The sequence below is a fragment of the Cetorhinus maximus genome, unplaced genomic scaffold (genome assembly GCF_964194155.1).
Source record: "Cetorhinus maximus unplaced genomic scaffold, sCetMax3.hap1.1 HAP1_SCAFFOLD_530, whole genome shotgun sequence".
Taxonomy (NCBI): domain Eukaryota; kingdom Metazoa; phylum Chordata; class Chondrichthyes; order Lamniformes; family Cetorhinidae; genus Cetorhinus; species Cetorhinus maximus.
The window spans coordinates 1-52,500 of NW_027596472.1; the positions used below are offsets into that span (position 1 = coordinate 1).

A 52,500-nucleotide genomic window follows, 5' to 3' on the forward strand; every position below is an offset into this window, starting at 1 on the left:
GTAAGAGACAGAAGGAGAGGAGAGAGTGAAAGACCGAGGCAGCGAGAGTGGCGTAGAGAGAGAGAGAGAGAGAGAAAATGATGCTCATATCGAGAGAGAGAGAGAGGCAGGGCAGGAAGAAAAAGATCAGAGAGAGAGACAGAGCGAGCAGCAAACCCTAAGAGAGAGAGAGAGAGAGAAATATTCGGAAACAGAGATAGATAGACGAAGAGAGGGAATGTGAGGCAGGGGGCAGAGAGAAGGGCCGAGAGGGAGGGGAGAGGAGAGGAGAGGTACGAAAGGTAAGAGAGGGGAGACAGAAAGGGAAAATCGCAGAGACAAAGAGAGAGAGAAAGAGAGAGAGAGAGACGGCGTGAGAAAAGAGATTCGGATACACGATAGAGAGACAGAGGAAGAGATAGTTTACCAGTTGCAGATATTTGAGTCAGATCAGCAATCTGTGAGTGAGCTCTTATATCTCCGCCCCGCCGAACACGGCTTCGGGAGCTGAGCGTTTGGTGACGGGGTCGGGCTGAAAGTTGGGGGAGGGGGGTGGGTGGGTGGAAAGATCCCACACGTGCAGCATTTCAAAGAAGAGCGGCGGTGGCGGGGGAGTGGGTGGGGGAAGGGTTGAGGAGGTGGTCGGTGGCAAAATTCAACCTTCAAACAAAACGGCTAAGGAGAGAGGAAAATAAATAAAATAAAGGTGATCCCTCTCAGTTGGCACGTGGTCTTGTTTTGGAGACTGGCTGAGGGGAAACATGGCTGCCGCCTCACGGAGACTCGAGCAGAAAACTACCCAAACCCCTGCCGGGAGGTCGGCGGAGACGTCCCCCGACGACCAAAGGCCTTTTTTGTTTTCTGTCTCTGGTGATGAATAAAAACGCGAGAGATAAGTGTTCGCCCGCACCCCCAGACAAAGAAGCCACCGCCGTTTGAGGAAGACCGAGAGAGCGTTGGTTGAAACTGAAAGTTCTGTTATGAGCGTCCGCCACTTGCCACCACCCGGCTGAGTAACAAAGAGCTGGAAGCGAGATGCGGGTATGTGACTGGGGGGAACTCACGGTTTCCTCGGTGTGGGAGGACGGAGGCCTGCGTCCGATCACGGGCGTTTCAAAGCCCCCAGAACAAAAACAAAGAACAAAACAAAATGGCCGAACTTCCGGCCTACACGCTCACGTCTTGTTAGACTCCCCCCTCGTGGTTGCTGTGGCAACTTGCTTCCCCCACCCCCGCTCCACAGCCGTCACCTCTTATTTATTTATCATGTGCGCGCGGCGTGTCCCAAGGGTGAGCCCGATGGGGTTACGGGCACCGGCGAGTGGGTGTGGTGGGGGTGGGGGTGGACAGGACAGCGGAGCTGAGGCACAGCGTCAGTCAGCCATCAGCTCGTTGACTGGGATTGCAGGCCCGAGGGGCTGAACGGCCTCCTCCCCAGCCTCGTTCCTCTCAGAGATCAGTAGGCAGATGCAGCATACAAGGAGGCCATTCAGCCCATCGTGCCCGTGCTGCCCCTTTGAAAGATCTATCCAAGTAGTCCCCACTCTCCCCACCTCTGCTCTTTCCCCCAAAGTCCTGTAAACTTTTTCCCCTTCACGTATTTCTCCAATTCCCCCCCTTTTGAAAGTTCCTATTGAATCTGCTTCCGCCGCCCTTTCAGGCAGCGCCTGCCAGATCACAACAACTCGCTGTGTCAAAAAAAAACTCTCCTCATCTTCCCCTCTGGTTCTTTTCCCGATTCTCTGCCCTGGGAGTGTTTGATGGGGACAGTGTAGAGGGAGCTTTACTCTGTATCTAACCCCGTGCTGTACCTGTCCTGGGCGTGTTTGATGGGACTGTGTAGAGGGAGCTTTACTCTGTATCTAACCCCGTGCTGTACCTGTCCTGGGCGTGTTTGATGGGGACTGTGTAGAGGGAGCTTTACTCTGTATCTAACCCCGTGCTGTACCTGTCCTGGGCGTGTTTGATGGGACTGTGTAGAGGGAGCTTTACTCTGTATCTAACCCCGTGCTGTACCTGTCCTGGGCGTGTTTGATGGGGACTGTGTAGAGGGAGCTTTACTCTGTATCTAACCCCGTGCTGCACCTGTCCTGGGCGTGTTTGATGGGGACGGTGTAGAGGGAGCTTTACTCTGTATCTAACCCCGTGCTGTACCTGTCCTGGGAGTGTTTGATGGGAACGGTGTAGAGGGAGCTTTACTCTGTATCTAACCCCGTGCTGTACCTGTCCTGGGAGTGTTTGATGGAGACAGTGTAGAGGGAGCTTTACTCTGTATCTAACCCTGTGCTGTACCTGTCCTGGGAGTGTTTGATGGGGACAGTGTAGAGGGAGCTTTACTCTGTATCTAACCCCGTGCTGTACCTGTCCTGGGAGTGTTTGATGGGGAGAGTGTAGAGGGAGCTTTACTCTGTGTCTAACCCCGTGCTGTACCTGCCCTGGGAATGTTTGATGGGGACAGTGTAGAGGGAGCTTTACTCTGTATCTAACCCCGTGCTGTACCTGCCCTGGGAGTGTTTGATGGGGACAGTGTAGAGGGAGCTTTACTCTGTATCTAACCCTGTGCTGTACCTGTCCTGGGAGTGTTTGATGGGGACAGTGTAGAGGGAGCTTTACTCTGTATCTAACCCCGTGCTGTACCTGTCCTGGGAGTGTTTGATGGGGACAGTGTAGAGGGAGCTTTACTCTGTATCTAACCCCGTGCTGTACCTGCCCTGGGAGTGTTTGATGGGGACAGTGTAGAGGGAGCTGTACTCTGTATCTAACCCCGTGCTGTACCTGTCCTGGGGGTGTTTGATGGGGACAGTGTAGAGGGAGCTTTACTCTGTATCTAACCCCGTGCTGTACCTGTCCTGGGAGTGTTTGATGGGGACAGTGTAGAGGGAGCTTTACTCTGTATCTAGCCCCGTGCTGTACCTGTCCTGGGAGTGTTTGATGGGAACGGTGTAGAGGGAGCTTTACTCTGTATCTAACCCCGTGCTGTACCTGTCCTGGGAGTGTTTGATGGGGACAGTGTAGAGGGAGCTTTACTCTGTCTCTAACCCCGTGCTGTACCTGTCCTGGGAGTGTTTGATGGGGACAGTGTAGAGGGAGCTTTTCTCTGTCTCTAACCCCGTGCTGTACCTGCCCTGGGAGTGTTTGATGGGGACAGTGTAGAGGGAGCTTTACTCTGTATCTAACCCCGTGCTGTCCCTGTCCTGGGAGTGTTTTATGGAGACAGTGGGAGCTTTTCTCTGTATCTAACTGTAGTAATTCTGGTTTTTTTTAGTGTGCAATGTACCTTTAAGAATAATACTTCCGGAAGATCACATGATTTGTAGTAACCAATAGAAGAGTAGTGAGGGCTAACTCAGCAGTCAGTATCGAGATAGCATTGGCGTTGAAAACAGATATGTAGCTGCTGCTGAGTAAATTGTAAATAAACTTAATGTTTCCACTCAAGAAGTGTATGCAGATTAACTCTATCATTAATAGCACAACTCAGCCACCCTACAACAAACTGGCAATGAGGATAAAACAGGATTGAACAGAAGAAATCAAGTTAGAAAGAAATCGGTAGTGTACCTCACACAGTGACTGTCAGTTGCAATCTCCGTCAGATTTGAAGAAGCTATCCCCTCTCAAAATGCCGCAATTTTGGAGAATTGATCCTTTTGAACCTCCCACAGACGATTGGTCTCATTACAGAGAACGCCTCACGTTCTTTTTTCAAAGCAAGCAAGATTACAGGGGAAGAGAAGAGGCGAGCGATCCTCTTGGGTACTTGTGGGAGCAAAACCTATGGCTTGGTCTGAAGTTTGATGGCACCCAGCGCCCCAGATTCGGAGAATTTCGACGAATTGCTGGACCTCGTGAAGGGTCATTTTCAACCAAAGTCCTCAGTCACGATGCAGAGGTTCGGGTTTAATTCATGAAATAGAGCCCCGGGTGAGACAATTGCGCGCTACGTGGCAAATTTGAAGCAGCTAACGGAACATTGTGAGTTCGGTATGAGTCTGAACGACATGCTCAGAGATCGTTTAGTGTGTGGGGTGAAAGAGGACGCTATTCAGGAAAGATTATTGTCCAAAGTGAATCTGGATCTCAAGAAGGTGCTAGAGAGAGCGCCGGCAATGGGAAGCGCTGTAAGAGATTCACAAGCAATGCAGGGCGCGCAAAATGGCGCCGTCCTCCACATCGGGCGGGAAACCTCAGCCGAAAGAGGCGCGAGAACGCGAGACTCTGCCAAGAAGCGGGAAACAGCCCCCACTAGAAGAATAAAGAAAAATAACTTAGCAGCGACATTGAAGAATAATTTCAATAGAGGTGGAAACAATCAGTCTTTTCGCGATTGGCAGTTTAAAGAAATCGAATGCTACTATTGTCACAGGAATGGACAGACGATGAGGCAGCGCTAGGAAATATTCAAGCAGGTTTGTGAACAAAAGAAGAAGCTCAATGAAATCTACAATGTAGAAGAGCCTGAAACAACAAACTCAGACATTTACTCATAGCTTAACCTGAAAATTGGAAAGACAGAACCAATATTTGTCACAGCGACAGTAAATGGCAGACCTGTTAGAATGGAAGCAGACACGGGAACTTCCACTACAGTAATTCAGGAACGTACCTTTAGATATCTGAATAATGGTGAACATCAGTTAGGTTTGGGATGAACAGATGCCAAGCTAAACTCATATACAGGTGAAGGCATTCAAGTGAGAGGCATAAGCGGAGTAACTGTCCATTACGGAAGCCAATCGGCAAATCTGCCAGTGTTGGTATTGAGAGGCAGAGGACCAAGCCTTCTAGGTCAAAGTTGCCTAAGGGAAATCAACCTCGATTGGCCACTGGGATTCCAAAAGGAAGCCAGAAGCGTTCCTGTTTTGAAAAAGGAGTGCGTAAGGACTCAACGACCTGGAGAAAGGCAGGTTGCCTTAAGCCGCAACCCGGGGGAACAGCACAAGGAGCTCTCAGAGATCCTGCTTGGTGACAGAGTTCGAGACGAGGTGAGCAACATTCGCAGGGAGGAAAGAAAATCCCGCTGAAGGACCTCCACACGCAACGAGATTCCCTTAGGTCAAAGTCTGTGCCTCTGGAAAAGTATGAAGGGGAACAGGAAGAACTCAGCACCTCTCTGAACTAACTGGAGGACGAGTTGGCAGAGAAGACACAACAAGTCTCAATCTTTCAGGAGGCAGCAAACAAATACGAAACAGAGGTGGAAGAGCTGAAGAATCAGCTGCGTGAAGACAAAGGGGCTTTGGAAGCAAAAGCCACAGAATTTCCCAAGAAGCAGACGGATAATGTTGAGCTTGCCTCTGAGAGAAGCCAGGCCTGCAGTGAGGTCAGAAAGTAGGCCAAGATTAAAGCCTGCGCTAGGAAGAAGAAGGCAACAGAGAAAGGAGATGCAGAAATACTAATAGGGCCTTAATTCTGTCAGCGTGCGGATACACTTTCCTACATAGGCCTGGCAATCAAATCGCCAACGCCGACGCCCTTAGTCGGTTTGCCTTTACAAGAAAATGATGAGCACGTCCCAGTTCCACAGGAACTTGTTTTGCCGTTAAATTTCTTAGAGTCCTGGCCGGTGTGTGCTCGACAGGTCAGAGACTGGACAGGTCGGGGCCCAGTCCTGTCTCAGGTACGTGAACAAGTGCCACAGGGTCGCTCACAGGATCTCGTAGCTGACGAAATGAAACCCGTACTTCGACAGAAGAGATGAAGCATACCAGCCCAGGATGGCATCTTATTGCGGGGAGCGCGAGTGACAGTTCCTCCAAAGGGGAAGGAGCCACTTTTAGATGGACTACACCGTTTGCCCATCCAGGAATTTCCCGACTGAAGACCACAGCGCGCAGCGATCTACCTGGAGCGGCCAGGTAGATCCTGGGCGCGGTTACACGAGGTTGGACCTTTCCTGGGAACAATGTTTCTGCTCATTGTCGATGCCCGTTCAAAATGGTTGGACGTGTAGGAGGTGAAGTCACCCACGTCGGCCGCTACAATGGACGAAACTGCATCGCAGCTTTGCCACTCACGGACGGCCAGGAGTAACGGTTTCCGAGGACGGCACGGCGTTTACGGGCGCCGAGTTTCAACGGTTTATCAGCCTCAACGATACCACTCATGTGAAAACTGCACCCTTCCTCAAACAGACTGGCCGGGAGGGCGGTCCAAATGTTCAAGGCAATCATGAGAAAGCTAACTGGCAATTGCTTGGCAACCAAGCAAGCACGCATTCTCTTCCATTACAGGACCACCCCACACGCAACAGGAGTCAGGAGTGTGATGGGATACTCCCCACTTGCCCTGGATGAGTGCAGCTCCCACAACGCTCAAGAAGCTCGACACTGTCCAGGACAAAGCAGCCCCGCTCGATCGGCACCCCTTCCACAAACATTCACTCCCTCCACCACCGACGCACAGTAGCAGCAGTGTGTGCACCATCTACAAGATGCACTGCAGCAACTCACCAAGGCTCCTTCGACAGCACCTTCCAAACCCACGACCGCTACCATCTAGAAGGACAAGGGCAGCTGACACATGGGGAACACCACCACCTGGAAGTTCCCCTCCAAGTCGCTCACCATCCTGACTTGGAAATATATCGGCCGTTCCTGCACTGTCGCTGGGTCAAAATCCTGGAGCTCCCTCCCTAACAGCGCGGTGGGTGTACCTACACCACATGGACTGGAGCGGCTCAAGAAGGCAGCTCACCACCACCTTCTCAAGGGAAAATTAGGGATGGGAAATAAATGCTGGGCCCAGCCAGCGAAACCCATATCACATGATCAAATAAAAAATTTCTTAGAAGGGGATCCCCGGGGAGATTGTCAGTATTTACAGGGGGAATTCCCGGGCAGTGACTCAGTATTTACAGGGGGTCCCCGGGGAGTGAGTCAGTATTTACAGGGGGAATGCCCGGAGAGTGTGTCAGTATTTACAGGGGGACTCTGGGGAGTGTGTCAGTATTTACAGGGGGTCTCTGGGGAGTGTGTCAGTATTTACAGGGTGTCCCCAGGGAGTGTGTCAGTGTTTACAGGGGGTCCCCGGGGAGTGTGTCAGTATTTACAGGGGGTCTCTGGGGAGTGTGTCAGTATTTACAGGGGGTCTCTGGGGAGTGTGTCAGTATTTACAGGGGGTCTCTGGGGAGTGTGTCAGTATTTACAGGGTGTCCCCAGGGAGTGTGTCAGTGTTTACAGGGGGTCCCCGGGGAGTGTGTCAGTATTTACAGGGTGTCCCCGGGGAGTGTGTCAGTATTTACAGGGGGTCCCCGGGGAGTGTGTCAGTATTTACAGGGGGTCCCCGGGGAGTGTGTCAGTATTTACAGGGGGGTCTCCGGGGAGTGTGTCAGTATTTACAGGGGGACTCTGGGGAGTGTGTCAGTATTTACAGGGGGACTCTGGGGAGTGTGTCAGTATTTACAGGGGGAATCCCCTGGGAGTGTGTCAGTATTTACAGGTGGTCTCTGGGGAGTGTGTCAGTATTTACAGGAAGTCCCTGGGGAGTGTGACAGTATTTACAGGGGGCCCCCGGGGGGAGTGTGTCAGTATTTACAGGGGGACTCTGGGGAGTGTGTCAGTATTTACAGGGGGAATCCCCTGGGAGTGTGTCAGTATTTACAGGTGGTCTCTGGGGAGTGTGTCAGTATTTACAGGAAGTCCCTGGGGAGTGTGACAGTATTTACAGGGGGGTCCCTGGGGAGTATGTCAGTATTTACAGGGGGGTCCTGGGAAATGTCCGCCATTTTGCCGGTGTTGGTGTAATTGTGTCAGTGAGAATTCAAACCCAACCCTGACCGAGTGGGTTCGCTCCATGAACTGGAAACTGTTAATAATGCGGAAGAAACACCGTTAAAGGAATAAACTTGTTTTTGCAAAATCTTTTTCATATTTACAATATAAATACCAACTATTTACAAATGTACATTTCATTCGCATTTGGTCCAGGCCTCGCTTGTTTTGTGCCTTTGGCTTCTTGGCTGCCAATCCTCTCCTCCACCACCCCACGTGACTCTGCATCTCCCGGCACTAAAGCTAATCGCTAACCGGCAAATATCAGCAGCAAACTTCAGACCAGTCTCAAGGCCCTGATTCAATAATTCCAAGTTGAAGTTTCGCTTGCCCCCATGCTGTGAATCCAGATATTCATCATGTGCAGACCCTGTCAGTCCCGGCTCATTGTCTGTAATCCCTCTGAATTCGAAGGTCAAGGGTCTGGGTCTCGCTCCAGAGACCCGATCACAACATCCAGGGACTTTACCAACAGCGACAGTATTCACAGTCGTGTCAGTGACAGTACTGAGGGAGTGCTGCACTGTCGGAGGGTCGGTGCTGAGGGAGTGCTGCACTATCGGAGGGTCAGTGCTGAGGGAGTGCTGCACTGTCAGAGGGTCAGTACTGAGGGAGTGCTGCCCTGTCGGAGGGTCAGTGCTGAGGGAGTGCTGCACTGTCAGAGGGTCAGTACTGAGGGAGTGCTGCACTGTCGGAGGGTCAGTACTGAGGGAGTGCTGCACTGTCGGAGGGTCAGTACTGAGGGAGCGCCGCACTGTCGGAGGGTCAGTACCGAGGGGGCTCTGCACTGTCGGAGGTGCCGTCTTCCTGATGAGACGTCAAACCGTCCCCCGTCTGCCCTCTCGGGTGGGTGTAAACGATCCCACGGCCGCTATTTAGCTGAAGAGCAGTGGGGTGGGTGAGGTGGGGTTGGAGGTCTCCCCGGTGTCCCGGGGCCGATATTTATCCCTCAGCCGAGAGCACGAGAAAGGAAAAGCGGGTGATCTGGGCCGTTATCAGGTGGCTGTTTGTGGGATCTTGCTGTGCACAACCAGTGAGCGCGATTGAACATGGCCGCAGTCCATCGGTGGCGATGCGCTTTGGGACGGTGGTGGAAGGCGCTGGAGACATGTAGACTCTCTCTTCCCTGGCTCTCCGAGATCCTGCTGACCCCCTCTCCTCTCAGCGTTGACCCGCGAGGAACGTCCATCTTTTGGTCTGCCTCGCTGTCTGAGGCTCCTGCATTTCGGTCCCCTTCAGGCGGAGCTGCCGGGAGGCACCTCCTCCTCCTCCTCCTCCTCCTGAGGAGGCCAGGCTTGTCCTCCTGCCTCCCCTCCCCGTGTCGGTGGCCCTCTCGCTGTCTTTAGAGGTTGCACATCTCTGTGGAGGAGAGATCGAGGTTGAGTTAAACACCGGACGGAGCCTGTGCTGCCCAGGATAGCCCCACACCACCACCTGGTGGCCCCCCGGCAGATCTGCAGGGCTTACCCGTCCCTCAGTCCCTCCCCCAAAGCATCCTCCCACTCGCATCCTGAGTTCGGCCAGCACACCCCACTCGATCGTTAACCATCGCCGCGGCAGTGGGCATGTTGCTCGTGCCTCTGTTTCCCGGGGGCGGGGGCTCTCCCAGGCCTTTAACGCAGTTTGACCCCGAGCCACAAAAGGACACATTAAGGGCAGGTGACCAGATGCTCAGTCACAGTGGTCGGTTTTTAAGGAGCGTCTTAAAGGAGGAGAGAGAGAGAGAGACAGAAAGGGAGAGAGGGAGGGTCGGAGAGTTTTAGAGAGAGAATTCCAGAGCTCAGGGCCCCCCGGGCAGCTGAAGGCACGGCCGCCAATGGTGGAGCGATGGGAATGGGGGGATGGGCAAGAGGCCGGAATTGGAGGAGCGCAGAGATCTCGGAGGGTTGTAGGGGCTGGAGGAGGTTACAGAGATAGGGAGGGTTGTCGGGGCTGGAGGAGGTTACAGAGATAGGGAGGGTTGTAGGGGCTGGAGGAGGTTATAGAGATAGGGAGGGTTGTAGGGGCTGGAGGAGGTTACAGAGATAGGGAGGGTTGTAGGGACTGGAGGAGGTTACAGAGATAGGGAGGGTTGTAGAGGCTGGAGGAGGTTACAGAGATAGGGAGGGTTGTAGGGACTGGAGGAGGTGACAGAGATAGGGAGGGTTGTAGGGGCTGGAGGAGGTTACAGAGATCGGGAGGGTTGTAGGGACTGGAGGAGGTTACAGAGATAGGGAGGGTTGTAGAGGCTGGAGGAGGTTACAGAGATAGGGAGGGTTGTAGGAGCTGGAGGAGGTTACAGAGATAGGGAGGGTTGTAGGGGCTGGAGGAGGTTACAGAGATAGGGAGGGTTGTAGGGGCTGGAGGAGGTTACAGAGATAGGGAGGGTTGTAGGGACTGGAGGAGGTTACAGAGATAGGGAGGTTTGTTGGGGCTGCAGGAGGTTACAGAGATAGGGAGGGGTGTAGGGACTGGAGGAGGTTACAGAGAGAGGGAGGGGTGTTTGGTCTGGGGGAGGTTACAGAGATAGGGAGGATTCGGGAGCTGGAGGAGGTTACAGAGATAGGGAGGTTTGTAGGGACTGGAGGAGATTACAGAGATAGGGAGGGTTCGGGAGCTGGAGGAGGTTACAGAGATAGGGAGGGTTGTAGGGACTGGAGGAGGTTACAGAGATAGGGAGGGTTCGGGAGCTGGAGGAGGTTACAGAGATAGGGAGGGTTGTAGGGGCTGGAGGAGGTTACAGAGATAGGGAGGGTTGCAGGGGCTGGAGGAGGTTACATAGATAGGGAGGGTTGTAGGGACTGGAGGATGTTACAGAGATAGGGAGGGTTGTAGGGACTGGAGGAGGTTACAGAGATAGGGAGGGTTGTAGGGACTGGAGCTGGAGGAGGTGACAGAGATAGGGAGGGTTGTAGGGACTGGAGGAGGTTACAGAGATAGGGAGGGTTCGGGAGCTGGAGGAGGTTACAGAGATAGGGAGGGTTGTAGGGGCTGGAGGAGGTTACAGAGATAGGGAGGGTTGTAGGGGCTGGAGGAGGTTACAGAGATAGGGAGGGTTGTAGGGGCTGGAGGAGGTTACAGAGATAGGGAGGGTTGTAGGGGCTGGGGGAGGTGACAGAGATAGGGATGGTTCGGGAGCTGGAGGAGGTTACAGAGATAAGGAGGGTTCGGGAGCTGGAGGAGGTGACAGAGATAGGGAGGGTTCGGGAGCTGGAGGAGGTTACAGAGATAGGGAGGGTTGTAGGGGCTGGGGGAGGTGACAGAGATAGGGAGGGTTCGGGAGCTGGAGGAGGTTACAGAGATAGGGAGGGTTCGGGAGCTGGAGGAGGTGACAGAGATAGGGAGGGTTCGGGAGCTGGAGGAGGTTACAGAGATAGGGAGGGTTGTAGGGGCTGGAGGAGGTTACAGAGATAGGGAGGGTTGTAGGGGCTGGGGGAGGTGACAGAGATAGGGAGGGTTCGGGAGCTGGAGGAGGTTACAGAGATAGGGAGGGTTCGGGAGCTGGAGGAGGTGACAGAGATAGGGAGGGTTCGGGAGCTGGAGGAGGTTACAGAGATAGGGAGGGTTCAGGAGCTGGAGGAGGTTACAGAGATAGGGCGTGTTCGGGAGCTGGAGGAGGTTACAGAGATAGGGAGGGTTGTAGGGGCTGGAGGAGGTTACAGAGATAGGGAGGGTTGTAGGGGCTGGAGGTAGTTACAGAGATAGGGAGGGTTGTAGGGGTCGGAGGTTGTTACAGAGATAGGGAGGGTTGTAGGGGCTGGAGGAGGTTACAGAGATAGGGAGTGTTCGGGAGCTGGAGGAGGTTACAGAGATAGGGAGTGTTCGGGAGCTGGAGGAGGTTACAGAGATAGGGAGGGTTTGGGAGCTGGAGGAGGTTACAGAGATAGGGAGTGTTCGGGAGCTGGAGGAGGTTACAGAGATAGGAAGTGAAGGTGGGAGGGGGATTTTAAGACAAGGATGAAACATTGGGTGACCCGGCACCCAGTTGGGACGTGACGGGACTCAGCTGCGATGCCCCAGTTAGTCAAACATCCCAGCTCCAGTCAGGCTCCACATTTGCGTGTGGACAATGCACACTTGAACAAGTTTCCATCGGCAGGAGTCAGGACTGAACCGTAGCCCACGGGGTGTCAGTGTCTTTGGGAGAGTGAGCAGAGGGTCTCTGATGGACTCCAGAGCCTTTCACAGCACTTTGTAAAGTGAAATATTCACGTAGTCCTCAGGGAAAGAGACTGATAAATGGCAGGATTCTCTCACTCACTCTGTCCAACTGTAAACTCACACAGAGGGAGTGATGGAGAGGGAGGGAAGGGAGAGAGAGAAGGAGAGAGAGAGCATGAGATGGAGGAGAGAGAAGAGAGGGTGGGAGAGCGAGAGAGAGAAAGTATAAGACTAGGAGAGAGCACTAGTCGAGTGCGAAAGGGAGAAAGAGAGAGAAGAAAAGAGACAGGGAGATTTAGAGAGTGAGAGAGAGAGTGAGGGAGGGAGAGTGAGAGAGGGAGAGCGAGAGAGAGAGAGAAAGAGAGAGCAGTAGTCAAGTACGATAGGGGGAGCAAAAGAGCAAGAGAGAGTTAGAAAGTAAGAGTGACAGAGGAAGATAGATGGGAAGACAGAGAGCGGGAGGCACAGGGAGAGGAAGAGGGCAAGAGATGGAGTGCTGAGCAGAGAGAGAGAGAGTGAGAGAGACAAAGGAGGGGAGAGAGAGGAGATCAGGAGACAAGGAGAGAGGGAGGAGGCACAGGCGGGAGAGGGTCGGGAGAGTCAGGGCAATAGAGAGAGAGAGAGAATGAGAGAGATGGAAAAGGACATGAGGGGAGAGTGGGAGGGAGGGGGAGAGATGTAAAGAGAGAGAGAGGGAGGGAGGAGTGATAGATAAGGCAGTGAAAGAGAGAGATGGTGATGAGGAGAGTATGTGAGAGAGAGGGAGGGAGGAGTGGGGGAGAAACGCATGAGAGAGGGAAGGATACGGTAAAAGAGAGATAACCTGTTGAAATGTCGTCAGTCCCGGTTTGGTTTGTTCCTCCGTCTGCTGTAGCCACACCTGTGAAAGAGAGAGAGAGAGAGAGAGAGAATGTGAAAAGGTGTCGGGGAGAGGGAGAGGCCGTTCGGCTGGGCCTATAGACTCTCGAAACGGCGCCACCTTTCCCAGGCTGCTCCTGCGCCTCGCGCGGCCCAGACGCCCTCGACGCTTTGGCAGGTTTCCTGAGGCCGGGAGTTTGGGGTTGGAGGCGGTGGGGGGTTGGAGCTGCGGACAGGACACCCAGAGGTCTGTTGCCAAGACACTGCCCCAGGAACCAGGCTGAACAGCGGGTTTGGAGGGTGAGGAAGGGGTATTGGATATTTGAAGGCGATCGACCGGGGGGTCTGAGAGTGGTCAGCGAGACACACGGGATCTGGGACTTCAGAAACCGAGACACTGAGCACAAAAATCGGGGCGGGGGGAGAGGGGTTACGCTGAACTTTTACACAGTTCTGGTCAGGTCACAACTAGAGGATTGTGTTCCGTTCTGGTCACCTCACTCTCGCAAGGGTTTGAGGGTCCTTGAGAGGGTGGGCGGAGGAGATTGACCGGAATGGGTCCAGGGATGAGGGATTGGGTTGGGTTGGGTTGGAGAAGCTGGGGTTGTTCTCCTTGGAGCAAAGGAGATTGAGGGGGGATCTGATCGAGGTGGACAAGATGATGAAGGGTTTAGATAAGGTAGACAAAGAGAAGCTGTTGCCATTAGCCGATGGTGCAAGGACTGGGGGGGGACACAGGTTGAAGGTTTTGGGTGGGGGGGGATGTGAGGAGGAACTTTTTTACCCAGCGAGTGGTAATGAGCTGGAACTCGCTGCCTTACGAGGATGGTGGACGCGGAGACGATGGACGATTTCAAAAGGAAATTGGACGGGGACTTGAGAGAAATAAACTCGCGGGGATACTGGGATAGAGCGGGGGCGGGGGAATGGGACTGACTGGATTGCGCTACAGAGAGCCAGCATGGACCCGATGGGCCGAATGGCCTCCTCCTGTGCCATAAGTGGTTCTGCGACAATGATTCCTGGTCCAATCCCAGGGAAGAAGGGTGAGGTAGGCAAAAGGGCTACAAGGAAGAACTTCTGGTCCACTTGACCCACAAGCAGCGCTGTAAAAGCTCAACTTGCCGCCTCCCATCAAGTGATGGGTTATTCCCCCAATCCTGGGGAGCCCAGCGGGACACAGTTATACCCGCCCTCCCTCCCCCCACCCCCTCAGAAGGGGAGTTAGATCTCCCAGGCCTCATGGTAATATTGAAATAGCCAACTTGCCCCCTGGGAGCGGAATGGCTGCTTTTTCAGCTCCCGCCCCCTCACCTCCATTCGACCCGGAAGTGATCGCCCAAGGTCAGGGATTGAGATAGGAACGGGAGAAGGCCACTCGGCCCCTCAAGACTGTTCCGTCACCACTACAATAGAATAGATCGTGGCTGATCTGCATCTTAAACCTCTCGTATCTACAGGACTGGAATATAAAGGGGGTAGGAGTCACACTTCAGCCTATACAAAGGCCCTGGTTGGATCACACCTGGGAGTCACTGTGAGACGTCCTGGGCCCCACACCTTAGGAAGGATGTACTGACCTCGGAGGGAGCGCAGTGTCGATTTACCAGAATGAGACCAGGACTCCGAGGGTTAAATTACGAGGAGAGATTAAACACAAACCGGGCTTGTATTCCCTGGAATTTAGAGGGTTAAGAGGGGGATTTGATCAAAGTTTTGAAGATATTAAGGGGAGCAGAGCGGGGTCGATAGAGAGAAACTATTTCCCCTGGTTGGGGTGGAGTCTGGGATTTGGGGGCAGATTCTGAAAATGAGAGACCGACCTTTCAGGAGTGAAATTAGGAAACATTTCTACACACAAAGGGTGGGGGAAGTTTGGAATTCTCTTCCCCAAATGGCAATAGATCAATTGTTAATTTGAAATCTGAGAGATTGATAGATTTTTGTTGTCCAAAGGGATTAAGGGATACGGGGCAAAGGCGGGTATGTGGAGTTAGAGAGTCACAGATCAACCAGGATTTCACAATGGAGGAACAGGCTTGAGGGGCTGAATGGCCTCCTCCTGTTCCTAGGGAGCAGGTTAAACTCCTTGATTAACACTTACCCCTGTAAAAACTCTTCTGCCGTTTTCTTGAAAAGAGAATGATTGTCACAACTCCCATACATAAAAACACAGCGATCAGCACATAGACGGCGATGAGATAGTGTGGGTGAGCAACTTCCTTCTGTGGATAAGTCTTGGGTGTAACTGCAATATAAAGGATTCTTGTTACTAAGCACAGATCAATCTGACACTTGTCATTGATTATTAACAGGTAACAATTGCACTAATTTGTCACCCCTTTATCTCTCTGTCTCTCTCCCTCTGTCCCTGGCTCTCTCTGTCTCTCGGTCTCTCTCCGTGTCTCTCTAGCGCTCCCTCAGTACTGACCCCCCGACAGTGCAGCGCTCCCTCAGTACTGACCCCCCGACAGTGCAGCACTCCCTCAGTACTGACCCTCCGACAGTGCAGCACTCCCTCAGTACTGACCCTCCGACAGTGCAGCACTCCCTCAGTACTGACCCTCCGACAATGTGGCGCTCCCTCAGTACTGATCCTCCGACAGTGCGGCGCTCCCTCAGTACTGACCCTCCGACAGTGCAGCACTCCCTCAGTACTGACCCTCCGACAGTGCGGCACTCCCTCAGTACTGACCCTCCGACAGTGCAGCACTCCCTCAGTACTGACCCTCCGACAGTGCAGCACTCCCTCAGTACTGACCCTCCGACAGTGCGGTGCTCCCTCGGTACTGACCCTGGGTGTTGTTACCCCGGATGTGAGAGTGCTGAACTCTTGGAGGTTAGAACCCTGAAGGAGGTGATTTAACCACGTGGTGCCGAATGGATAATATAAAGAAAGCGTCACTTACTGTTGAACGCTTCTGAGTCCCGCTTCTCCTGTGTCCAAATGTTGAAGAAGGAACAGAGGAAGGTCGAGGTAACAGTTATATTCACTCGCAGGACACTAGTCACATTCCAGAGGCCACTGACTGGGTCAGGCTGCATTGTCGTGTCCACCTGGCTTTGTCCAGGCAGCGAGTTGCCTCCTGTGTCTGTCCAATTAACAAGGGGCTCCGGGTAACCGCCTGAGGATTGGCAGGTGAGCTTCACTTCCTCACCTGGTCGAATATCTTCCTGTTGTGGTCCCAATATCACTGGGCGACTGAAGTGAGCTGTAGAGGAGAAATCGCCTTTAGAATTATAAACTGACAGCGCCCTGTGTTACTGACTGTATCTCTACTGATGTTAATCCAGCTCCCTCACACTGTCACTCAGTAACCCCTCTCCCCCCCAGCGCCCTGTGTTACTGACTGTATCTCTACTGATGTTAATCCAGCTCCCTCACACTGTCACTCAGTAACCCCTCTCCCCGCAGCACCCTGCGTTACTGACTGTATCTCTACTGATGTTAATCCAGCTCTCTCACACTGTCACTCAGTAACCCCTCTCCCCGCAGCGCCCTGTGTTACTGACTGTATCTCAGTTTGATGGATATATTGTGAGTCATGAGGAGTTGTACCATTTGGAGGGGTAAGAGCATGGGGGAGATGGCGTCCCACAGTTCAGAGGTGGCAACAGTTCTTAAACCAATAGCTTACCAGTTATCTGCAGTTGGACATGACACTCGAGGACCTTCTTAGTGTCGACAAAGAAGTAGCAGATGTATTTATTTTCATCATTGATGGTGAGATTGTGAATCCGGAGAGAGAGATTTCCACTCTGTATCTCTGTCTCAAAGCCTATCGCTCTTCCCTTGTACTGCTGTTTCTGGTGAGTTTCATCGCGTTGGCCATCGTAATACCCGTAGACTAGATCTTTCTGATCCGTTTGCCAATACAGGCGGACGGATGAGAGCGAGAAAGTTTCCTTCTCCTTATAGGTGCAGGGTAACGTTACTTGACCACCAAGCAGCCCGGTCACAGCACAGCGCGGACCACAGTCTGAAATCACAGACAAAATACAGGAAATTACATCCCAGTCCACACCGCAGAAACAGGCCATTCGGCCCCTCTGCTCTGTGCTGGTGTTTCTGCTCCACACCAGCATCCTCCCAACCCCTCCTCTTCATCTCACTCCATCCCCATGTCCTTCTATTCCTCTCTCCCTCATGTGTTTATCCAGCTTCCCCCTTAAACACATCGATACTATTCACCTCGACCACTCCCTGTGGGAGCGAGTTCCACATTCTCCCCACTCTCCGGGATAAAGAGGTTTCTCCTGAATTCCCCATTGGGTTTATTAGTGATGATCTTATATCGATGGTCCCTAGTTCTGGTCTCACTCCGACAAGTGGAAACATCTTCTCTACGTCTACCCTATTGAAACCCTTTCATCATTTTAAAGACCCTCGATCAGGTCACCCCTCAGCCTTCTCTTTTCTAGAGAATAGAGCCCCAGCTTGTTCCCTCTTTCCTGATAGTTATAACCCCTCAGTTCTGATATGATGTGAATATATATATTTTTTGGCTTCTGTATCAAGATTGATGGGGAGAAGGGAAATATCAAAATCAAAATCCTCCCTCTGTTCCCCAAACCTCCCTTCTTCCTCCCTCCTCCTCTCCCTCCCTCTCTTCCTCTCCTCATCTCTCTCTCTCTCTGTCCCTCTCCTTCCTTCTTTCCTTCTCTCCCTCTTTCCCTCCCTACTCCCTTCCTACCTTGTCTCCTACATCCTATCCTTCCCAACCTCCATCTCCCTCCCTCCCTCCCTCCCTCCCCCCGCCTCTCCTCAACTCGCTAAAGACTTGCACCAGCCAGTCTAACTCCCAGCCACCCGGCCCCGAATCTTTGTCTCGCGATTTGCACTGGAGAGGGATGGGGGGGGTGGGGGGTGGGGAAGAGGCCAGGGAGGGAAGGTGCGGAGGTGTAGTATAACGGAATATGTCAGACTAAGTGCCATAAAGGGTTAACTGCAGCAGTCTGTGATGTTATGAGAGGAAGTGACATATGCTCAGGTAATCCAGGAGAAAGCAGCCTGGAGTGAAGCCAGTGTGAGGGACAGTTCCTATAACTGTAAATATGTTATGATAAAGTTTGACACACGACAGCCTTTGGGGGTCATTGGAGCTACTCCCAACCCAACCCAACAACTCAATACTCTATGGTGGCAAGTGGTAAAAAGGTGGTGATAGGAAAATCTCTACTTCTCCCAGTAAGTTTTGAGTAAGTCACAGGCCCAGATCAGACTGAAGCTTGGCCAAAGTGATGCCAGAGTTTCACTCGATTTTGCACCAAATGGGTTGTCACAGCAAAGCCAGACCGGGAGCTGGGAAACACTGACACATTTCTTAATGACCTGAATCAATTAGCGGAATGAGCGTGGTAATCTGAAAGAGGAGCTAGTTCATGACAGATTAGCTGGTGCAGGAGTGGATTGTGTACTATCTGATCATCTGCACTCCCAAGAAGACTTACGCTGGAGAGAGAGAGCGAGAGAGAGAGAGAGCGAGAGAGAGAGCGAGAGAGAGAGAGAGAGAAGGCGAGAGAGAGAGAGTGAGAGAGAGAGGGCGAGAGAGAGAGAGAGAGAAGGCGAGAGAGCGAGAGAGAGAGAGAGAAGGCAAGAGAGAGAGAGTGAGAGTGAGAGAGAGAAGGCAAGAGAGAGAGAGCGAGAGAGAGAGAGAAGGCGAGCGAGAGAGAGAGAGAGTGAGAGAGAAGGCGAGAGAGAGAGCGAGAGAGAGAGAAGGCGAGAGAGAAGGCGAGAGAGCGAGAGAGAGAGAACGAGAGAGAGAGAGAAGGCGAGAGAGAGAGAGAGAGAGAAGGCGAGAGAGAGAGAGAGAGAAGGCGAGAGAGAGAGAGTGAGAGAGAGAGGGCGAGAGAGAGGGTGAGAGAGCGGGCGAGAGAGAGAGCGAGAGAGAGAGAGAGAGAGAGAGCGAGAGAGAGAGCAAGAGAGAGAGCGAGAGAGAAGGCGAGCGAGAGAGAGAGAGAGAAGGCAAGAGAGAGAGAGTGAGAGCGAGCGAGAGAGCGAGAGAGAGAGAGTGAGAGAGAGCGAGAGAGAGAGAGAAGGTGAGAGAGAGAGAGTGAGAGAGAGAGCGAGAGAGAGAGAGAGCGAGAGAGAAGGCGAGGGAGAGAGCGAGAGAGAGAGAGCGAGAGAGAGAGAACGAGAGAGAGAGAGAAGGCGAGAGAGAGAGAGAGAAGGCGAGAGAGAGAGAGAGAAGGCGAGAGAGAGAGAGTGAGAGAGAAGGCGAGAGAGAGAGAGTGAGAGAGAAGGCGAGAGAGAGAGAGCGAGAGAGAGAGCAAGAGAGAGAGAGAAGGCGAGAGCGAGAGAGCGAGGGAGAGAGAGAGAGAGAAACCCGAATCCCAAAGTAACAGATACAGTTGAATTCATTGGACATTTAAAAAAGGGAAAATGGAGAGAAGGAGCAGAGAAAGCAATTAATGGGGGCAGTTCAGGCTGCTTGACCTGGAGGAGAAAGGCACAGGTATGGAAATTGTCCCAGCAAAGACGTGCAATGCCATTGGTGCAAAAACCTGGGGCGTTTTCAGACAGTACATCACAGCAGAGAGAGAGAGAGAAGTAAAACGAGCAGGATGCTCAGAAGGGAATAGTTTTAAAAGGAAACAGCCCGTGAAGCTGATGATTGACGGGGGGGGGACATTGAGATATCCTTCTTAGGAGAGGTTAAAGAAGGAGGTGGAATCTATTGGCGCGTACAGGTCCTGGTGGAAGGTCACAGGAAACCCTTTAAGTTAGACACTGGGGTAGAAGTTTCAGATCTTCCAGAGGCTGAATCATGGTTAAACAAACAAGTTTTGCACGGACTCCCCATGAAGAACCAGAGCTGAAGGTTCTGGGAGAATGAGCAGCTACTTTAAAGCATAGAAAGTCAATGGTGCAGAACTGCACGCAATTCAAGAGCAGAGTTGTTCACTTTGAAGCAGAAAGGCATGAAGGAAATTGAACCTAATCCACAGAGTAGAAGAAACAAAGAATGGTGCAGGAGACTTCGGAGCAGAATTCCCGAAGTTATTTACAGGATTAGGAAAGCTAAAGGCAGCATCTTGTATCGCACCAAGCCTAGAAGAGAAACCAATCTGCTTATCCACACCCAGAAAGGTTCCACACCCTTCAATTCCAAAGCTAAAGGAAGAGATTGGCTCAACGGTAAGACAAGGAATCATTTCACCTGTAAACGAGCCAAGGAGTTGGTTGTCTCAGGGATGGAACCAGCTCTGAAGCCAAACGCTCCCTCAAGGGTATAATTCAGAAATCTGGAGTGCAAAGGGACTTGGGAGTCCGAGTCCAGGATTCTCTTAAGGTTAACTTGCAGGTTGAGTCGGTGGTTAGGAAGGCAAATGCAATGCTGGCATTTATTTCGAGAGGACTAGAATATAAAAGCAGGGATGTGCTGCTGAGGCTTTATAAGGCTCTGGTCAGACCACGTTTAGAATATTGTGAGCAATTTTGGGCCCGTATCTCAGGAAGGATGTGCTAGCCCTGGAGAGGGTCCAGAGGAGGTTCACGAGAACGATCCCAGGAATGAAAGGCTTAACATATGAGGAACGTTTGAGAACTCTGGGTCTATACTCGATGGGGTTTAGAAGGATGAGGGGGGATCTGATTGAAACTTACAGAATACTGAAAGGCCTGGATAGAGTGGACGTGGGGAAGATGTTTCCATGAGTAGGAGAGACCAGGACCCAAGGGCACAGCCTCAGAGTAAAGGGAAGACCTTTTAGAACAGAGATGAGGAGAAACTTCTTTAGCCAGAGAGTGGTGAATCTATGGAATTCATTGCCACAGAAGGCTGTGGAGGCCAGGTCATTGAGTGTATTTAAGAGCGAGATAGATAGGTTCTTGATTGGTAAGGGGATCAAAGGTTACGGGGAGAAGGCGGGAGAATGGGGTCGAGAAACTTATCAGCCATGATTGAATGGCGGAGCAGACTCGATGGGCCGAATGGCCTAATTTCTGCTTCTCTGTCTTATGGTCTTATGATATACGTTGATCTCACACAACTAGTTAAAACTGTGGAAAGAGAAGTCTGTCCAATGGTATCAGTCAACAAGAGTTTAGCTAAACTAGGAAAGAGTTTGATACTCTCTGACTTAGACGCTAGGAGCAGATTCTGGCAAATACCACCGGAAGAGGAGTCCGAGCCTCTCACAACTTTCGTAACGCCATCTGGAAGATTCTCTTTTAACAGGTTATCCTTCGGAATAACATCGGATCCAGACACCTTTCCAAAGGACAATGTCAAATCTTTTCACCGGCTTAGAGATATGAGACGGAGAGGAAAATCCCTGAAGTAAACAGATGTAAACGCTTGTCATAGTCGTCACAGGGCGAGAACATTATCAGATCTCCAACCGGGGAGAAGGGGTTTGGATCAGAGATCAATCACGGTGTGGAGATATCGCCACACCCGAGATCTTACATCGTCCAGGTGGAGCAGGGCACTGCCAGGAGAAACAGAAGAGGTTTGATTACAGTTGAGGAACTGCGTAAAAAAATCAGAGACCACAGAGTTTGCAGTCATCAGAAATGAAGGAAGATGCTGAAGCAGGTGATCCTGAACCACCTACAAAGCTCAAAGTCCGTCCAACAGAGGATCGGCAGCAGAAGAAGGCGGCCTTGTTCCCTACCCATGAGAGGAGCACAAGGTATGGCAGACTGGTAAAGACACTGTGACACTTAAAGAGAATGATGTGGATTTGTTCGCACAGCAAGTTCACCAGGGTTTCCCCCCAGGCTAACGGGGAAAGCTGAGGGAGGTGTCCGAACGGTAAAAGAATGAGGGTTTTCAGCCGACGGTCTTGAGTTATAGATCCTCACCCCTGCAGAATGGATCGGCTCCGCGCAAGTTAGTCACAGGAAGTGGTTCTTTTCATTCCTCTCTGCGACTTGTACCTGTGATACATCCAATTATCATTTCTTTCAATGACTTTGAGAGACCCGGACACCAAGCTGAATATGGGGCTGTGGCTCCACACTTGGTAACAGCTAATTGCCCTTGATGTAGGCATTGTAAGGTCTTAAGTCTCAACGCTCTCGGGATTTACTAGTCTAGCATCTCATATCAATGAATCATTGATCAATGGCAGATGTGTTCACTGCTTGAAAGATGATCTCAAGATAGGACTATGTGGTAGATATGTAGGCCACCCTTTATAAAATTCTCTGATCGGTATCTGATTTTTGAGTCTCTTTGATCTCGCTCGATCTTTGCGTGGTTGCTGGTACTTTAAGGACCGTCTTTGCAGCAAACGCCTCGACCTCTCCCTCAAACTCAACGTCATTGTTTCCTGGGCTCTCTCGTTCTTAGAATTCTGTAAACTCTCCAAACTGCGTTCTGTGAACCGTGGACCCTTGTCGGTTATCGCGGCGTGAGGAGGAGGTGAGAGCCTCGAGTAAACAGGAAGGGAGGGAGGAGAGAAAGCAGAGAGAGGACACGGAGGGAGAAAGAAAGTTGACATGTACCCAAGGGAGCAGAAAAAGGAGCCATACTTCCTACGAGGATCTCGACACACCGAAATGACTAGGAGACTGAAGCGTCGGCTTTCCAGGAACATCAGAAAAAGTCTGAACAGAGGCTTGGGGCGTGGGGCGGGGGAGATGTAGTATAACGGAATATGTTAGACCAAGTCCCATAAAGGGTTAACTTAGCCTGTGATGTCATAGAAGGAAGTGACATGGACTCATGTGATCCGAGGGTCGCGGAGAAAGCGACAGAGGGAGGCGGGTGTAAGGGAAGTGTCTTAAACCTGTAAATATTTTACAATAGCGTGTTTGCAGCTACCGGGATGTGGGAGTTATTGAAACTACTCCAAGCCAACAGGATAGGGAGGGTTGGGCAGTGCGGAAGCGAGCAAGATGGAATTGGCCTCAGGACATTGTGGATCAGAGAAGGCCCACGCCCAGGGATCCCGCCAGCCCTGCAGTGATCCCTGCTGTCCAGCCAGTGGGCAGGGTCTGCCGCAGCAGTGATGCTGCCCTTGGTCGAATTGCCGCCTCCAGTGGGAGGAGGGGGATTTAAGAGGGGAACGCAGGGTAGGCTCAGGCTGTGCAGAATGCAGCAGAAACCGGGGAAGTAAAGTGGGATGTGCTTTCCAAATGACACTCACCTGACCAAACGGGATGTAGACAGACAAACAGGATCAGGCACAGGAACAGCTTCATCCTGATGGAGAGAGAGGAGAAGATCCAACAGTTAGAGACCTGAGTTCAGTCCTGGTCTCGTCTCCACAGACTCCTCTCACACTCCCACACACACACACACACACACACACAGACACTCCTACATACACACACACACACACACAGACACTCCCACACACACACACACACACACACAGACACTCCCACATACACACACACAGACACTCCCACACACACACACACAGACACTCCCACACACACACACACACACACAGACAGACACTCCCACACACACACACACAGACACTCCCACATACACACACACACACACACACAGACACTCCCACACACACACACACAGACACTCCCACATACACACACACACACACACACAGACACTCCCACACACACACACACAGACACTCCCACACACACACACACACACACAGACACTCCCACATACACACACACACAGACACTCCCACACACACACACACACACAGACACTCCCACACACACACACACACACACAGACACTCCCACACACACACACACACACAGACACTCCCACACACACACACACAGACACTCCCACACACACACACACACACAGACACACAGACACTCCCACACACACACACACAGACACTCCCACACACACACACACACACACAGACATTCCCACACACACACACACAGACACTCCCACACACACACACACACACAGACACTCCCACACACACACACACAGACACTCCCACACACACACACACAGACACTCCCACATACACACACACACACACACAGACACTCCCACACACACACACACAGACACTCCCACATACACACACACAGACACACACAGACACTCCCACACACACACACACACACACACACAGACACTCCCACACACACACACACACACACACTGACACTCCTACACACACACACACACACACACAGACACTCCCACACACACACACACAGACACTCCCACACACACACACACACACACAGACACTCCCACACACACACACAGACACTCCCACACACACACGCACAGACACTCCCACACACACACACACACAGACACTCCCACACACACACACACACACAGATACTCCCACACACACACACACATAGACACTCCCACACACACACACAGACACTCCCACACATACACACACACACACACAGACACACACTGACACTCCCACACACACACACACACACAGACACTCCCACACACACACACACAGACACTCCCACATACACACACACACACACAGACACACACTGACACTCCCACACACACACACACACAGACACTCCCACACACACACACACAGACACTCCCACATACACACACACACAGACACTCCCACACACACACACACACACACAGACACTCCCACACACACACACACAGACACTCCCACACACACACACAGACACTCCCACACACACACGCACAGACACTCCCACACACACACACACACAGACACTCCCACACACACACACACACACAGATACTCCCACACACACACACACATAGACACTCCCACACACACACACAGACACTCCCACACATACACACACAGACACTCCCACACACACACACAGACACTCCCACACATACACACACAGACACTCCCACACATACACACACACACACACACACAGACACTCCCACACACACACACAGACACTCCCACACACACACACACACACAGACACTCCCACACACACACACACAGATACTCCCACACACACACACACAGACACTCCCACACACACACACAGACACTCCCCACACATACACACACAGACACTCCCACACACACACACACAGACACTCCCACACACACACACAGACACTCCCACACACACACACACACTCCCACACCCACACACACACAGACACTCCCACACACACACACACTCCCACACACACACACACACACACACAGACACTCCCACACACTCCCACACACACACACACACACAGACACTCCCACATACACACGCACACAGACACTCCCACACAAACACACACAGACACACACACACAGACACTCCCACACACACACACACACAGACACTCCCACACACACACACACACACACAGACACACACACACAGCCACTCACACACACACACACAGACACTCCCACACACACACAGACACTCCCCCCACAAACACACACAGACACACACACACACACAGCCACTCCCACACACACACACAGACACTCACACACACACACACAGACACTCCCACACACACACACACACACACAGACACTCCCACACACACACACAGACACTCCCACACACACACACACACACACAGACACTCCCACACACACACACACAGACACTCCCACACACACAGACAGACACTCCCACACACACACACACACACACACAGACAGAGACTCCCACACACACACACAGACACTCCCACACACACACACACACACGCAGACACTCCCACACACACACACAGACACTCCCACACACACACACACACACAGACACTCCCACACACACAGACACTCCCACACACACACACACAGACACTCCCACACACACACACAAACACTCCCACGTGCGCACACTCGCATGCCTGCGCGCTCACACACACAGACACACACACAGACACTCCTACCTGCACAGGTCACACTCACATGTGTGTACTTGCACACGACAGCACTCACACGTGCATACACACGCACCCTCGCACACATACACACACACACACGGGCACCCACATATGTATGCATGCTCTCACACACGCACTCTCTTACACCCACACACACCCTCTCTCTCAACCACACACATTCTCCGTCACACTCTCAGATACACAAACATTCTCACACATTCCCTCTCATACTCTCTCTCTTATACACACTCTCTCACTCACACACACACACACTGAGACACACACACACACACTCTCTCACTCACACCCACACACTGAGACACACACACACACTCTCACTCACACCCACACACTGAGACACACACACACTCTCACTCACACCCACACACTGAGACACACACACACTCTCACTCACACCCACACACTGAGACACACACACACTCTCACTCACACCCACACACTGAGACACACACACACTCTCACTCACACCCACACACTGAGACACACACACACACTCTCACTCACACCCACTCACTGAGACACACACACACACTCTCACTCACACCCACACACTGAGACACACACACACTCTCACTCACACCCACACACTGAGACACACACACACTCTCACTCACTCACACCCACACACTGAGACACACACACACTCTCACTCACACCCACACACTGAGACACACACACACTCTCACTCTCACCCACACACTGAGACACACACACACTCTCTCACTCACACCCACACACTGAGACACACACACACTCTCTCACTCACACCCACACACTGAGACACGCACACACACTCTCACTCACACCCACACACTGAGACACACACACACTCTCTCACTCACACCCACACACTGTGAGACAGATACCTTCTCCCACTCACACTCACGAACAGAGCCACAAACCAAGCCTTTCCCCGGCAGGTTTAGACACATGAAGTACAAAAGCTGGTCAGCCACAGGACGGATAGTGTGTGACTTCCTGTGTAAATCTCAGATAGAGTATATTTATTGAAGAGACCAACAGGAAGTGAAGCCTGAATAAGCTCCCAACAGAGGGCGAGCTGAGACTTTCCGATGAATCCAACGATTCAGTAGAGATTCTGTGTGCCCCAACTGGGCTCTGACTAAACATGGGGCCCACGGGTGGGTCACCCAGCGCGGCCGGGAGGTTCTGAGACGAGAGACTGAAGTCAGTTGCAGCTCCGTCAGTCACTGACTGAGACACAAGGATCAACTCCAACTTCCACTCCAGGGACCCGGACACAAAAATCCAGGCTGCACTCCCATAGAGAGCGCTGCACTGTCGGAGGGTCAGTACTGAGGGGGTGCTGCACTGTCGGAGGGTCAGTACTGAGGGAGTGCTGCACTGTCGGAGGGTCAGTACTGAGGGAGTGCTGCACTGTCGGAGGGTCAGTACTGAGGGAGTGCTGCACTGTCGGAGGGTCAGTACTGAGGGAGTGCTGCACTGTCGGAGGGTCAGTACTGAGGGAGTGCTGCACTGTCGGAGGGTCAGTACTGAGGGAGTGCTGCACTGTCGGAGGGTCAGTACTGAGGGAGCGCCGCACTGTCGGAGGGTCAGTACTGAGGGAGTGCTGCACTGTCGGAGGGTCAGTACTGAGGGAGCGCCGCACTGTCGGAGGGTCAGTACTGAGGGAGCGCCGCACTGTCGGAGGGTCAGTACTGAGGGAGTGCTGCACTGTCGGAGGGTCAGTACTGAGGGAGTGCAGCACTGTCGGAGGGTCAGTACTGAGGGAGTGCAGCACTGTCAGAGGGTCAGTACTGAGGGAGCGCCGCACTGTCGGAGGGTCAGTACTGAGGGAGTGCCGCACTGTCGGAGGGTCAGTACTGAGGGAGCGCTGCACTGTCGGAGGGTCAGTACTGAGGGAGTGCTGCACTGTCGGAGGGTCAGTACTGAGGGAGCGCCGCACTGTCGGAGGGTCAGTACTGAGGGAGCGCCGCACTGTCGGAGGGTCAGTACTGAGGGAGTGCTGCACTGTCGGAGGGTCAGTACTGAGGGAGTGCAGCACTGTCAGAGGGTCAGTACTGAGGGAGTGCAGCACTGTCAGAGGGTCAGTACTGAGGGAGTGCTGCACTGTCGGAGGGTCAGTACTGAGGGAGTGCTGCACTGTCTGAGGGTCAGTACTGAGGGAGTGCCGCACTGTCGGAGGGTCAGTACTGAGGGAGTGCTGCACTGTCGGAGGGTCAGTACTGAGGGAGTGCCGCACTGTCAGAGGGTCAGCACTGCCATTAAATCGGACGTTAAACTGGGGTCCTCTGTCTGCCCTCTCAGGTGGGTGTAAAAGATCCCCCAGCCACGATTTGAAAGAGTGGAGGGGGGGGTCAGTCTCTCCCCTTGACGTGCTACCATTACGACACCCCTCCACCCACCACGAGCCCTCGAGCCTGGCAGAGAAAAACCACACGTCCCTGAGCAAGGAGCACGTCGGCCGGGAGATTCTCGAGCCCAGCAAGCGCTGGGGAAGAGTAAACCCCGAAAAAGTCCAGCACTCACCCGCCGGGTCCTGCAGGAGTTGAGACGACAGGAACTGCAGTCAGGTCCTTCAGTGTAACATGACCAGTCACGACGCGACTCTCCTCTGGACTGACCCTGCTTTAAGAGCTTCCGACGCCAGCCTCTCTGACCTCACTGGAGCTGGGGCTTGAGTTCACGGCCAATCATTGGCTCTCCGGACATCCAATCACAGCGAGGAGGTCCACTTTTTGCCAACATGGATGCCCTCCCCCCTCTCCCCCGTCACCCCTCCAGGCCTCACCCACAGGCCGTCATCGTTGGCAAGCGTCCAGCGAGATTAAACATCCCGCTCGGGGACGTTGGGTCAGCCCATTGAGGAACACGGCGTCAGGACAGTGAGGAATATCTTCCTTCCCCACGCTCGGTAACACACGGCTTCACCGGGAGGAGGTGGACCTGCGGAGCCGGGTGACTAACAATGGGAAGTGGAATAAAGGAAGTGATTTCACAACCCCCCTCACATTCACTGACCTGAAACTAGAAACACAGAACAAGCCCAGACCGCCCTCCCCTCCTCTCTCTCTCTCTTTTAAAAAAAATTAAAGCACAATGGAACAACTCGGCCTCCACGTCATCACTCTCACCAGACCCTGGTCACCCATCACCGCCGCCTTCCCAATCCCCCCACCACCCGCTTTCTCGCTGACCCACACCGCCTCCCAATCCAGCCATACCTCCGCTATCAACTCCTATCCTGATTTCCAATTCGCTCCGAGCACCCTCCCCTATTCTATCCCTGTCACCTCCTCCAGCCCCCTACAACCCTCCCTATCTCTGTAACCTCATCCAGTCCCCTACAACCCTTCCCTATCTCTGTAACCTCCTCCAGTCCCCTACAACCCTTCCCTATCTCTGTCACCTCCTCCAGCCAGTACAACCCTCCCTATCTCTGTAACCTCCTCCAGTCCCCTACAACCCTTCCCTATCTCTGTCACCTCCTCCAGCCAGTACAACCCTCCCTATCTCTGTAACCTCCTCCAGTCCCCTACAACCCTCCCTATCTCTGTAACCTCCTCCAGCCCCCTACAACCCTCCCTATCTCTGTAACCTCCCCTAACCCCTACAACCCTCCCTATCTCTGTAACCTCCTCCAGCCCCCTACAACCCTCCCTATCTCTGTAACCTCCTCCAGCCCCCTACAACCCTCCCTATCTCTGTAACCTCCCCTAACCCCTACAACCCTCCCTATCTCTGTAACCTCCTCCAGTCCCTACAACCCTCCCTATCTCTGTAACCTCCTCCAGTCCCCTACAACCCTCCCTATCTCTGTAACCTCCTCCAGTCCCCTACAACCCTCCCTATCTCTGTAACCTCCTCCAACCCCCTACAACCCTCCCTATCTCTGTAACCTCCCCTAACCCCTACAACCCTCCCTATGTCTATAACCTCCTCCAGTCCCCTACAACCCTCCCTATCTCTGTAACCTCCTCCAGTCCCTACAACCCTCCCTATCTCTGTAACCTCCTCCAGTCCCTACAACCCTAGCCTATCATAAGACCATAAGACATGGGAGCAGAAATTAGGCCATTCGGCCCATCGAGTCTGCTCCGCCATTCAATCATGGCTGATCAGTTTTTCAACCCCATTCTCCCGCCTTCTCCCCGTAACCTTTGATCCCCTTACCAATCAAGAACCTATCTATCTCGCTCTTAAATACACTCAATGACCTGGCCTCCACAGCCTTCTGTGGCAATGAATTCCATAGATTCCCCACTCTCTGGCTAAAGAAGTTTCTCCTCATCTCTGTTCTAAAAGGTCTTCCCTTTACTCTGAGGCTGTGCCCTCGGGTCCTAGTCTCTCCTACTAATGGAAACATCTTCCCCACGTCCACTCTATCCAGGCCTTTCAGTATTCTGTAAGTTTCAATTACTGTGAGTGTCTCCAGCGCTCCCTCAGTACCGACACTCCGACAGTGCAGCACTCCCTCAGTACCGACACTCCGACAGTGCAGCACTCCCTCAGTACTGACCCTCGACAGTGCAGCACTCCCTCAGTACTGACCCTCCGACAGTGCAGCACTCCCTCAGTACTGACCCTCCGACAGTGCAGCACTCCCTCAGCACTGACCCTCTGACAGTGCAGCACTCCCTCAGCACTGACCCTCTCACAGTGCAGCACTCCCTCAGCACTGACCCTCCGACAGTGCAGCACTCCCTCAGTACTGACCCTCCGACAGTGCAGTACTCCCTCAGTACTGACCCTCCGACAGTGCAGTACTCCCTCAGTACTGACCCTCCGACAGTGCAGTACTCCCTCAGTACTGACCCTCCGACAGTGCAGCGCTCCCTCAGTACTGATCCTCCGACAGTGCAGCACTCCCTCAGTACTGACTCTCCAACAGTGCAGCACTCCCTCAGTACTGACCCTCCGACAGTGCAGTACTCCCTCAGTACTGACCCTCCGACAGTGCAGTACTCCCTCAGTACTGACCCTCCGACAGTGCAGCGCTCCCTCAGTACTGATCCTCCGACAGTGCAGCACTCCCTCAGTACTGACTCTCCAACAGTGCAGCACTCCCTCAGTACTGACCCTCGACAGTGTAGCACTCCCTCAGTACTGACCCTCCGACAGGGCAGCACTCCCTCAGTACTGACCCTCCGACAGTGCAGCACTCCCTCAGTACTGAACCTCCGACAGGGCAGCACTCCCTCAGTACTGACCCTCCGACAGTGCAGCACTCCCTCAGTACTGACCCTCCGACAGGGCAGCACTCCCTCAGGACTGAGACTGGACATGGTCAATCTGGAATCTAGGGCCGCACCTGTGAAGCGAGGACTGAACTCAGGATGCCCTGACTCAGTGATGACCGAGATAGAGATAGACGGGTGGGAGATAGAGAGTGGTGACCTCACCACACAGTGCTGAAGACGCCGGTTTTCCACTTTCTCTCTCTCCGTGAAATCACTCATTGTCTCTGTATTAATACTGGAAGCTGTTTTTAGCACACAGTTGAACACGATCACTATATTGGGCATGATACATGAAGGGTTAATAGTTTACTGCAGGGGATTCAGTGAACCTTTCCCCGCCCAGCCTAAAGGTCTAAGGTTGCTCGGTCAATGGACTGACTCACACACGCTGGGGAAGTCCCAGTTTCCATCCTTGGTTGCTGAGTTTGCAAACATCTATGACATGAATTTGCATCGAGGCCATGGCACAGAAGCAGGCCATTCGGCCCCTCTGCTCCATGCTGGAGTTTCCGTTCCATTTGCACCTCCTCCTGCCCTCCACCCCCCCCACCATCTCACCCCATCACCCTATCCTTCTATTCCTTTCTCCCTCATGTGTTTATCCAGCTTCCCCCTTAACTACATCGACACTATTCACCTCCACCACTCCCTGTGGGAGCGAGTTCCACATTCTCCCCACTCTCTGGGTAAAGAGGTTTCTCCCGAATTCCCCATTGGGTTTATTAGTGATGATCTTATATCGATGGCCCCTAGTTCTGGTCTCCTCCCAACAAGTGGAAACATCTTCTCTACGTCTACCCGGTCGAAACCCTTTCATCGTTTTAAAGACCTCGATCAGGTCACCCCCTCAGCCTTCTCTTTTCTAGAGAGAAGAGCCCCAGCCTGTTCAGCCTTTCCTGATGGTTTTAACCTCTCAGTTCTGGTATCAATTCTTGTAAATCTTTTTTGCACCTTCTCCATTGTAACCTTTTGATAATATGGAGAGCAGAACTGTGCCCAGTGCTCCAAGTGTGGTCTAACCAAGGGATATGGAGACCAGAATTGTGCACAGTGCTCCCAGTGTGCTCAAGCCAAGGGATATGGAGACTGGAACTGTGCACAGTGCTTCAAGTATGGTCTAACCAAGGGATATGGAGACCAGAACTGTGCACAGTGCTCCAAGTGTGGTCTAACCAGGGGATATGGAGACCAGAACTGTGCCCAGTGCTCCAAGTGTGATCTAACCAAGGGATATGGAGACCAGAACTGTGCCCAGTGCTCCCAGTGTGGTCTAACCAAGGGATATGGAGACCAGAACTGTGCACAGTGCTCCCAGTGTGGTCTAACCAAGGGATATGGAGACCAGAACTGTGCACAGTGCTCCAAGTGTGGTCTAACCAAGGGATATGGAGACCGGAACTGTGCACAGTGCTCCAAGTGTGGTCTAACCAAGGGATATGGAGACCAGAACTGTGCACAGTGCTCCCAGTGTGCTCAAGCCAAGGGATATGGAGACTGGAACTGTGCACAGTGCTTCAAGTATGGTCTAACCAAGGGATATGGAGACCAGAACTGTGCGCAGTGCTCCCAGTGTGGTCTAACCAATGTACGTGGAGATAGTGTACAGTGTATGGCGTATGGTAGTGTACAGTGCTCCCAGTTCAACCCAACTTCTCCACTTTTTAATGCTATCCCTTCAGCTATGCACCTCAGCGTGGATAGGCCTGGGATGTACAGACACATAAATCAGTAAAAACAGCAGCAGAAAGGGCCTCAGAATAAGCAAACCCAGCCTCAAGGTTCTGAAGGCTGAGGGGGTGACCTGATAAAGGTCTTCAAAATGACGAAAGGGTTTCGGGCGGGTAGACGTAGAGAAGATGTTCCCACTTGTTGGGAGGAGACCAGAACTAGGGGCCATCGATATAAGATCATCACTAATAAACCCAATGGGGAATTCAGGAGAAACCTCTTTACCCAGAGAGTGGGGGGAATGTGGAACTCACTCCCACAGGGAGTGGTGGAGGTGAATAGTATCGATGTGTTTAAGGCTGGATAAACACACGAGGGAGAGAGGAATAGAAGGATATGGGGATGGGGTGAGATGGAAAAGGGGGTTGGGAGGAGGATCATGTGGAACACCAGCTCGGAGCAGTAAACAGTTAACGGTCAGTTTGGTTGATACAATCTCATCAGGATTTGCAAAGTGTTCCCAGTTGTTTTTAACCGGTTGTCAAGTGACTTCCCCTTTCCACAGGGGTTCTGAACGATTTTTCCCTTATCATCCCCCTCAGTGTCATGCTGAGGCAGAGGAAGCAGGAAACTCCCTGGCTCCAGCCTCCGGTCCGTGTTGAGCTTGGATTGTTGGAGTTTGGGACAGCGATGAGGAGTCACATTTCACAGAGGGTTTGTAAAGGGGGAAAATCAGCCTCAGCTTCCTTATCTGACCCTGAGACCCAACTCAAGAGGGACTTGCATTCCTCTAGCACCTTTTTCCCCCGTCTCAGGCCATCCCAAAGCGCCTCACGCCCAACGAAAGACTTTATTTGGAACTGTTGTGTCGTCGGGAACACAGCAGTGAATTTGCGCACAGCAAGCTACCACAAACAGCGATGTGAGAATGGCCCAGGTCATCTGGCTTTTTTTAGTGATGTTGGTTGAGGGGTAAATATTGACCCCCGGACACTTGGGAGACCTCCCCCCTGCTCTTCTTCCAAATAGTGGCCGTGGGATCTTTTACAGCACGGGGAGGGAGCATAGAGGCTCAGCTTAATGTCTCATCTGAAAAATGGCACCTTCGACAGTGCAGCACTCCCTCAGTACTGACTCTCCAACAGTGCAGCACTCCCTCAGTACTGACTCTCCAACAATGCAGCACTCCCTCAGTACTGACCCTCCAACAGTGCAGCATTCCCTCAGCACTGACTCTCCAACAGTGCAGCACTCCCTCAGCACTGACCCTCCGACAGTGCGGCACTCCCTCAGTACTGACCCTCCGACAGTGCAGCACTCTCTCAGTACTGACCCTCCGACAGTGCAGCACTCCCTCACTACTGACCCTCCAACAGTGCAGCGCTCCCTCAGTACTGGCCCTCCCACAGTGCAGCCCTCCCTCAGTACTGACCCTTTGGCAGTGCAGCACTCCCTCAGTACTGACCCTCCGACAGTGCAGCACTCCCTCAGTACTGACCCTCTGGCAGTGCAGCACTCCCTCAGTACTGACCCTCCGACAGTGCAGCACTCCCTCAGTACTGACCCTCTGACAGTGCAGCACTCCCTCAGTACTGACCCTCCGACAGTGCAGCACTCCCTCAGTACTGACCCTCCAAAAGTGTGCCCCTCCAACAGGGTGCCCCTCTCTCAGTGCTCCCTCAGCTCTGGCACTGTAAGTGTACGCCAGGCTTATGGGGCTCAATTCTCTGGAGTAGGGTCTGGAACCCAGGACCCTCTGACTTAGAGGTAAGAGAGAGAGAGGGAGATACCCACTGAGTATTGTTCATGCACCTTGTCCCTGTGAAGTGCACAAGTCTGATTGCGTTGATTTGGTGGACATCCAGAGTTCAATTGCTGGCTGAAGGGTGGCGCAAGGGGTTTTGTAGGTTGGCGGATGCTTTTAAAATACTCATCCCCTCATCAGGAGAAACCAGACCGAAGTGAATAGATTTCTTGGTCCCTCATGAGTTTTAATGTATACCCAATGCTTCGCAGTGTGATATATGTCATCAGACAGATGTACATGAGATGCAATTTTAACTTGATGGTTGGTGGAAATGGGCCGGTTTCGAGGGGCAAGGGATGGAGTGAGATAAAATGGAGGGGGCATATAGTTAGGTGGGGTGGAAGGATTGAATCAAGCCTCTGTCATTCCGGGCTGTTCCTCCGACACATTAACATGTGGGCACCAAGCAAATGGGTTCCCCTTTAAATATGCAAATCAGGTATTGATTATGTCACCGGGATCCACGCAGATATTTTAAACCCAGACTTGAGCAGATAATGTTTGGAAATAAGTGTAAGGCAGTGACTATTTCCAACAAGGGAGAATCTAACTATCTCCCCTTGACATTAGCATCGCTGAATCCCCCACTATCAACATCCTGTTGGCTGCCATTGACCAGAAACTGAACTGGACTAGCCATATAAATACTGTGGCTACAAGAGCAGGTCAGAGGCTGGGAATCCTGCGGAGAGTCACTCACCTCCTGACTCCTCAAAGCCTGTCCACCATCTACAAGGTACAAGTCAGGAGTGTGATGGATACTCCCCACTTGCCTGGATGAGTGCAGCTCCCACAACACTCAAGAAGCTCGACACCGTCCAGGACAAAGCAGCCCTGCTTGATTGGCACCACATCCACAAACATTCACTCCCTCCACCACCGACACACAATTGCAGCAGTGTGTGTACCATCTACAAGATGCACTGCAGCAATTCACCAAGGCTCCTTAGACAGCGCCTTCCAAACACATGACCACTACCACCTAGAAGGACAAGGGCAGCAGACACATGGGAACACCACCACCTGGAAGTTCCCCTCCAAGCCACTCACCATCCTGACTTGGAAATATATCAGCCGTTCCTTCACTGTCGCTGGGTCAAAATCCTGGAACTCCCTCCCTAACAGCGCCGTGGGTGTACCTACACCACAGGGACTGCAGTGGTTCAAGAAGGCAGCTCACCACCACCTTCTCAAGGGGCAATTAGGGATGGGAATGATGCCGATGCTCACGTCGTGTGAAAGAATGAAACAAAAGGGAACATTAGTGGCCAATGTCACAAGGGCTCAGAGGTCAAGGAGCAAAGAGGTCAGAGGGGAAAAGAGACAAATTGTTGGACGATATTGAGGACATTGGGGGGTCTATGTTCTCTGGAGTTTAGACGAATGAGAGGTGATCTGCTTGAAACTTTTAACATTCTTCAAGGGTTTGACAGGTTCGATGCTGATAGACTATTTCCCTCCCCAGGCTGTGGAGTCCAGGTCTAGGGGTTGGGGGCGCAGAGGTGGGTCACAGTCTCAGGGTAAGGGGTTGGCCATTTTGAACTGAGATGAGAAATTTCTTCACTCAGTGGGTCGTGAGTCGCAAGAGTGAAAACCTCTCGCTACCATGACAAGCGAAATTGGCATTCCCCCAGGCGCTTGGCACATGGCGATCCAAAACCCGGGATCAAATCGAGGACAATCTGTACCTGCCAATGCTGCTGAGGTTATATTAATAACGATGAGGTTGCAACGCCTCCAGACAGGCTCCATACCCCGTCCTCCAAACTCTGTAACCTTCAGCTAATCCAAAGCTAGACTGCCCCACCCACACCATAACCCCCAACCACCCCACCAACTCGTACCCTGCTCACACCCAGCCCTGTCATTGGATCCCGGGACAACAACCTGCTCAATTTGAAAATTCTCACCTTTGTGTTCAAATCCCTCCATGTCCAACCCTCTCTATCTCTGTAACCTCCTCCAGCCCCTACAACCCTCCCTATCTCTGTAACCTCCTCCAGCCCCTACAACCCTCCCTATCTCTGTAACCTCCTCCAGCCCCTACAACCCTCCCTATCTCTGTAACCTCCTCCAGCCCCTACAACCCTCCCTATCCCTGTAACCTCCTCCAGCCCCTACACCCCTCCCTATCTCTGTAAGCTCCTCCAGCCCCTACAACCCTCCCTATCTCTATAACCTCCTCCAGCCCCTACAACCCTCCCTATCTCTGTAACCTCCTCCAGCCCCTACAACCCTCCCTATCTCTGTAACCTCCTCCAGCCCCTACAACCCTCCCTATCCCTGTAATCTCCTCCAGCCCCTACACCCCTCCCTATCTCTGTAAGCTCCTCCAGCCCCTACAACCCTCCCTATCTCTATAACCTCCTCCAGCCCCTACAACCCTCCCTATCTCTGTAACCTCCTCCAGCCCCTACAACCCTCCCTACCTCTGTAACCTCCTCCAGCCCCTACAACCCTCCCTATCTCTGTAACCTCCTCCAGCCCCTACAACACTCCCTATCTCTGTAACCTCCTCCAGCCCCTACAACCCTCCCTATCTCTGTAACCTCCTCCAGCCCCTACACCCCTCCCTATCTCTGTAAGCTCCTCCAGCCCCTACAACCCTCCCTATCTCTGTAACCTCCTCCAGCCCCCACAACCCTTCCTATCTCTGTAACCTCCTCCAGCCCCCACAACCCTTCCTATCTCTGTAACCTCCTCCAGCCCCTACATCCCTCCCTATCTCCGTAACCTCCTCCAGCCCCCACAATCCTCCCTATCTTGCTAATCTCCTCCAGCCCCTACAACCCTCCCTATCTCTGTAACCTCCTCCAGCCCCCACAACCCTTTCTATCTCTGTAACCTCCTCCAGCCCCTCTAACCCTTCCAATCTCTGTAACCAGCTCCAGCACCCCTCCATATCTTTGAAATCTCCTCCAGCCCCTACAACCCTCCCTATCTCTGTAACCTCCTCCAGCCCCTACAACCCTCCCTATCTCTGTAACCTCCTCCAGCCCCTGCAACCCTCCGAGATCTCTGCGCCCCTCCAAATCCAGCCTCTCACTCACCCCCGATTCCCATCGCTCCACCATTGGCGGCCGTGCCTTCAGCTGCCTGGGGGCCCTAAGCTCTGGAATTCCCTCCCTAAACCTCTTCACCTCTCTCCCGCTCTCTCTCTCTCCCTCTCGCCCTCTCTCCTCCTTTAAGATGCTCCTTAAAAACCTACCTCATTGACCGAGTTTTTGGTCGCCTGTCTCTGATATCTCCTGATGTGGTTTAGGGTCCAAGGTTTTCCTGTGAAGCCCCATCAGATGGAGATCGTGGATATAAACTGACGGAGATCCACTTTGAAAACTTCAGCTCTTCCTTAGATAAGACACACTTAAAACTAATCCGATACTCCGATAAATCAGCTCAGATGTCTGCAACAACAGTTTTGCTCGTCGAGTTGACTCACATCCCGTGATATCAAAACAGTGCCAAGTTGCTAGGCAATAAAATATTCCAACTTTAAGTAATAGAAATGAGTAAAGCCGGGGGCAAAACACTGTCCCATTTAAACACTTCCAGGGCAGGTACAGCACGGGGTTAAATACAGAGTAAAGCTCCCTCTACACTGTCCCCATCAAACACTCCCAGGACAGGTACAGCACGGGGTTAGATACAGAGTAAAGCTCCCTCTACACTCTCCCCATCAAACACTCCCAGGACAGGTACAGCACTGGGTTAGATACAGAGTAAAGCTCCCTCTACACTGTCCCCATCAAACACTCCCAGGACAGGTACAGCACGGGGTTAGATACAGAGTAAAGCTCCCTCTACACTGTCCCCATCAAACACTCCCAGGACAGGTACAGCACGGGGTTAGATACAGAGTAAAGCTCCCTCTACACTGTCCCCATCAAACACTCCCAGGACAGGTACAGCACGGGGTTAGATACAGAGTAAAGCTCCCTCTACACTGTCCCCATCAAACACTCCCAGGACAGGTACAGCACGGGGTTAGATACAGAGTAAAGCTCCCTCTACACTGTCCCCATCAGACACTCCCAGGACAGGTACAGCACGGGGTTAGATACAGAGTAAAGCTCCCTCTACACTGTCCCCATCAAACACTCCCAGGACAGGTACAGCACGGGGTTAGATACAGAGTAAAGCTCCCTCTACACCGTCCCCATCAAACACTCCCAGGACAGGTACAGCACAGGGTTAGATACAGAGTAAAGCTCCCTCTACACCGTCCCCATCAAACACTCCCAGGACAGGGACAGTCAGGATTAATGTGGGCCTGGGGAAAGAGTACCGTTCGTATTATGTTGTAGAGGGTCCCACGTTCGAGTGCCGCTGGTGCGGAGAGAGTCTGGCAGGTGTCGACATGAGGGTAGCCGCTGGTCAGGGCTATAAGGCGGAGATCTCTGTCGAGCTGCGTGATCGGCATAAACAGTTAATGTTTAATCACACCAACCTCTCGATCTCTCCATGGGGCAACAGGCAAACGTACAACAGGGAGAGGGCAGAGAGTCGGCCAGAAAGAGGCAGGTGGGGTGGCCGTCACTGAGTTACCGCGGGAGGTCAGTTGAGTTTGAGCTTGATCACAAGCGGAACAGGTTAGGAAAATCAATGTTGGCCGAGCTGTTCGGAATAATGTAGAGTATCATAATTTCACTGCCTGGCATGGCGCTCCTGGAACACTAACCCATTTGGAGACAAGTACTTGATTAGGTGTTTTCAGAAAATCAGCTTTCACTAACTTGGCTGACGTACAGAGAATGAGGACATGTTTCAAGTTTAGACGCGAAACAGGGACATTCCCAAAGGTCAAAACAAATTTCCCTCAACAAAGACACAAATAAACAATTTCTGCCCCGAGATTTGGAAACGTTTAGAGCCAGAGAAAGGTTGAATCGGTCATTGGCACTGGCACCTCCTTTGGCCTGTTTTCATCGGTGCCAGAGATCGTGGGTTCGAGCCCAAGTCAAACCCAAACTCCTGGACAGTGCTCCGTGGTGACAGTACTGATATATTGCTTCCTCAGTGACAGAGCAGCACTCCCTCAGTAATGACCCTCCGACAGTGCAGCACTCCCTCAGTACTGACCCTCTTACAGTGCGGCACTCCCTCAGTACTGACCCTCCGACAGTGCAGCGCTCCCTCAGTACTGACCCTCTGACCGTGCAGCACTCCCTCAGTACTGACCCTCCGACAGTACAGCTTACAAGCACTGGCCTTATCAGCTTGATCTCGAATTTCAAATCTTTTTTTGTTATTTATTAATTTTTATTATTCTTTTTCGGCTGTTGTGCACCACTGGCTGGGCCAGCATTTGTTGCCCATCCCTAATTGCCCCTTGAAGGGGGGGGATTGCTTGGGCAAATGTCCGAGGGAAGCTAGGAACGAGCTACATCGCTGGGGGCTGGGAGCCGCTTGCAGACCAGCCTTTGCAAGACTTGTCCATTCCCATCCCTAAAGGACCTTAGTGAGCATGAAGAGCTTTTACAGTCAAACGATAGTTCCAAAGTCCACATGATCGAGACAAGGTTTCAATTCACTCATTAAAACTCACGGCAAGGCTTTGAACTCATGGCCCTAGAGCGTGAAGCTGGTTTTTCTGCATTACGATCCCAGCGTCACCACCACGAAACCAGCCTCTTCCTCACTCTGTGTGACCTTACACAACTGAAATGTGCTAATGTAAATTTATTCCGACTGTCTATCAGATACTCGAATGACATCAGACTTCAGCCTCTGTGGTTTGAATGTTGTGCGGCAAGGTGGGCGGGCGGGTGGGGTGACGTTGGGGGGGTGATTGTTGGAGACGGCGGACATTCAAGAGAGCTGTACTAACTCTGAGTGGGCGGGCAGCTTAAGACCACACGACTTCCCAGGTGGGAAAGGGGGACTGCCGGTCTGGTTTGAAGGACTTGACCTGTGAGTGGGAAATTATCCAGACAAACTGCGTCAGTACGTCAGCCAGCAGAGGGCAGAATACCAACAACATCATCGAGTAAAACCCTCGGAGTGTTTGATGGGGACGGTGTAGAGGGAGCTTTACTCTGTATCTAACCCCGTGCTGTACCTGTCCTGGGAGTGTTTGATGGGGACAGTGTAGAGGGAGCTTTACTCTGTATCTAACCCCGTGCTGTACCTGTCCTGGGAGTGTTTGATGGGGACAGTGTAGAGGGAGCTTTACTCTGCATCTAACCCCGTGCTGTACCTGTCCTGGGAGTGTTTGATGGGGACGGTGTAGAGGGAGCTTTACTCTGTATCTAACCCCGTGCTGTACCTGTCCTGGGAGTGTTTAATTTGGACCGTTCGGAAGAAGGATCATACGGACTCGAAACGTTAATTCTGTTTCTCTCTCCACAGAAGCTGCCGGACCTGCTGAGTTTCTCCAGCAGGTTCTTTTTTATTTCGCCTCTTCAGCATCCACTGTATTTTGCTTTTCAGCTCATGGCTGATCTGATTGTGGCTTTTACCCCTCTTAACCTGCCTCCCCACTATACCCTTTGACTCCCATGTTAGTCAAGAATCTGTGTAACTCAGCCTTGAACATATTCAGTGACCCGGCCTCCACTGCTCTCTTGGGAAGAGAACTCCAGAAACTAACCACACCCTGGGCAAAAAAAATTCCTCTCACCTCCGTCTTAAATGAGAGACATCTTATATTTAAATTGTGCCCCCTAGTTCTAGTCTCTCCCACAAGGGGAAACATCCTCTCAGCATCCAGCCTGTCAAGTCCCCTCAGGATCTTATCCGTCTCAATAAGATCACCTCTCATTCTTCTAAACTCCGATGGATACAGGCCCAGCCTGTCCAACCTTTCCTCATAGGACAATCTCCCCCCAACCCTGGGAATCAGTCGAATGAACTTTCTCTGAACTGTTGCTAATGCGATTATGTCCTTTCTTAAATAAAGAGACCCAATCTGTGCACCGTACTCTCATTGCGCTCTTACCAAGCGTCCCTATTTTTATACTCCACTCCCCTTGCAATAAATAAACACATTCCATCTGCTGTACCTGCAGACTAACGTTTTGCAGGTCATGGACAAGGACACCCAGATCCCTCTGTACCTCAGGTTTCTGCAATCCCTCCCTATTTAAATAATATTCTACTTTCCCAATATTCCTGCCAAAAGTGGACCAGTTCACAGTTTTCCCACATTATCCTCCATCCGTCAAATGTTTGCCCACTCACTTACCCTGTTTGTAGACTCCTTATGTCCCCTTCACAACTTACTTTCCTCCCCATCTTTGTGACATCAGCAAAGTTAGCATTCGGTCCCGTCACCCAACTCATTGCTATAAATTGTCAATCTTTGAGTCCCCGGCACTGATCCCTGAGCCACTTTTACTCATTCCATCCCGCCAACCCGAACATTACCCATTTATGCCTACTCTCCATTTCCTGTTAGCCAACCATGCTAATATGTTACCCCCTACACCTTGAGCTTTACTTCCTGTCGTAACCTTAGATGTGTCACCTTATCAAATGCCTTCTGGTAGTCTAAGTACACAAGAACCAAGGTTCCCCTTTATCCATGTTGTTTGTTACTTCCTCAAAGAGATCTAATGAATTAGTCAAACATGATTTCCCTTTCATAAACCATACTGACTCTGCCCGATCGCACTGAGATTTCCTAAGTGTCCTGTTATATCCTTAATAACTGATTCCAGGATTTTCCCTATGTTAAGCTAACTGGCCTGTTCGCTTCTGTCTTTCTGTCTCTCTCCTTTCTTGAATAAATGAGTCACAGTTGCTTTACCCAAACTGATTGGACCCTTCCAGAATCTAGGGAATTTTGAAACACTCACACCAATGCATCCTGCTCTCTCAGCAACCACTTCTTTTAAGACCCCAGGCTGAATTTCACCAGTTCCTGGGAACTTGTGACACTCTAGGTCTAATCATTTTCTCAGAGCCCGTTCCCTGGTAGAATTGTTTTAAGTTCCTCCCTCTCTTTCATCTCATGATTCACAATTATTTTTGGGATGTTATTTGTATCCTCTACAGTGAAAACAGATGCAATATATATATATATATATATATATATATTTCAATTCATTCGCGGGATGTGGGTTTCGCTGGCTGGGCCCAGCATTTATTTCCCGTCCCTAATTGCCCCTTGAGAAGGTGGTGGGTGAGCTGCCTTCTTGAACCGCTGCAGTCCCGTGTGGTGTAGGTATACCCACAGCGCTGTTAGGGAGGGAGTTCCAGGATTTTGACCCAGCGACAGTGAAGGAACGGCCGATACATTTCCAAGTCGGGATGGTCAGTGACTTGGAGGGGAACTTCCAGTTGGTGGTGTTCCCAGCTATCAGCTGCCCTTGTCCTTCTAGGTGGTAGTGGTCGTGGGTTTGGAAGGTGCTGCCTAAGGAGCCTTGGAATGTATCTTGTAGATGGTACACACTGCTGCTTCTGTGCATCAGTGGTGGAGGGCGTTCAATTTCTGTTCTGTTCAATTCATCCACCATTTCCTTATTTTCCATTATTAATTCCCAATTCTCACTCTCCAGAGGACCAACATTCACTTTACTTACTCTTTTTCTTTTTAAATGTTTGTAGAAACTCTAACTGTCTGCTTTTATATTTCTAGCAAGCTTTCTCTCATACTCTAATTTCTCCCTCTTTATTAATCATTTAGTCATTCTTGTCTGTTCTTTATATTCTGTCCAATCTTCTGACCTGCCATTCCTCTTTGCGGAATTATGTAGCTTTTCTTTCAATTTGATTTTATCTTTAACTTCCTTAGATAGCCATGGATGCTGTGTCCTTCCCTTAGAGTCTCTCTTTCTCACTGGAATGTGTCTTTTCTGAGTATTCTGAAATATCTCCTTAACTGTCTGCCACTGCATCTCCTTAACTGTCTGCACTGCATCTCTACAAACCTATCCCTTCATTTCCCAGTTCACTTTAGTCAGTTCTGTCTTTATACCCTCATAATTGCCCTTTTTTAAGTTTAAAACACTCGTCTTAGATCCATTCTTCTCTCCCTCAAACTGAATACAAAACTGAATAATGTTATGATCATTGCTACCTAGGGGCTCCTTTACTATGAGGTAAATACTTAATCCTGTCTCATTGCACATTACTATATCTAGAATAGCCTGCTCCCTGATTGGTTCCAAAATGTGCTGCTCTAAGAAACTGTCCTGAAAATACTCTATGAACACATCTTCCAAGTTACCTTTGGCAATCTGATTCATCCAACCTATATATAGATTAAAATCATCCATGATTATCACTGTACCTTTCTCACAAGCCCCCATTATTTCTGCCTATATACCCTGTCCTACGGTGTGCTTACTGTTAAGGGGCCTATAAACTACTCCCACAAGTGACTTCTTACCTTTAATATTTCTCATCTCTACCCAGTCTGATTCTACATCTTGATCTCTGGAACTAAGGTCATCTCTCTCGCTGTTGTACTAATGCCACCCTTAATTAACAGAGCTACCCCTATACCTTTTCCTAGCTTCTTGTCCTTCCTCGATGTCATGTACCCTCAAATATTCAGGTCCAAGTCTTTGTCACCCTGTAGCCTTGCCTTTAATGGTTATCAGATCATACATAATTATTTCTGTTTGCGCTCTCAATCCATCCATTTTGTTATAAATTCTACGGTGCCTTAGATACAGCGTCTTTAGTTCTGTCCTTTTACTATTGTTGTAACTTCTAACCTTATCTGCCAGTGTACTTTTAGGTTTGTACACTCTGACCCTTCCTGCCACACCCCGATCATTATTTCCCTTATTCCTACCATGCTCTCTTGCCCCATCTTTGCTCTTTAATTTATCACATCTTCCCATCTTGACCTCTTGTCCCCACTATTCAATTTTAAGCCCTCTCTATCACCCTAGTTATTTGACTCACCAGAACACTGGTCCTGGCAGGGTGAAGACTGTGCCAACAGTATAGCTCCCACTTTCCCCAGTACTGGTGCCAGTGCCCCATGAACCAAAACCCATTTCTCACACACCAATCTTTGAGCCACATGTTTAATTCTCTACTCTGATTTACCGTACGCCAATTTGCTTGTGGGTCCATTAGTAATCCAGAGATTATTACCTTTGAGGTTCTGCTTTTTTATTTTAGCCCCTAGCTGCTCATACTGTCTCAGCAGAACCTACTTCCTAGTTTTACATATGTCATTGACACGCACATGGACCATGATCACTGGATCTTCCACCCCTCCAGCCCAGAGCAGGTGTCCCCAGCCTTGGCACCGGGCAGGCAACACAGCCATCTGGACTCCCGCTCTCAGCTGCAGAGAACCATGTCAATCTCCATGAATATACTGTCCCCTACTACCGCTACATTCCTATTAACTTCCCCCCCACTTGAATGGGCTTCCTGTACCATGGTGCCATGGTCAGCTTGCTCATCCACCCTGCAGCCCCTACTTTCATCCAGACAGGCTGCAAGAACCTTGAACCCGTTGGACAATTGCAAGGGCTGAGGGTCCTCCACTTCTACCTTCTGGTTCCCCCACACCTCCCTCCCTCGCAGTCACACCCTACTGTTCCTGACCACTGACCAAATCAAAAGACCTGATCTTAAGGGATGTGGCGGCCTCATGGAATAAAGTGACCAGGTAACCATTCCCCTCCCCTGATGTGTCGCAGTGTCTGCAGCTCGGCCTCCACCTCAATGACTCTGAGCCGAAGCTGAGGACACTTATTGCAGTCGTGTTTGCCCTGGATCACACTGGTGTCCAGGAGCTCCCACATGCTGCAGTCGCAACACATCACCAGTCCTCACATTATTATTATATGTTAATCAATTTATTTTCTTAATTCATTTTTAATTAGTAAACCCTACTACTCCTATTAAGGTTTATGCTGCTGGTAAACCTTACTACTAATGAAACCTTACAATTACCAATAAATTACACAGGCTCTCAAAGATAAATGAGAAAAATATTCACCAGCCAATCACTTACCTGTCTCCTTGTCATGTCAAACTGATTTGTTTTCAGAATGTGGTTGGTCCACAGACTGAGCCTCTCTGGGCCTCCTCCTGGGTCTCTCCCTCCCCCAGATCTCTCCACCTCCTCCTGGATCTCCCCCCATTGGGTTTCTCGCTCCCTCTCTCCAGGTCTCTCCCTGGGCCCTCCACCTCATCGAGCTTCCGCCCCTTTCCAAGTCTTCCCCCCACCCACCTCCATCTCCCCCCGCACTGCCCCACCCTCCAACCCTGGTCTCTCTCTCTCTCTCTCTCTCCCTCTCGCCAGGTTTCCCTCCTCCCCCACCCCCCCCCCCTCCGCCGTCCCTGGGCCTCCCCTCTCCCTGGCTCTCCCACCCCGGCATCTTCCCCTCTCACCGGGTCTCTTCCCTGATGCCAAGGACGTGAGAGTGGTCAGATGGACCAAGGGTGAGTAGGAACTTCATGTGGAGCCAATGGTGCTTTGTGCTGACTTGGCATTCGCCCTCGACATGCTTCACACTTCTTGATGACGAATTCAACGTCGCTGTTCATAGCCAGCCAATAGACTGTCTCTACTGCAAGTTTCTTCATTCCCGTCTATGTCCCTGTGTGAGCGATGAAGCTGCTGAAGAGTATCAGATCACAAAGATTCCCATGCCTGCCTCTAAAGATGACACCCGGGGAGATGCCCAGCTCACCCCGATAAGGCCAAATTGTTCTCATGTTTTCACGGACCATGTGGGATTGAATCAGGGCTATCCCTCAATGCAAAAACAGAATTACCTGGAAAAACTCAGCAGGTCTGGCAGCATCGGCGGAGAAGAAAAGAGTTGACATTTCGAGTCCTCACGACCCTTCAGCAGAACTGAGTAAAGTTAGGAGAGGGGTGAAATATAAGCTGGTTTAAGGTCGGGGGGAGAGAAGTTGGGGGGTGGGGGTGGTTGTAGGGACAAGCAAGCAGTGATAGGAGCAGATAATCAAAAGATGTCACAGACAAAGGAACAAAGAGGTGTTGAAGGTGGTGATATTATCTAAGAGGATGTGCTAATTAAGAATGGATGGCAGGACACTCAAGGTACAGCTCTAGTGGGGGTGGGGTGGAAAGACTGACAGGGCATTACAGTTATAGATTTAAAAATAATGGAAATAGGTGGGAAAAGAAAAATCTATATAAATTATTGGAAAAAACAAAAGGGAGGGGGAAGAAACGGAAAGGGGGGTGGGATGGAGGAGGGAGTTTAAGATCTAAAGTTGTTGAATTCAATATTCAGTCCGGAAGGCTGTAAAGTGCCGAGTCGGAAGATGAGGTGCTTTCCCCCAGTTTGCGTTGGGCTTCACTGGAACAATGCAGCAGGCCAAGGACAGACATGTGGGCAAGAGAGCAGGGTGGAGTGTTAAAATGGCAAGCGACAGGGAGGTTTGGGTCTTTCTTGCGGACAAAATCCTTCAATGACAGTTTTCCCCAGATCCCGTAGCGTGGGATCTTCTACTGTGTCTTCTTGTAACTGCTAGTGTTTGCGTTGTGCATAAACGTACCAGTTCGATTTGGAGAACGCCTTTGAGTTTGGCGACATCGAAGTCAACCTGCAGGTCCAAGGACACGTCTTGCGTTTCCACTGGGTGTATCCGATGCGACCATCCAGTTACCTGGCTGGTTTCTAATCCCACAGTCCTAACCCGGAATTTCCATCAAGAGACATTACGACCTTGGTGGTTCACTGGTCAATGGTTTTCACCAAATCCCCTCTCCGGTGGCTTGTGGCCAGTCTCTGCCGCAAATCTTTTTGCCAAATCGTTACGGCCGGTCCCCCGGGCGAGGGTCCCCCAATTTTTTAACTTCCTGAGAGGGACCCCAATTTTGGTTATGCTCCCGGGTGAGGAGGAATGCGATCGCTCCCCTTCTTCGTTCAACCCCCCTCAGTTAGTCACGACAAGGTTAATTTAAAAGGGATCCCTTCACCGCCCCCGCCCCCCACCACAGTCCAAACGTATTTATTTATTTTTTTTGGAAGGAGCCAATTTAACCACCTTTCTCGAGTCAAACAAAAAGTACGTTTATTAGTTACTAAAAACTTGAGGAAAATAATAAAAATGCAACGCACATCACACTTCGGAAATGAGAGGTTATGAGTCCAAATAAAAGTTAAAAAAAGATATACGACTCAGTCTTTGGCTTGTCGAGAGGCGTTAGATGGTGAAACGTAGAATGCGGCTGTTAAGTTGGGTAATTCCGGTAGAGCTGGCTTTGGTAGTTTAGCGGTTGGTTTGGAGACACTTGGTTCTGCAGGTTGGCTGATGAAGCTGCCCTATTTCCTTTTTCGATTGTGACTTCTGCTGCCTTACCTCCAGTAGCAGAGAGAGAAAGAGAGAGACAGAGAGAGAGAGAGAAAGAGAGAGAGAGAGAGAGAGAGAGAGCTCGCCTGCAACTGCAGGGGTGGTTAGTTGGTCTTCTTGTTCTGTCAAACTCACAACACGCTAGCACACCCTGCACTGCTCTGAAACTAGCTTTTTAACCCATTTTTTCCCCTGTGTTTTCCTGTAAGAGGGAAAAAAAACATGTCTTGTGCCCAGAGTTTATTTTCTTTGATCTTTGACCATTTTATGCATTCTGTGATATGAATCAACAGGAGATGGATTTTAGATGTCTGTTGCAACATGGTAATCAGTCTTTTGCTTCTGCAACCACAGGAGATTAAAGTTCATTCTTTTATAACTTTCCTATCTCTCTCTTAAGCGTCTCTGCTCGAAGAAGGCCATGACACCTTTTCAGGCACGACACTCCGCGTTCTCTCAGGACAGGTCAGTCGGCCTAATCCACATAGGGATTTTCCCAGAAAGTGGTCACTTTACATTATCAGCCATCTTTTGCTCGGGGTCCTTGCTCGTATTTCTTTAAAAACACACTCGTCTTCCTTAAAAAGCTCAATATTGCCCGGAAGTAACTCGTGGCTGCAAACGGCTTTTCATGACAAAACAGATAGGCATGAAGACATGTGATTCCCAACGCTGAAGCTAATGTCTCCTGCCCGATGTCGGGGTAGCTGGATTGCATTACGGACAGAGGTTTCAAAGCAAACGCAATGGGTTTGTCTTTTTGCAGTCTGCGTGTGCTCCCTGACCTTCCTATGAGGCATCTATTTCCAGGAGCAGGCGTCTCCCTAGGATCGTAAAATTGCAATGGCCAACGCTTCTGGTAACGACGGCGCTTCAGAGCATCGGTTTTCGAGCCACAGGAAAGGCTCGTCCGTTCTCAACAACCCCCCTTCGCCATGAAGGTTTTTTGGGGGTGGTGAAATCGGGAATGTACGGAGACAAGAAATCAAAGAGACCTAGACATTTTTCAAAGGTTGTCCTTATCTTGAGGAGTCGGCATGGCTTTAATACCCTTCATTTGACTTGGATCGGGACATATGCCAAGCCCTGGAATGAATAGAGACGAACAAATTGACCTGCTGCACGTTGATGTCGCACTTTAGACTTTCGAACGCCAATCCTTCATGACGTGCTGCTTGGGTCAGTAGATGAAGATTTCCGTCACGCCCTTGCTTCGTTATTCCCACATCAGTAACGTCACCGGCCATACAGACACACTCTGGAGCATTACTTGTAATGCGGTCCATGTGAGGTTGTAAGAGATCCCGGCTGACAGTTAGCTTTAAAGGAAGTTGTCGGGAAACAGCGTTGCCCTACTGGGATACGAAAGCTCTTGGGCCTTCCCTGCAAGACGTACTGGCCAGTAACCAAGCTTGCAATCAAGCTTCGGGAAGAACTTTGCACTTGCAGATCTTGGATTTAACTCCTCCAATCTGGGTATTTTGTAAGGGTAACATTTCAAATCCACGTTTAAGTGTTATGAATTGAGGCCTACTCTCAATGATCCATCCTTCTTTATGACACTCTCTGACTGAGCTGCACCAGTCAATGTGCTCTTGCACTCTTCTAGTGACTCTGCCTTTCCCCATTTTGTCTAGGTCGACCTTCAATTTGCCTTGTCTATGGATGCTGCACTTATGTGGTGGATCAATCGATGGACTTGCATTCCCCTGTAAATGCAATGTCGTTGTTTCCTTGAAGCTACCCATTTTGTTGAAACATTCCAGGTATTTTGATTTTAGGCAGTGACCTGAGGTGATAGGAGTAGTCTCTGAGGTTGACCCATGTGAAGTCTGACTGAATCCGTGGATTGTCACCAGTGTGAGGTCACGACATACTGAGTAGACCTACAATCACTGGGCCTTTAGTTTCTATGATGTAAAAACTTTGTGGCACCCAGGAGGATTGATTGCACTCCAGGACTACGGAACCTACACATGGAATTAATGAACCATTGATCACTGAGAGTTTCACAGCAGTAGGTTTCTCCATGGCCTTCCATGCCTGTGGTTACATTTCTTTTAGAATCCGCAGGGGTAGTATGTTGGCACTTGGGCCCCGTGTCAGTCTTGGTCAATAATAAGTACTTACCAACTTTCTTAGAGCAAATCATTTGAATCTTGACAAACACTTTGTATGGTGTGACGGCATCAATGTTTCCCATGAGATTGACGGTGTGAATCATTTGTTCACCGCGCCTCATCTCATCCTGCACGTCATCGCCATTTCCTGGTTTGTCAGTCACCGCATGTATATGTTCCTGATGGGATACCGGATGGTCATTCTTATTGCTTGAAGGTTCCCCGTTGTGTACGGTCTGTTTGGATCAGTGCACAGCTCTTTGTAGCTTTAACAGCATTTGGTCAAGTGCCCTGCCGCTGCCAATGGCCCTTTCTGGCACAAGCCTTGCAGGATTGGTGGAAAGCTGGGCATTTCCTTGGTGCCTGCAGAAGGCCACACCTTCCACACGTCTCGCTAGGTTTGGATGTTCCAGTGAGTGCGTCAACAATTGATGTTGTACTGAGGACCTGTAATCTTCGTTGACCTGTGAGGATCACTTTGTATTTATGTCCATCCTTGAGTAGCTCTTCAATGCTGTAGGTTTTGGTCTTATCTAGCAGATCTTTCTGGAAGGCTTCCATGGGAGTGGATGCGATCACCAACTCAACAACTCTGTCTGCAGGCTCTGTGTTTGAAAGCATAGTGCGTAACCTTATCTCTGCATCGGCTGATGAAGTGGTCTATGGATTGTGTAGGCTGATGAAATGGCATAAACTCTAGTCGATGAATATGGACTTTAATCTGATTCTGAACCTGTCTTCCAATGTCGTCCATATCTATTGGGGATTCTTTGGCTCTTCCGCTGTTAATCCTGATGTGTTCAGCCTGCGTAGACCTTAATTCCCAATCGCCAGGTGAATTCTTATGCCTTGCTCGTCTGGTTCAGTCACACCTGAATCAGGAAACCAGCGCTCTGTACGCTGTTTAAACATTCTGAATTCAGATAGTCGGTCAGCTACCTCCCAATTCAAACGGGGGGATTTCGTGGACCATTCTTCATTGTCTGTGAAGCGCTCCGGGGCATCCTGAGGTGAGGAAAGGCGCGAGAGAATTGCGGGTTCTTTAAATACATCAGGATGTGATTCGATATGCTCCAGTTGTTAAAATGACGTGCGTGGCTGGGCTAATATTGAACTGAATTTGACCTGGAGAAGGGGGAGGTGTCGAGAGCTCTTAAACCCGTCTCACGGGGCTGGGGAGATCACTGGGTCGGGTAGGGGAACAAAGGGATCTCGGGTAGGGATGCGTCAGTCACGGAATGCTGTGCCACAGGTTAGCGGGGGCCGTACAAGTAAGCAAACCAAATGCCAGGCTTTATCTCTGGAGAGCTAGAATCGAAAACAGGGGGGGTTCTGCTAACCCAGCACCAAACCTGGAGTGGCGAGATCGCTGGACGTCCTGCGGCCAGAGCAGGGGGCCGGGGGACATCGCGGTGGGCCTCTGGAAGGTGTTTTTTTAAATAATTCATTCACGGGATGTGGGCTTCTCTGGCCGGGCCCCAGCATTTTATTGCCCATCCCTAGTTGCCCTCTTGAGGAGACGGCGGTGAGCTGCCTTCCTGTACCGCTGCAGTCCCCGTGCTGTAAGGTCCACCCACGGCGCCGCTGGGGAGGGAGCTCCAGGATTTCGACCCAGCGACCGTGAAGGGGACGGCCGACGGGTTTGCAAGTCAGGCGGCAGTTCGGACGCGGCACCCGGAGTGAGGGAGCGGTGAGGCAACTCCGTCCATGAGTGACGTCCATTAGTGACGATCTCATTTCGATGGCCCCCCTAGTTATTCTCTTCCCCTGCAGGGGGAGATATGAGATCGTCACTAATAAACCCAATGGGAAATTCAGGAGAAACCTCTTTACCCAGAGAGTTGGGTGGGGGGAATGTGGAACTCGCTCCCACGGGGAGTGGTGGAGGTGAATAGTGTCCATGTGTTTGAACAAGCAGATGAGGGAGAAAGGAGTAGAGGGGTTAGAGTGATAGATTTGGATGAGGAATACAGGAGGAGGTTCGAGTAGAGAGTAAACAGCAGCATGGTCTGTGTGGGCCAAGTGGCTTGGTTCTGTGCCGTATAGTCCTGAGTGGAAAAGGGGGTGGGTAAACCAATCGAGAGAGCGCGGGACGATGAAAATGCAGCGGTGAATTCTGTGACTCCAGGGAAAACTCCGGAACGCCATTGCAGTCGCTCCTCACACATTTAAACACTGAAGCGATGAGTCAGAATTTGCCCCTGAATCGCCATCTTTAGCTGAACCCTAAAACCACACCAACTTCTATTTGCCAACAGCATCAAACGTCAAGGGCCATTCAGCCCATCCTGCCTGTGCCGGCTCTTTGAAGGATCTATGTAATGAGACCCCCCCTGCTCTTTCCCCCCCAATAGCCCTATCATTTCCCTCCCTTCCAGTATTTCTCCGATTCCCCCCCCCTTTTGGAAAGTTCCTATTGAATCTGCTCCCACCGCCCTTTCAGGCAGCGCCTTCCAGGTCACAACAACTCGCCGCTTAATCTCTCAAGGACTCAGCCGCCACAATTTTCCTAAGCCCTTGACCTCATGACGTTTGACCTCAGCCAACGGAGGCATGCTGAGGTCATAAGGGACGCAGCAATGACATCAGGCCAACGTATGGTGATTGCGTAGACCACTCTTTCCACGAGGAACAGGTTTTTGGGTAAGCAGCACACCAGAACTATCTAAAATTAGCGACAATGTGCTGTTCCGCCCAGACAAACCACAGCTTCTCCATTTGTCTCCGGACATGCCTCAAACAAACACGGAGAAAGATTCACCTCATTATCGTTCTGACGGAAGCGTGTCTTCAGAGGGGTCCCTGAGGGGGTGACTCCCTCTTTCAAAGGGGTCCTTGAGGGGGTGACTCCCTCTTTAAACAGGGTCCCTGACG

General features: G+C 51.3%; 1 protein-coding gene across 1 annotated transcript; it reads right to left on the reverse strand.

The window, feature by feature from the left end:
- Positions 1–15,622: 15,622 nt before the first annotated feature.
- Positions 15,623–37,529, reverse strand: LOC144673992 (CD276 antigen homolog). The gene is made up of 4 exons (XM_078535561.1): positions 37,473–37,529; positions 22,848–22,903; positions 16,388–16,729; positions 15,623–15,961 (listed from the first exon to the last, which is right to left on the reverse strand). The coding sequence occupies exons 1-4, from the start codon at positions 37,475–37,477 to the stop codon at positions 15,651–15,653; spliced, it is 714 nt and encodes a 237-aa protein (XP_078391687.1). The 5' UTR covers positions 37,478–37,529; the 3' UTR covers positions 15,623–15,650.
- Positions 37,530–52,500: the final 14,971 nt, after the last annotated feature.

Coding starts and splice junctions, on each gene's coding strand:
- LOC144673992 (XM_078535561.1), bottom strand. Junction 16,730..22,847: donor TCTACATCCCGTTTGGTCAG/GTGAGTGTCATT, acceptor CTGTGATTTCAG/ACTGTGGTCCGCGCTGTGCT. Junction 15,962..16,387: donor TGTCCAACTGCAGATAACTG/GTAAGCTATTGG, acceptor TCTCCTCTACAG/CTCACTTCAGTCGCCCAGTG.